At 43.6% G+C, this 72,089-nt stretch overlaps 1 protein-coding gene across 2 annotated transcripts; it reads right to left on the reverse strand.

Moving 5' to 3' along the window:
- Positions 1 to 6,784: 6,784 nt before the first annotated feature.
- On the reverse strand, positions 6,785 to 57,380 carry ANXA2 (annexin A2). Of its 2 annotated transcripts, none has more exons than XM_064361365.1 (13): positions 57,292 to 57,380; positions 44,252 to 44,310; positions 40,243 to 40,342; positions 23,091 to 23,185; positions 19,124 to 19,237; positions 15,940 to 16,030; positions 14,744 to 14,823; positions 13,272 to 13,331; positions 11,315 to 11,408; positions 10,642 to 10,737; positions 10,100 to 10,158; positions 8,206 to 8,328; positions 6,785 to 7,148 (listed from the first exon to the last, which is right to left on the reverse strand). In XM_064361365.1, the coding sequence occupies exons 2-13, from the start codon at positions 44,297 to 44,299 to the stop codon at positions 7,089 to 7,091; spliced, it is 1,020 nt and encodes a 339-aa protein (XP_064217435.1). In that variant the 5' UTR covers positions 44,300 to 44,310; positions 57,292 to 57,380; the 3' UTR covers positions 6,785 to 7,088. The 2 variants fall into 2 exon arrangements, with proteins under 2 accessions (XP_064217435.1, XP_012298413.1); XM_012442990.3 differs by lacking the exon at positions 57,292 to 57,380 and adding an exon at positions 49,345 to 49,450.
- Between the last annotated feature and the right edge of the window lie 14,709 nt (positions 57,381 to 72,089).

Genomic DNA, 72,089 nt, shown 5'->3' on the forward strand with positions numbered 1-72,089 from the left:
AGCTCCCGGGGCACGGCAGCCTCAGCCCCCACAACGCCTGGGTTATCAGAGGGGGAAAAGCATGAGCCCCAGGCCCAGCTCACCCCTTCCCAGAGTGGTAAGGAGGCCAACAGAGTCGTGGGAGCAGCAGGAGGCACAGCTGTTCCAACGTTCCATGCCCAGGCCGGGATGAAACCAGGAAAGGGCCAGGACTGAATTTCTACGTGCAGATTTGAAGTCCTTGGCCCAAAGGAGAAACAATACAGAGGGTAGGAAGAAGGCCGACATACCTTACTTTACTCTGCATCTGTCACTATTAGAAGCCAAACCTCATATTATAACACAACTGGCTGCCCCCCATGCTGGTGCACACCTGTAGTCCCAGCGACTCAGGAGGCTGAGCGGGGAGGATCATTTGGGACCAGGAGTTTGAGGCTGTACTGCACTGATGATGCCTCTGAATAGCCACTGCACCCCGTCCTGGGCAACACAGCAACCCGCTGATTCCAAGGAAGAAGAAAAACACAACTGGCAATTATTTCACTAAAGAGCTGGTAAGTTTTGATTCTACTGCCTCTTTGCTTCATCTATGCTCCAAAATCATTTTCACTGATTTGTTTTCACAGCAGCTCAAAACACAGTATCCAGGTGCAAACTTGATTTTCCTTTCCTCATTTTATGACTCTGATGGGAACCTGTGTTCCCTACTGATACATACAATTTTGTTAACTTAGGCTCTTCAAAGCACAAAGTTAGCACTAGATTATGGGGCCCTGAGGTGTCTGAAATACTATGATTTGTCTGCGAAAAATACTGTAGATCATAAAAAGTCAACAAGAAAACAAAGTCATGAGGTACACATAAAAGATTCCCTTCCAGCTTCCCATGATGGATGGAGGCTGTTCTGGTAATTGGACAAGAAATGGTATCGAATCAGACTGAGATTGGAAAACATTGAGCAGGACCTCATTCCCCAGTCCCATGCCCAATCATGAAGACTTTTCCAGGGGTACCCAATACTGCTATGGTCAGTTTTTTATCTCCTGCGAATACTCAGCTTTCCAACCCAGCTTCCCTGACCCAGCGGTCAGACACTCCAAGTGATACGTGGGGGCTGGGCACCATTTCCCATCACCTGGGAACCTCCTCTCTCCATCTCTGGAAACCCAGCTCTCCCAGGGAGAGGCTGTTTGCTTCCCCCTTTCAACCCAGAGCCTACCCCTTTGAGATAATCCCACTGTACATCCTGGATTGAGCTAGGCATTGAAAAATCAAAAGCCACCTTAACTCTGCCACTGGGCGACGAAGGCCTTACTTTGGCTGCCAGAAGCCTAGCCCCTCTTTGAAAAGGGGGAAGAAAAACTGCCTCTTGTTCTTTCTGATGAGCTGTCAAAGAAACAAGAGTTGATTCTCAAATGGGTCATCCTGCCAATTATATTAATAGCAATTTGTTCCAACTGGGGTTTCAGCTGATTTCCATTTTCTTCTTCACGGTTTTCTGTATTTTCCAACTTTCTGCAATTATATAATCCTCTTGTTAAAAAAAAAAAAAAAAAAAAAACCATACCCAAAGAACAACGACAACAAAATCTGCCTTTATGAAATGTCTCCTCACACCCGTAATCCCCAGCACTTTGGGAGGCCATGGTTGGTGGATGGCTTGAACTCTGGAGTTTGACACCAGTCCGGGCAACATGGGAAAACTCCATCTCTAAAAAAAATACAAAAATTATTCAGGTGTGGTGGCATGCTCCTATAGTCCTGGCTCCTCAGGGGACCGAGGCAGAAAGACTGCTTGAGCCTAGAAGGTCAAGGCCACAGTAAGCTATGTCCACATTGAGCCATGTCCACATCACGACACTCCAGCCTGGGTTGCAAAAGGAGACTTTGTTTTTTTAAAAAAAAAAAAAAAAAACACAAAAAAAACAGGTTGCTCCTCCTAGAAACCTCCCAGGTGCTTCTCTTGGATGTAATCAGCTACTCTCAACCCCCAGGTGCCTGTGGTTTTCTCAATCACAGCCCTTGTCATTCTGCGTGGCTGGAGTTGCCTTGTTCTCTCTCTTCTAATATCCCCAGTGCTGTTTCAGGCACCAGCACGTAAGAGGTATGTCTATTGAACACATGAAGTAAATGAATGAAACCCGGTTGACTGAGGACCAGTATTACCTGCAGAACTCTATACTTTAAAAAAAAACAACACCTTTTTAGTCATATAGCAGCTCGTATCTATTGAGACAAAAGCGATTCACTGAGACCAAGATAGTTCTCCAAAGCCCAACACTCCATGGTAAAGTTTGAAATCTGGCACTGAAAGAGTAACCAAGACTTGTTTCAAACATTTCTGTTCCTAATCCAAACTCCTTGCTGTTTCATGTATTAATTAATCTTTAGACATTTACTTCAAAACATAATTGCCCTGGGCTACGTATTTCATTCCCACACTGCTACTACCTGAGATCGGGTAATTTATAAAGAAAAGAGTTTAATTGACTCACGGTTCTACATGGCTGGGGAGGCCTCCGGAAACTTTACAATAGAGGCAGAAGGTGAAGGAGAACCATCGACCTTCTTTACACGGTGGCAGGAAAGAGCTCTGCAGGCAGGGAAAATGCCAGATGGTTCTAAAACCATCAGATCTCGTGAGAACTCACTCACTCTCAAGAAAACAGCACGGGGGAAACCCGCCCCTGGGATCCAATCACCTCCCTCCCTCCACACGTGGGGATTACAATTCAAGATGCAATCTGGGTGAGCCAAACCGGATCAGGCTGTAATGGATTATAGCTGAGAAACTTCCAATTTGTCCTCACCTACCATTTAAAAACACGAGCCACCCCGACGGCCAGGTTCCACGGCATTATATGTTTTTCCTGGCTTGTTTCTTATTAGTAGAGAGCTGATGGTTCAACTGCCTGTCAGCAAGGGGGTCAGGGGTGCGTTGGAGGAGGGCCATGATCATCCCTACATATTTGCTCCTTTCTTTCACTGACTTTAAGGGGTGCAAGAAAGCCCTCTTGTAGCCCAGCCATTCATTTCCTAACTTTTCTCTTTCCTGTAATAGGAGCACAAAACTTCCATTCCAAGATAAAAGATAGGGTGAGTCCTGAGACCCACCCCAGGGGAAAGGATATGGGCTGACAGCCATAACAGGGTTTAAATAGTGTCCTACAGACCCTGGAAGGAAACCAGGAGGACTTAAGTCCACTTTTGACTCCCTCCCAATTTTGCCCAGAGCTTGCCTAGCTTTTGCACCAGATGCAGGCTATTTAAATAATGGTGAGTTGGGATTTCTATCAGGGATTTCTACCTGGTTCCCTCTCCTGTAACACTCTCCTGCAAGGAACACGACTGAGCAGTCCGATTAGGGACACAGAGCTCGGAACGGCACAAATGCAAAAGAGGACTGGCAAAGGCGGAAAGTGTGCTTTTCTGTTTCGGGAAACCTGCTGACATAGGGAATGCTTCTGTTTTTCTGCAGAAATGCTGCCTTCAGTGGACAAAATTCAGCCACAATCAAGCTAATTGAATGCACAAATGTAATATTTTTCCAGGGCACCTCCAATTTAATGCTTGATGAAATTGTGTCTTTCGCATATATTTACAAAGGCTTTTCTTCATCCAGAAATGTCTGCTAAAATTGCTTATAGATGCTGAGATAGCAAATCACTCTTCTAATGTAATGAGATAAGTCATCTCTATAAACTTTGCTTGCTCAAATGTACCCGCGTAAAAGAAATCAGGCTACAAGCTTTTTTCAATAAATAGAATGAACAACTAGAACTTGATGGCTATAGCATGTTCTGCCTCATTGCTAAGGGATGTTTAAAATTGCTCGCACTCTCTCTCTGCTTCTCTCTCCTGCAGCAGAGTTTTCATTTTGGTGGTTGATGGAAAAAGGAGGTCAAATAAACTGATGTGGATGAGAAACCAAAGCTGTTTGTCAAAACACAGGGAGAGGTCTGGAGACGGGAGTCATTTAAAGACTAAAATTGATTTAAAAGATTTCTGTCCTCAAATCATTTTTCTTGCTAAATGTAGCCATTTTGTGAGCCTGGTTTTCCCTGCCTTAGCTATCTTTACTAATAATTTATACCATGGGAACTTCACATACCGGGGAAGATTCATACATACAGCCATTTGTGCATAGCCCAGTAAAACTGGTCTGAAGATCAAGAGTCCATGGAAGTCAAAACCTTTAGGGGTTCACCCATTTGTTTCTAAATAAGATTTGTCTTTCTTTTTTTAGACAGAGTTTTGCTCTTGTTGCCCAGGCTGGAGTGCAATGGTGCAATCTCGTCTCACTGCAACCTCTGCCTCCTGAGTTCAAGCGATTCTTCTGCCTCAGCCTCCTAAGTAGCTGGGATTACAGGCATGTGCCACCAGGCCCGGCTAATTTTTTTTGGTATTTGTAGTACAGATGGGGTTTCTCCATGTTGGTCAGGCTGGTCTCAAACTCCCGACCTCAGGTGATCCACCCGCCTCAGCCTCCCAAAGTGCTGGAATTACAGGCATGAGCTACCGCACCCGGCCTGTCTTCTAACTTTTTAATCCAGAAGGCAATTCTGTAGCAAAAGGCCAAATAGGCCATCCTACACATACCTAGGGTCACAATACTGGGCTGTCATGTATGGCTGCTCAAGTTGTATACTGCACAACATCAAGGGAGATACCATTCACATAGACTACAACAGGGTGAGTATTCTCTGGGGTTGTATAACATGATGACCCTGACCAGCCCCACCCCAAGGCAGGGAGAAAAAATCATGTTCTGGATCACAGTGTTATAGTGCAGTAAGTTTTCATAGCTACATTGCATCAATTACCTTTTATTCCTCAAAGAATAAAATCAAAGTTCTTGTTACCAACTCACAGCCTGCCTGGTGCCCTTTTCCTTCTCTTTGGAAAGTAAAATTACGGGGGAGAATAGTCAAACCTCCAGATGGTTCTCTTTATTCAAGAAATTGTTTGGACAGCTTGAGTGAGGACAGGCTGAAATCCAGAAGAAAATGAGACCAAGTTCCAAGCCTGGCTGTGAGTTTCAGAAAACACTGTGCTGCTATTGCTTTGTACAGACGAAAGACAGTAGACAGTGTTTGAAACAGTTCTCCAAGCACCTTTCCTATGCTGGCCTGCCTTTTGGATTTTCCCACATGCCTGCTTCCCACACACTGTCGTGAGCACAGTGGGGACATACGTTTCACCACATTCACCCCATGGTCTTGCCTTCTCCACACCACTGTTCCCTTTGCAGCCTGAAACACACTTAGGATTGAGAGGTAACAATGCCACAATATTTCCTGATCTGAAACATTGCTCCTGACAGCCTCTGCCCAGCTGTCAATTCTGAGTTCAGTATAAGTTGGGGTTAATGAGAAAGGTCCTGCTTCCTAGGCAGTTCCTTGAACTCTGCCCCAAGCACACAGAACAGTATATTCTGGGATTTGGGACATCTATTCTAACATGTATAGGCAGGACACATTTGACAAAACACCTGATTTTTGCATAACCTGCTTTTTAAGGACTATCTCAGGGGCCTTACAGGTACATTATGGGCCACTAGTGACTGAAGAGCCATGCTCCATCCGAATTTCTATCTAAAGTTTGCCAAAGGGCCAAAATAGCCAATCAGCTCACAGATGTATTCGGTTTGGTCAATGCCATGTTGTTGCGACTGTTGTTTCCATTGAATTTGAATGCCTCAAGCAAGGCAGGCATTCCTCATTTTCCCCAGACTCCTCACTTCTGTCCAACCTGCCCATTTCATATACCCATTTCCATAATACACCTAGTCCCTGCAGACAACTGAGTGGACCCTGCATCAGCCAAGTGCCAAAAATGAGTAGTTGACACACCGTCTTCTGAGGAGAAGGGTTGGAGGGTCGTCTACTTCCCCTTCCTCCCAGCCCTGCACCCTGCTTAGGGGGAGCACTTGTATCAAAAGGAATCTGCAGCTCCCAGGACCAACAGCCTGGGAAAAGCACTTGCACATTTGTGAACACAGACAGATACATAAATATATACACATGCTTACGCAGTCTATCCATTAAAATGTCCTGGAAACCAGGTGGCTCCACTGGCTGGTGCGGGAAAGACATAACTTTCACTGTACAGAAAAGTCTCTGAACTTTTTGACATGTGTACCATTGTATGAGCAACCTGTCATTCATTCCCAGACCCCTAAGATCCTGCATGGAGTGTTACCTTCCAGCTATAAAACCTTACCTTATGTTTTAGGGTGCAGCTCAGATGGTTCCTTTCTCTGTCATCTTTCTCAATCCTCCCAGTCAAAAGCAATCCCTTCTCCGTGCTTCCTGTCTGCTTGTGTGGGATCTCCTTTGCAAGAATGCTGTAGCCTGCCCCACCCTGCCCCACTGCTTTCCCGGTGTGTGGCTGCCCGATACTTGTTTTCACCTCATTAACCTGTAGAAAGATAAGCAGATGAGGGGTCCCTCTGGGATCCCTTTTCTCCCCAGTAGGTCCTCTCCTGCCCTGGGCACACACTGCTGCCCAACAGAACTTTCTATGATAAAGGAAATGTTCCCTACCTGTGATGTCCAGATGTACTAGCTGCTGACCACATGTGAATGCTGACCATTCGAAATGTGGGTTGTGTGACTGAGGAACTGAATTTTTTATTTTATTTCATTTAAATATAACTTAAATAACGACACCTGGATAGGGGCAACCATGCCGTACAGCTCAGTCCTAGAACCTTCTCCCCGGAGGGACAGCCTCATCAGCCAAACAGCACAACCCCAAGCATGTTTAATTTTCAAACAATTAAATCGAAAGCAGGGCCACAAAGTACTTGTTTCTAAAGTACAAATTCAGTTTATTCAACTGTTTATGACACAGTACACAGGAGGCAAAGTGTTTCACATCACAGACTCCACTTCCAACTCCTTGGAATGTTCATTTCTTTGGCTTATGGGAGAGACTAGACAGGAAAGCCAGGCAATGCTTAGGCAACTAGAATGAGGGTGGGGGCAATGCTAACGTCATCCTCACAGGGCCGGCGATAGGGACTGTTAGTCGCAAGCTGGTTTTCTAGACCTGTTAGCTGGAAGCATAGGGAGCACCATTCCTGGATGCTCACACCGCCTCGGGCTTCAGTCGTCTCCACCACACAGGTACAGCAGCGCTTTCTGGTAGTCACCCTTAGTGTCTTGCTGCAAATGGCCCAGGAGAAAAAAGAAACACGGCATCAGAAAAAAGCCCAAAGTAGCAGCTCAATGTTCCACGAGGCCTCTCCCAGGACAAAGAGAAGACTCTGCAGGAGACCTGCCTTGACACAAAGGCCTGAAGGGCCACACCCAATGCATTGCCCTAGAACCCTCTGGGAGTGTGGTCAGAGGAGGTGCTGGGGAAGACATTCAAGTCTCCTTAGGACTGTGGCATGGAGGGAATGCCAGGTGCTGCGGACTGATAAAGACCAGTGACCAGGGCTGTTCTTACCGCAGCAAGGTCCTGCCAACACCCCAACTTTCCTCTCTCATCCTCACCCTTCTACAGAGAACAGGGTACTTTCCTACCTCACTCTGCTATTTCCTGCATTCTTAAGGTTAAGTGGACATAAGCTGGTGAGATGAGGAACAATGGCTGAGAGTCTAAATGGTCCTGTGACTTTAAACATGCACCCTAATAAACCTGGCTATAGAAAACCCAGCTCTAACTTCATCTTTGGTAACCATGGGCATGCCCTGGGACATTTCAGCAACTTTTAGAAAGGGAAATTGCAATGGCTGTCTGAAATCCACACAGTGCTACCACTGTGAATGCAGTCACTTCCTTACATGCAGATGCCAGCAAGCCAAAACACACAGAGGCTAAATTGATTGGAAAGATGGCAGTGAGTAACTGAAAGTTGTCAGGCCTATCCCAGAGGATTTTTCAAGGAATAAACGTATAATAAACAGTAAAATGTAATTGATCTTCCAAGTCTCTTCGGGATGTCAGCGAGCCTTGCAGGATCATCGTCATCAACACCAACAATCATTGTAGAGTAACAGATGTGAAAAATATAAAACATCTGCCTGATTCTATAAAGTCCAGGACAAATCACAAATGGTGCTTTCAAAGTAAATCCCTAATGGCTGGTGACTGGCATCTCTTCCCCAGAGAGTTAGAAAACAGAAAATCACCATTCTATCATCATTCCGCCAGGCCAGCTGCTGGGCCTGGGCGCTCTGGACGGCAGGGCAGGCTGACACCGCACCTCAGGCTTACCTGGATGTAATAGTACAGGGACTTGCCGTACTTCCTCTTGAATTCAGACCTAATTTTCAACATGTCCACTTCACTGCGGGAGACCATGATTCTGATCAGGACCTTATCTCGAGTCCCCTTGCCCTGAAAATCAAGTTGATATTCCAAGTTACATACACTGAGGATGTTATCATTAAAGAAACAGTCTGAAGGTTAAGCATCCCTGAAAATCTGAAACCTAAAATGCTCCAAATTCCAAAACTTCTTCAGTGCTAACATGATGCCACAATGAAAAATTCCACACATAAGCACTGAACACAAACTGTTTTATGCACAAAATTATCAAAAGCATTGTATAAAATTACCTTTAGGGTATGTGTGTAAGGGTTACATAAAACACAAATGGATCTCATGTTTAGACTTGGATCCCATCCCTAAAATATTTCGTTATATGTATGCAAATATTCCAACATCAAAAATAAATCTGAAATCCAAAACATTCCTGGTTTCAAGCACTTCAGATAAGGGACATTAGGGCACAGTGTACATTGCCTGGGTGATGAGTGCACCAAAATCTCAAAAATTACCACTAAAGAACTTTCACATAATGGAACACCACTTGTTCCCCAAAAACCTATAAGAAAGGAAAGACAGACAGAGAGAGACAGAGAGAGAGAGAGAAAAGAAAGAGAAAAAGAGAAAGAAAGAGAGGCAGGCAGGAAGGGAGGAAGGGCGGGAAGGAGCGAAGGAGGGAAGGAGTGAGGGAGCGAGCAGGGGAGGGAGCAAGAGAGGGAGGGAGGGAACGAGGGAGAAAGCAAGAGAAGGGAGTGGGGGAGGGAGGGAAGGAGCAAGCAAGGGAGGGAAGAAGTGAGGGAAGGTGCGGGGAGAGAGAGGGAGGGAGGGAGCAAGGAAGGGGAGGAAGAAAGAAAAGGAGAAGAAAAGAAAAGAACAAAGAGTATCTGGAAGTTCCAAACACACCAGGCTGTAGTCAGCACCGACTCCACTCTGTGCCATCGTTCAGTAAATATATACTGAGCACCTACTACCACAAGGCTCACTTCAAGCAGTCTGAGCTTCCATATGTAACAAGAGGTTCCTGACTCTTGCAGGCTTAGAGAGGACATGCCAATACATTTCTATCATCGCTCTGCGCCATTTTGAATGATATGTATGATAAAGGCCACTGAGTTTGCTTCCAGAGCATCAGACCAGAGGCACTGAGGGGTGCCATTTGATATGGAACTCAAAGACAGATGGCAGAGGCAGTGCAGACAAGGGAGATGTTCCAGAAGGAAAAGGCAAAAGCCCAGAAGCCAGAAAACACATGGCACATCTGAGGTGTAGAAAAGGGCACAGGTCTATGGGAAGAGGTGGTTCGCTGAACAGAGAGTTGTGGGGCTGTCTTTGGAGTCTGACAGACCCAGGTTCAAATCTGGCTGTGTAACTTCAAGCAGCTTGAGGCCTTCTGAGCTCCGTCTCCGCATTTATAAAGAAGACAATCATATAAGCCTCAGACTTGTTCTGCAATGATTTAAGGTGAAACAGTAGCACATGTCTACTGTATAGTGGGTGCTTAATAATCGCTCCCTCCACTTGTCTTGACTCTGGGGCTAACGGGAAGAAATCATCGAGAAACCGGAGCAGGAATCAGACACGATGACCACGTCGCATTTTCTCTCTCCCATGGCACTTAACTTTCTGCCTGAACACAAATACATGTTCAAGCAACTGAGAGAGAGAAGACCAATTTGTGGTTCTCTCATGTGTCAAATACAACCACAGCTGACTAGTGTGCTCCTGCCCCCAGACAGTGGGGTCCCCTTCCTCCATCCATGAGTTGAGGAGACTCAGTTTGGGGCACAAGACAAGAAAAGCTGAGCATGGGAACACAGCCCTCTCAGCCAGCTGCCCTTACCTTCATGGAGTCGTACAGCCGATCAGCAAAATACAGGGGCTTGTTCTGAATGCACTGGACTGTGGAGAGAAGAAAGGGAGTCAGGGCTGCAGCTGCTCTCGCCTCTCCTCTGCCAGTGGGAGAAGATGCCCTGACCCTGGGCCACAAACCAGAAGTGACCTGATACAATGGAAACGGGCTGCAAAATGGGACAGGCTAAGGGACTCCTAGAAATCCTCTGCAGTACTGAGTTCCACCACGGTGTTAAACCAGGGGACTCTGAGACCTGCAGATCCCAAGAGCATATGTGAGTTTCCTCAACACACTCCTCTCTTCTCCTGTTCTCTGATGCCTCCCTGGCAACAATCTGTTACCAACTTAGGCTTTTTTTCAATTTTATATCCTTAAACCTACACAATTAAGACTGTAAAACTACCCAAGGCATGCACAGAAGCCACACCTCCCAAACGCTGGAATTAAGAGGGTGGCCACCTGTCACTTCTGCTCCAGCACTGTCCACTGAAAGCTGATGTCTACCAGGAACGGGGGCCACGCTTGCTTACCCAGGTTCAGGAAGGCATTTTCCAGGTCTCCCTTAACCTCTTTCCTGATGCTCTCCAACATGTCATAAGGGCTGTAGCTCTTGTACCTATCAAATACTGCGGAAAACCAAGAGAGTTATCAGATCAGAGCCGCTGGTCAAAGCTGTCAATAATCACCCATCTAGTTTTATGCACCATGATTTTTTTCAAAAATTGAGGATGATCATAGCATCCTTGGGTATTAGAGGTTGCCATGGTGACCAGAGCCAACATCGCACGAGTTTGTCCTGGGACGGCCATACCATGCACCTGTCCTGAATGGCATTGCCCAGGCCACGTATTTTGACCATCTCCATCTCCCCTGAATGGAACCCATTCCATCTGGAAACCACAGGAAACAGCACAAAGCGTGCAGCAAAGTCCACTACTTCAACAAATATGGCAAGATAAAATGGTCATCAGGCAAGAAGGAGCTGCAAGCTACAGCACCAAACGCAGAAACTATTATTTGCAAGAGAAAAGAATCCAGAATGGGAGAGAAAGGCAAATGTACCTGGTGAGGGAAAATGGGTGAGCCTATGAGAGTGGCAAGTGGAGAGAGGACCTCATTCTGGCAGACTCAACCCCAACAAGGACATCCACCCGGCCGCCCCAGAGCCCCAAGGCACTGAGACCCCCTCAGCACAGTGCCCACCTTTCTGCAGGTGGCACACGCTCCGCTCCGTCATGATGCTGATCCACTTGGGAACATCAGTTCCTTTCCTCTTCACTCCAGCATCATAGAGATCCTATGAGTACAACCAACCAGGAAGAGTTAACTATGCAATCCAGCATAAGGTCATAAAAACTGTCATGCAAAAAAACAAAAAAGCTACACACTCAAAATGCCCAGTGGGGAAGAATGATTATACTACACACATGGGCAGAGACGTACTATTTAGACATACTTAGTCACAAGCAGTCTTCCTTAGGCGCAAATGGATACAAATAAGACTGCAAATAGTCCGTGAGGTCTGTGATTATAGTCTCCTTCCTTGAATAAGAAAGGAAGGACCAAAAGCTTTTATTCACATACAGAAGGAGAAGTCAATGTTAATTAGCACATCGGCCCTCCTCCCTTTGGGCACATTTAGGGGCAGATAAGCTAGTCAACGTTTACTGGACAGCTACGGCCAGGCTCCCATTCCCAAGCTTCTCAGAGACTCAGGGAGTGATGGAGCTGGAAAAGGAGCCCGTCCCATCTCATTTTCAGTTTCTGGAAAATTTAGGCACTATAAGTAGTCCTCAACAATGGCAGGAAGGGCAAAAGGAAGAAAGGCTTATGCAAGGGTACGTATTCATTCCGTGACCTTCCACCATCTGGGAACTGCAAAACCCAACTTCTATTATGTTATTTAAAAGCCTTCTCTACTACCTTCTAGAAGTGTTGTGTGGAATATACTGAATTTAAAACTTAGGTGAATTTAAATTAATTTTTTTCTGCAGCTTTTATGACTTACTCTGAGGTAACTGTTGACCCTTGAGTAACAAACAGTTCATAGCAGTCTAAATAAGCTTAACAAATAGTTCTCAGAGATTATTGAACTAGAACTGGCAAAAGTCTTATTTAGCCAGAAAAGGACAGGTCTCTGCTGGCCTCCTTTTTCCCCCCACCACAATGAGCTATAGACCGTCCTGTCCCTGGCTGTGTCTTGTCCACTTTCTTCTGCTTCCCACCCGCCTGCCTGATAGGTGTACACAGCCACATCACACTCTGCAGAAACTGTGCTTCCATACAAGCAAAGCCTGAATGAGCATATGTGAGTCAGGTAATGCCAGCATTATAAGAGAGTATCTTCTAATAAACATTGCTCTCAGACTATGGTGGGTTTAAAAGATGGCCAGAAATTCTTTGACACTCCTCCCTTCCAAAGGAGGACCCAAATCCCCTCCCAGTGAGTGTGGGCTAGACTCAATGACTCACTTTTAATGAAAAGAGTATGACAGCAGTGCAGAGTGGGACACCTGAGATTAGGTCATAAAAGACACTGTGGCTTCCTCTTTGCTTTCTCTCAGATTCCTTGCTCTGGGGAGAGCTGGCTGCTATGTTGTGAGGATGCTCAAGCAACCCCATGGAGAGGCGTATGTGGAGTGAATCAAAGGTCTCCTACCAAACGGTCACGTGAGTGCACAATCTTGGAAGCAGGTCCTCCCTTTCTCCCCAACCACGATGAAGCAGTAAGCCGTCCGGTCCCTGGCTATGTCTTCTCAATCTTCTTCTGCTTCCCACCTGCCTGCCTGATTGGTGTGCACAGCCACATCACACTGTGCAGAAACTGGTGACAGCAGTGCAGGGTGGGACTCCTGAGATTAGGTCGTAAAAGACGCTATGGCTTCCTCTATGCTTTCTCTCAGATTGCCTGCTCTGGGGAAAGCTGGCTGCCACGTTGTGAGGATGCTCAAGCAACCCTACTCAAGAGACCCCTGAGCCAGAACCACTGCACTAAGCCACTCCTCAATTCCTGACACACAGAAACTGAGAAATAACACATGTTTGTTGTTTTAAGTCACAGAGTTTGGAAATCATTTGTTACACAGGGTTAAATTACTATACAGACTATCCAGAGACTTACCAGAAAACAGAAACTTAAACCAAAAAGCTTAGCACTTACCCGGGCATCTTGGTCAATCAGTTCATAATCAATGACAGAGCCATCCTCTGCTCTTCTGCCCTATGAGGAGGGGAGAAAAGAACTTTGAATCCATTTCTTTGTGTATTTTAAAATTGAAAATGTTTTCTCCCCAGTCCACGTAAGCCATTACTTAATTTTCTAAATAAGTATCCACCTAAGATTTTTCTTACTTTGAAACCTAGACCAGCCAAGGATAGTAAAATCATTGAGCAAGGAAGTGTGTGCTGTGCCTCTCCATCAACAACCCCCTCCTTGGTACCCAGTCCTGGCCTACGCCTTATAGAATCCCTTTCCCCATCCCCCACAAAAAGCTGATGAGATTTAGCTCTTTCCTTCAGCAAGCTTGCAATGCAGATGGAAGAATAAGCGGAAACAAATGTACAGCAGCCAGGGAACCTACGGCACTAGGAAGACACGAAATCCAGGAGGAGGAAGAACTCTCAGAGAGCAGAGTCAGCAAACGGTGTGAACCATGGGGCCAGGCTGAAGCTGAAACTTCAAGGGTCAGTCAGATGCAGCTAGCCAAGAGGAGAGGGAGAGCCAGACCGCACACGAGGGCCAGCACAGGCACAGCGGAGTACACTCCCAGGTAAGTAAGGAGCTGCCCTGTCAGAACAGAGCTGAGCAGCAGAGAATCCCAGCAGAGAAGATGCAGGGAGGATATAGAAGACTTTTCCCAGCAGTTAAGAGTTTACACTGTATGCAGCAGATATGGGGTTTGAACAGGGAAGTAATGTGGTCAAAGTGTAATTCACAGAGATCTGTGAATGGCGGTACACAGGGGAGGTGGGAGGGAAGAGAGGAGAGCCAGGGAGAACAGCACAGGAGCTGTTGCAGTAATGGAGATGTGAGCAGGCCAGAGGCAGCATACCGTCTGTCATTTCTCATCAGGGTTCCCAGAGAAAACAGTCTCTCGTCCCTCCCCTGGCACATAAGCATTAAGTGACACACCAGCCAGAATTAGGGATTCACGGGGGAAGTGTCCTTTCCTCCATGTTAATGTGTTAACATTAGCAATCGGCTCGACAAAGACAACTTCACTCCAGACAAAGGACTACATGGGCAAATTCTCCCATGAGAAGTGAACGCAAGAAAAAGCAACAAGAAGGTCTCTTCCCACTGGGTCCTGCATGACCACAGAGAGAGGCAGAGTGACCTTCCCTAAGTCACGGGGCCAAGGCTCTGGCATGTAAATCCAGGCCAGGACTTGAGAGCTGCCCAACCCTCCTCTTGCTCCCAAAGTCCACTTGTCCATGAGGTTTAGCAGGATAAGAAATCCTATTATACAAAATTGACAACTCCGCAGTGACAGTGCAAGCCCACTGTCGAAAATGCAGCTGAATTTCTGATGCAGGCACAGGGGATTTAGTGAATTCACTCCAAGTCTAAAATGAGGTATGCGACTTGCCTTGGGAGGAAGCAAGGGCAAAGAAAGAAACCGAGAAACCAACCTTTGCCAGGGCAACCATCAGCTTGCGGAAGTCACCAGATGTATCCGAAATAATGTCCTTCTCCAGATCAGTCTTGTACACTTGGAGAAAAATACATCTGGTTTTATGCTTTCTGCCTGTGAAGCCAACCACCCACCCCAATTTCCCATTTCCCACTAAGACTCTGAAAAGCAGAACAGCTATGTCAGCTGGATATATCCATTCTTCTTAACCCCCAACGGACAAAGGATTCACTAGAATGATTTTCACCCTCATGAAATCAGAGCCAGAGTTATTATCCATGACAAGGGGCAGCCGGGCCAGATCAAATCAGGGATCCTCGGGCTCACCTTTGACCAGTGACCTCTTGTGTAGTTTAAATACTGTCTCCCAGCCCTCCTGACTGTGAACACTTATTCTGAACATCAAAAAAACTGGAGGGCTACACACACACACACACACACACACACACACACACACACACACACAATCATGCTTTATTGTCCACTGAGAAAATGCACAAAGGCAGAAACTACTAAGAAATAATGCTTTTGAATAAAATTATATTTCAATAGTCAAAACACCATCTATATTGAAATACAGTAGCTAGAGAGGAACTGTTATGTTCCCAGTACAAAGAAAAAAATAAATGTGTGAGGTGATGGATATCCCAACGACTCTGACTTGATAATTACGTATTACATGTACCAAAATATCACATGTACCCCTAAAATATGTACAACTATGATATATCAACTTTAAAAAGTAAAAGAAAACAGAAACGCCGCAGCGACGTAAGTTGCGTTGTTTACTCCACTCATAGCCTTCTATACTGTTCAGTGTGCACAGGTCCACAGCGGCTTGTTGCTGTGGTTCTTCAGTTACCCACCGGCCAGAGCTGGGAACCTCTTGAGCAGAGACTGAACAGCACCCAATAAATGGAATCCATATTTAATACTTGCTACTTCTCATCAGATCTTTTTTAAAAATAAATTTTGTTTTCTCTCCTTTCCCTCCTGTCTACCCTTCTTCTAACACAGAAGTTCCAGTGGAATGTAATAATCAAAACGCCGGCAATGAGGAGGTGAAGGAGAGAAACTTGGAACCAAAGCCAACACCGGTCCACATGGTCAAGATGGCAGGCACTTCAGCACATCAACAATCCAGGCATCTTAACCCAAGCACTCACCCTGAATCACAGAAATCAAGCTACTCACTTTCCTTATAGACTCTGTTAATTTCCTGCAGCTCCTGGTTGGTTCTTGAGCAGATGATCTCAATGAGGGAGTCCTCATCAGTTCCCAGCCCCTGTGAACCAGGAAGCATGAACATTATCAGGGAAAGGCTTCCCCACCATTAGCCTACTTTTCGGATCTCCACCAGCTAAACTGCAAACATGGATTGGGTCTGTTAGCATCCTGCCTTCTACATTCCTACTGAAGAATCTACACTCTGTCCCTTAGCACCAAGTACGGCATTCTCTGTTCCTTTAAAAAATGCTTCACCAGAGCACAAGATGGTGTAATTGGCACATCTGAGTTCAACTGTTAATATGTTTTTTTAAAAAAAGTAGTGAATGGGAAGAGGCAGCAATAGAATATGCCAAAATGTTAAAAGTGGCAATTGCCTTTTGCTGTGGGTATGTACATAAAGTAACTTTTTCTTATTATTTTTGACCTTCTACGATAACAACCCACTATTTTAAAGATGAGAATTTTCTTTGTTAAACAATGCTTCTCGCTAATTTAAAATAAAGGAAGATAGAAATTTTACGTTGTCACTCGCAGCCAGCATTGTTAGTAAGTCTTTTTACCAGGCAAAGGTATAGAAAAAATTTTTAGCTTCACCTCTTTGAAATGTAAAATTGGGTTAATGTTAAAAATTTCATTCCTGTCCTTCTATTTTTGCTTCATAATTATGCATTCTTCAGGCATTTTAGAAAAGCAAAAAGAAATAATGAAGTGCCAAATAAACCTAGACACCAACACTTTATTAAGGAATAAGAATTTGATGGGTGATGTATTCAAATTTAATATATACACTTTTGAGCATGCCAGATAGCTTGAAAGGACTCAATGAAACATGTATTTCAAAGCTGGCTTCATGATCAAAGTCAAGATTTAGTAATCAGGATTCTTTAATACTTGTCTTTCCGAATATGGAAATATCACTTTGAACTAAGTAGAATTACAACTGTTTAAAATGTAAATCAATTATAAGGTGTTAATATAATAAGAAACTTACTTATCCACATGAAAAGTGTGTCAGCTATTAATTAAACTTATTAGAGGTTATATGCCCCTGAAAAAATAGTCTGTATAATATAAGCTAAGCCTCGGGTTAACGGTTAATTTTGAATTTTATTCTTCATCTAATCTTTGAACCAATGGCTCTGCTTTGAGAGTTTTTAATCATGATTTGTAGAGGTTCCAGCAAAGCCAAAAAATTCTTCCCTTGTTAGCAAAAGGTCCATCCAGCATTCTGCACAAATGTTACTAAATGACTACCGACCATCTTTGAATATTTTTAAGGAGACGCAGTTGTTCAATCTCAAGGATGATAGAAATACAGTCTAAAAATAACACACATTGGGAGAAACGCTACATCCTGACATTGTAGAATTGCAAGACAGGCAAAATAATGTAAGATGTGTTTCCTTCCATCACTGATATACCAGTGTTAACATCTGAGAATTCTAATAGTGGTTTTTACATCTACATTCAAAGGTGACCTTGGCAATTTCCAAAGCCTGGCCCAAGCTCCCCACAGACTGTCCACAATTCCTAGCACAAGGGCAAATTCTACTGTAACATATGGCAGATACTGCCACTGGTACTGCCAGAAGTCAAAACAGACTTTTTTTTTTTTTAAAAAAAAAAGCATAGTTCAGTTAATGTCACTTCAAGCTTTATGGATTTTGGAAGGGTACTCAACTGTGATAGCTAATGGAAGAGCTGGCACAGGGTCAAAGCTTCAATAGTTAAAGCACCTTCCACTGGGCCAATTACGTAGATTACCACAGTGACTGACAGCTCAAAAAGGTCTGTTTCAAGTCACTAATACCTAGTAATAGATACCAGTAAAGTCACACAAATCACAACTAAATAGATTCTTGACGAAAATGAGATAAACTGATCTGGAGTGTGGATGGTCAGAAGAAACCTAGGAGAGGCTGACTCATCCCTGCCTCCAGAGGTCCACAGACTTGGCTTTCAGGAGTGCTATTTTTATCAAGCGGGATCACGAAATGTTGTTGACATTTTATCATTCTTAAGGACGTCTTTTCTGCAGTACAGCCTACTTAGGAAACGCAGACAAGTCCGCTCAAATAAACTGAGCACAGCCTGGGCTAAGCTGAAGAACTGAAGGAAGAAAGAGACTTAACAACAAATCTTAGAGCAGCCCTGAGCTATCAAGTTGAGGGCTCTGGAGATGCCCAGTGTCCGAAGCAGCCTCATTCTTGTGTTCTCTGGGGAAAAGATGATGACTGAACTGGGACATTACCTCTGGTGACAGGCTTACAGCTCAGACTGTTCATAATTCAGGAACAGTGGCATCAGAGGAAAAACAGCCTCAGAATAAAAATCAGACATATGGCTTCCCCCCTACAGCAGAGCCTTTACCCATCTTAATCAGCAGAGGGCAGTGTCGGACTGTTCAAAGTGCTGCAGACACACTACAAAAAGGGTCCACGTGCGTTGCAGTAACATGCATTTATGTGTGTGCATCTATTACATTTATATAAAACTTGATGTTTTAGGTATGCACAAAGTTCAGGAGGTTTCCAGCCTAGAATTTTTACTTAATTTAACCTAAAATTCCAGGTTCAAAATAACTCTGCAAAAGAAAAACAAGACAATGTGCAAAGAGACTTCACAGTTACCTTCACACGGGTACAATTTGGGTACAATTCATCATCCGAAATTACCCCTTATGTGCACTATGATGTTCTGATTCTGCCCGAAGTTGAAACTAACAACGGTACTGACAGAGAGAATATGGGAGGAAGAAACACCCATGAAAGGATGGGCAGAATTTGCAAGCTTCACTTAACAAAAGCTATGAGTTTTTTTCTTGCCTTAATATCACAACATATCTTTTTAAAGGAGGAAGTGTAATCAAGGAAGTAGTTTTCCCAAATGGTATTCCAATTGCCCAGGTGCTGAGTAGTAGCAGCTGGTAACTGACTTCTCAGCATCATGAAATTTCTTTACAGTCTTAAAACAAGTAATTGAAATATTTTTGGTACAAATCCTGAGACGTATAGCTTCAGTTCATTTTTAAAAAATGGTTCCAAATGAGAATTTAACAAAACTAAAAATCACCAAATTATACTCAGAAAGCTGTAATTCACAAAATTAATGGCAGATTTGACAGAGATGACATCTCATACGCATTTACCTTCATGGAAGCTTTTAGCTCAGAAGCGTCATACTGAGCAGGTGTCTTCAATAGGCCTAAAATCACCGTCTCCAGGTGGCCAGATAAGGCTGACTTCAGTGCTGATGCAAGTTCCTTCAAGAAAACAGGCAATCATGAAGAAAGTATTTATTTTTTACTTTAAAACTGGTGAGTAAAACTAAAGTAAAAGGGATCTGTTTGTGAAGCAGGTTGTGAGTCTGACCACTCCAGAGTCTTGGGTCAAACGCCATCAACTGCATTCCTTTCAATAGACCCAGATCTCAGAAACATAAACATCAGGCTTTGCTTTAAAGAAATTCCTTAAAATCCTAGTTAATTTTGCTTTCTTCCATGATCAATAAAGGGAAACCGGATTCGTATGTGATTCCTCAGAAAGCTGTGAGAGTGCAGGCACTTTGCAACATGCCTGGAAGTGGTAACAGCCTGTGGAATCAGGATGCTTTCTGAGATCAAGGCCCCTGCTAAGAAGGAGGTGTTTGAGCAGACAGCCTCCTCCTGGGAAGCAGTCCTTGTGGCCTGCTGATACACTGTAAAAAATGTGGGGGCAGCCACTCCAGCGGCAGCTCCTCAAAGTCACCAGAAGGAACCAGAGGCCCCAACACAGTTGGAAGTGAGGTCATGAAACTTGCCTATGCAAAACACTTCATCTAATACTGACAAAATAGCTCTTTGTCCACACCAAACTGAGACGGTGTTTAACAGAAGTGAGGAGAACTAACATTCCTTAATTGGCCCCCTTAAATTCCCTGCTGCATACAATTTCTTAAGGGTTCCATGAACACAAAAATTTAAGTCAGAGGTCTGGTCAGCATCCATGTATGTTGACAGACACCCCAACTCCATGTGACTTTCAGAGATGCTTTCCTTGGGCTAAACTTTCTACAATTCATGGCTGATGACTGAAACCTCCTACTAAAATAATGTTCTTCTTTTCACTTTTTCCTTTCACTTCTCTTCTTTCTTTCTGTCCTGCTTTCTAAGAACACCCATAGCATCTACAAAGCTTAGCCCCTAGAGGTACTTGCAGGCTACGAGACGCAATTTGCAACCTGTTTCAGACACAACCATCTTGAATCATTCAAAGATGTCAAAAGTGTCAGAACTGACATGGATCTTAGCACCTGGCCAGAGCCTTTCCCCATCTACTTTGTCCTGCTTTTCGATGTCCTGGGAACACACAGCACTTAGAAGGGGACTGTAAAAGCAGTACCTCCCAATTATAACACCAGTCTCCCAGTTTGGAACTTTGAGGTTAGGTTAACTGCAAACTTAGCCTACCCTTGACACTCCCCTCTACCCATTCTCTGTTCAAACCTAAAATAGCATTTGGGCACCTACTGACTTCTTCCACTTCTATTCCAAACTCCTTATGGGCGTTCAACTTCCTGTTTCTCACAATATCCAGCACAGAGCTTTGCACTTAACAAAAACTAAACCGAAACTCCAGAAATGTATGATAAATAAAACATAACCATTCCCTGGATATGTTTTATTTAGCATATGGAGAAGCCTCGCATCTGGCGTCTGCTAGAACATGAAAGAATCGTAAAAGCAGCTGTCTCTCCCAGCTCCTCTCCACTCTACTAGCTTGGCTCAGGTTCTTCAAGCTCATCACCTGGGCAGTCGCAGCCCATTTCCCTAAAGAACTCTGCAACACAAATCTTGCTTATTTCACAAACACTCTTCTTAATTTCACAAAGAGCTGATTGTTTCACTTGAAACTCTCTCAAGTAGTTTACCTATCTTTTATAAAAGATACATAATTCTCCTTGGCCCAAGTCTGAGAGTCGAGAATTAGTAGGACTGTGGCTGGGCGTGGTGGCTCACACCTGTAATCCCAGCACTTTGGGAGGCCGAGGCAGGTGGGTCATCTGAAGTCAGTTCAAGACCATCCTAGTCAACATTGGAGAAACCCCGTCTCTACTAAAACTACAAAATTTAGCTATTTCTGGTGGTGGGTGCCTGTAGTCCCAGCTAGTCGGGAGGGTGAGGAAGGAGGATCACTTGAACTTGGCAGGCAGAGGTTGCAGTGAGCCCAGATTGCTCCAATGCACTCCAACCTGGGCGACAGAGCAAGACTCCACCTCAAAAAAAAAAAAAAAAAAAAAGAATTAGTAGGATGGTGAGCTGTCCCCAGCATACAGCAAAGCCTGTGAGATCTTGGGACCTCACCATAATTCTGGGAGTATCTTTCCTCCAAGAGGGTACATGAGAGCTTTGTTCTCCATATATCTAAAACCAAGACCTAGGATTTGGGTGCAGTGGTCTCTGATTGTAATTCCAGCAGTTTGGGAGGCTGAAGTCAGAGAATTGCTTGAGTCTATGTGGCAGAGGTTACAGTAAGCCGAATCACACCACTGCAATCAAGCTTGGGTGACAGAGCGAGACTCTGTCTCAAAAAAAAAAAAAAAAAAAAAGATCCAGGCTTCTCTGTTTGTGCATACACACCCAAACGTATTCCAAGACCATACTCTCTAACTGACAGCTGAAACATCAATTTTTTTACATGCTGTCCAGAGATGAGCCTTCTGCTCCAATGGGAACTTGGCTCTAACAGCTCACAGACCCCTTTGGGAAGCTGGAGAAATAAAACACTCCCCACTACGCCTCACTACAGAAGATTAATATAAGTCTAGTGAAAGAAGAATTTTAATGCACATGAGATGAAAGAAGCCAGATGCTTTCCTATTTATGTCCTTTCCAACTGTTTTAGAGTGCGGGGGATTGGAGTATAGCAAGGCTTGACCTACAAATCCCAGGCCTGGTGCTCATGTCAATCCCAAGGGCAGAAATATCTCTTCTAGAATCCTTCCAGCTCACCTCTACTGCGGCTATGAGTGAAAGCCTTAAGTCAAACGGGAGCTGCAGGAAGCCACACTTACTGCGCTGTCCAAGAATAAATCAAAAGCTTTTAATAGCAAGAAGCTAAAAATAAAACAGTACATCCTTAAAAATAAAATTTCCTAAGACTGACAAAATAAAGGACGAACATGCGCTGGGTGTTTCTTACCCACTAGTGGACAAGCAAAAGGAAAAAGCACACAAAGACCCTTTAAATAGCAGGAGCATGGCACATGAAGATAGCCTCACAGACCAAATGAACTACCAACTGAGCCCACTCGGTGCAAAACTCTTAAGAATTCAAGTATGTATTTTTAAAATGAGAGGAGCTTGTTAGGATCAATACTCACTGGAGGGCAGTGTCCTAAAATTAAATTAGAAACATCTTATCAACAACCGGCAGAAGTCATAAAGATGAAATGAGTTGTGACACATAGAAAACTGAGCGCAGTGCCTGGCCCCAAGTAACCACTCAATAAACGATGCCCGAGGTTGTTACTGTTGTTCCCTACTCCTTTCTAACTCTCTAATCCTAGAAGTTCTCCCTCTAGGTAGCCTAGGTTGGAGCGGGGGTGCTGTCCTTACACAGGAGCTCCCAAGCACTCTAAAGTGAGCATGACCACCTGTGCTCTGCCTCCTCTCAGACCAAAGGTGGCATTAGACTGTCATAGGAGTGCGAACCCTATTGTGAACTGCACATGAAAGGGATCTAGGCTGTGCGCTTCTCATGAAAGTCTAATGACTAATGACCTGAGGTGGAACAGTTTCATCCTGAAACCATCCCTCCCCACCCCCATCCACGGAAAAATTGTCTTCTATGAAACCGGTCTCTGCTGCCAAAATAGTTGGGGACAGCCGCTCTAAAGGCCGTGTGTGTGTGTGTGTGTGTGTGTGTGTGTGTGTAATCTAAAAGCACCCATGGCATCTACAAAGCTACACACATATGCACAGTGACTCTTAAAAGGATTTAAGAAAAAAATCTTGGATATCCAAGGGTCCCAGAAGTCTTTTGCTCATGAGAGCCACAATTCATGACAAGACAAAGCAACGCCTGAGGAAATAAAAATTCAACAAGAAAAGCCCTCCATCCCTGGAATGCCTTTACCTTTTTAGTCCTTCTCTGGTAGGCGAAGGCAATATCCTGTCTCTGTGCATTGCTGCGGTTGGTCAAAATGTTGACAATGGTGACCTCATCCACACCTGTGAAAATACAAGTTGTTAATCGTTACTCAACTGTATACTCTAGTATTCTGAGCTTACCTAGAAGGTGTTAAACAGAGTCTTTCAAACTGAAATTTATATACTGTTTTCCAAACTGAAACACCAAGACACCAAGATTTGTTCTGACTCTTTTGTCAGCATCCTCTACCTACCCAATGCACATACTCTCTTTCCTTTCTTCCTGAGAGCCCCAAACCTCAAGCTTAAATGGACCTTTTAAATATTTGTGGTTTAAAAACTATTTTATTCATAAATTGGTTTCTGGAATCAACAGCAGGAGGTGCATTTGTGGGGCTTTGGCAGTCAGATGGAACAACAGAGATTTAGCAGGATTTTAAATCAAGGTCCCCAAATTGCCATTTTACTCGGGATTTAATAGACAGTAACTGCAAACTGAATTAATAGAGATAATTATTTATATTTATTGCAGGATTATAGCTATATAAGCGGCTAGGTATAATTTCTATAATTATAAAAACTGTCATGACAAATGAGTCAGATTTAATATGGCAGTTGTATTTTAATAGCATAATTGATTAATACAATCATACTTATTGAAGACAAAATTGTTCTGTAAGGAAAGTAAGCGTTCCACTGCTTTTAATCTTCAATAGGCAATTTTAATAATCAATTTTATAACTTTATTAAAAAGAGTAAGTGTTTTAATCTAAATTAAATCTAAATTGGGAGTTTTTGAAGTGCCACGAAAATATTTTAGTACCTATTTTAATTGGAACATGTGTATTTACAAAGATAAGCAATGCCTTCTGGTGTCTGAAAGTTTCCAATTTTATATTAGAAATACTCCTAACATCCCATTTAACTTAAGAAAGCACAGTTTTGAAAATTCGGAACGTGAAAAGTCTCTCTCCTGACTGATTATTAACTTCGTTTAATAAAAGGTAGAGTCTTTGCCATAACCGTATGGGTAATTCTTGGGTGAGAGAGCACAGTTGCTAAACCTGCAAGGTCACTTGCAAACTACAAATGGCTTGGCCTAAAGAAAATCAGAGGAGTCCTAAAGGAACAGAGAGGTCAAAACCGCAACGCTTTGAGACAAAGACAGACAGCAGACCGACAGAGGAGGTATTCTGAATTCTCAAGTGTGTTAGATCAGAAAATATAAAGTTAGAATTTCTGGGTATAAACATAAATAACTTTTAAAAATGTATATGCTCATTTAAAAGCAAGTCCATACCAATATGCTGGCTATCTTAACTGTAGATCTATAACTTTAGCTCTGATTTTTAGAGTAGCCAAGGTAAACACAGAAATCCAATTGCTGGATATGAGATTCAGCTTCAAAGATGCTTATTTCAGCATTGTATATATTGAAAAGTAAAGTAGAAAAACCACCTATGTCCAATAACAGGCTTATTAAATGTTCTTTTTTCTATATGAGATACTATGCAGCCATTTAAAATGCTGGCATAGAAGTATTAATTAACGTTGGAAAATATCCATGATATAGGTACTGTTAAGTAAAAAAAAAAAAAAAAAAAAAAGAGGTTGCAAAGCAGTATCCTCAGTATACTCTCATTTTTGTAAAATGTATATGCAGTATAAGAAAATATCTAGAATTCTCTATATAAAAATTTTAATAATGATCATCTGAATGGTGGGATTATGCATAAATTTTTCTTTCTTCTGATTATCTTTACTTTCAAAGTTCACCATAATGACCACAAATGAGTTTTTTAAAATACCCAGTGAGTGGCAGGCAGTCATTGCTCTAACTCAACTTCAAGAGATTCCCTGTTTAGCTCTAAATACTTCAGTTACAAGAAAACACAGTATGCATAATAATTAGTAATTACATCTATATAATTCTCTTCAGTTTCCAAATGTCCTAAGACAAGCTTTCTTATTTCATCCTTACAACAACCAAGTGGGGATAACTGTTTCTATTTCACAGCTGGAGGCTCTAAAGCTCAAAGGGACTGCATCCCACTCCAGGAGGACAAACATCCCTGTTACGTGTGTCAACATCTGCCCTCCTGGAGTCTCAGCTTCCACATCTGCACAAGTAAGGGGGCTTGAGCAATGATCCCCCAGCCAATTCTGCTTCTACAAAACACCAATGGATATAATAGAGCTTTAACTTGTATTTCGTTTCAATTAGGAATGTACAGAAGAGATAGATTCAAAGACTCTAAAATGCCCACAAAGTGGACGTGTGCCTGGGCTGCTGTGCATGCATGCCTACCCACACCCCCGTGTTCACTTACTCGTCTACTCTCTTGCTCTGTCTCTCAAAATTCTATGGCTCTAGCTTCATATTAGGCAAACCACTTGCTTATTAATGGGTTTTGCCTTGTACTTAATTTTATTACCTACAACTGAAAACGCTGAAGAACTAACACAAAATACAATTCTATAACCTCAATTCTAATACTTTCAGAAGTCATCCTAGGAGCCGCTGGCCTGAAGGCATATCAAGAACACTGACCCATAAAAAGTATTCTCTGATAAAAACAAATGCAGTCTGTGTTTGGGTCCGAATATGGTTCTCGGCCCACCTGCATTAAAAGCACGTGAAGCACTTATTAAAAACACAGTCCCTTGGGCCCCACCTGAGAACCACTAAGTAAGACTCTCTAGAACTTGGGACCCAGGAAGTAGCACTTCAACAAGCTCCCTGGTAACTCCTTATTTGAGAATCACCAACAGAAATGGATAACCATGGGTGGGAAATGGAAACGTCTTTAGAAATCTACCTATCCAAAAGACTTTTATGTCACATCTACCACCTGCTTCTGCAAGGTACAGGGTCAATTACAATTTTAAGGAAAGACGTGCTTGCTTTTGTCCAAACAACCCAGATAAGAAGTAACATCTAAAGAGTTCCCTCCATAAGCTACAATGCAGTCCCACACTCTTAGTCAATGAAACAGCTTTTTGCCTTTCTTTCCATAGCAGCTACGTGTCCAGCCAGCATATAGAATTCAATCCAATTACTGGAAATCCCCATAAAGAGCCCTGGGTGGTTAACCTGAATCTTACCTAGGAGGCAGCAACAACCATAGTCTGAAGGAATTGAAACAAATTTTATCTAAATTATTTACCAAGCAAACGGCCAGCTGAATGCAGCATCTAACGAGCTGAGACTTTACAAGTGAACAGTCCTAATCCACTGCACAGGTGCTAATGCCAGTAACTACAAAGCAATGAAATGGAGGCTATTTCTGCAAGTGGAAGAATCCCCTCCTACCGCCCTGCCCAAGAATCCCACCTGCATCAGCTATTTATCCCATACCACTGTCTGCATGTTTCAAGCTGAATTGGAAAAAGGAAAAATCATGGAGCCAGGATCAACTGCCTGGTCAAAGCCACTTAAGTCCTGTCCTATGCTGTAATACCAAATACATGTATCTGCAAATCAGATTGAACCATCTTATCTTTAGAACACTGCCACTTCCTCTTGACCTGCTATTGTAATTGGTGGGGCCATTTATTCCTCTGGAAAATTGTTCAGTACAGGTTGAGGCTGCAAGGGTCATCCGGTTAGTCATCATTTCTACCCAGGATGCAAGTGAAGGACTCAGACAGAACCTCAAATACGTATGTCAGCACAATCATCATCAACAATGCACAGCCAGTGCCAGGACGCCAGAAAAGCTCTCAATCGAATACAGTGCCAGATGCCCGGGGGATGGGGCTCTGCCTCCCTGGATTTATACTCTCTGACCTCTCGTGTTCCAGTGCTTCAGGCAGTGTTTGCTGGTTGGAAGGGCCCAGGGTCTAAAGAAATTGTGTGGGTGGGGCAGGGCATAGATAAGAAACAGCAAATCTGAATAACACTTTCTTTCCATCCTCTTCCTCCTGTGTCTGATATGAGTGATCACAAAGTCATCTAAGCAAAGGCTCTCCCCAAGAAGAGTGTTGTGGATAGGGCAATCCCATAGAACGTAGGTGAGAACATGAATTCTGTGATCCAGGCAGATTTTTTACAATTTTTTTTTCAAAACTAATATAAGTTACAGTTTTCCAATATTACTGAGGAACAGAGACATAAATGTATTTGGCTTCCGATGGGAAGCACCATAAGGAAGTCTTAAAGCATTTACTCCTTGAACAAAAATAGCCAGTTAATTAGCTAACTACAACAGTATTTTCAACACTTGCATTGTGAGCGCCCCAGAGGCCAGTCACTGCTCCAAATGCCAGTCAATCCGAAGCAACAGCTTTGCCAAGGGAATGCCAGGGCATTCCCTTGCTGACAGCAGGATGCCAGCAGAAACCTGGGGGTCCTGGGTCCCGTAAATCATTCACCATTATTTTTCAAGCATAGAGCACATTTGCAGTCTACAATGATGGCTGAATCCAAAACCACAAAATCAGCCTCCTGGAGTTTCCTCCTCCTCTCTGCGGGTAGAAACCCCAAGTCAGTTCCAGCGTCTGGCATTCCATGGAAAATGTGTGTCTTTATTGTCCATGGCAAGGCACCAACAGCCGTTCTCAACAGGATGCTGACTCACATCTGCCGAGACACACTGACTGCACAAAGAAAATGGATTTCATTTGTGTTTGATGAAGGGCTCAGGAGGGTGGGGGCTGACTTGGAAAACAAAGGAAAACTGTCCATATCTTCTCCTTTCCTAGATGATGGGGAAAACCACTACTCGACTAAGATTACTGAGCATACCAGTATCAAAGCTGAGAAGAAATCATCTTTACCAAAAGATCAGAGGCACGCCGAAAAGAGAGGACAGGGCAACAGAGCTATGGGTGTGCATACATGGACATATTTCATTTATTAGAATAATAGTAACTTTTTGCTAGGCACGGTGGCTTACACCTGTAATCCCAGCACTTTAGGAGGTCAAGGCGGGCAGATCACCTGAGGTCAGGAGTTCGAGACCAGCCTGACCAACATTCTAGTAGAGACAGGAGAAACTGTGTCTCTACTAAAAATACAAAAAATTAGCCAGGCGTGGTGGCACATGCCTATAATCCCAGGTACTCAGAAGGCTGAGGCAGAAGAATGGCTTGAATCCAGGAGGCAGAGGCTGCGGTGAACCAAGATTGGACCACTGCACTCCAGCCTTGGTAACAAGAGCGAAACTTGGTCTCAAAAAAAAAAAAATGTAACCTTTTACTGAGCCAGGCATTTTTATGAGATGTCCAACATTCTATCATGTAATTCTCATCACACCCATCTGAGATGGGTGCCACTGTCATTCTGGTTGTACTAATGAGGAAACCAATGCTCAAAGAAGGCAGAGACTCACTCAAGGTCACACAAGCAAGACACCTGCAGGGCTAAGGCAGAGACTCACTCAAGGTCATACAAGCAAGACACCTGCAGGGCTCAGATTCAAACCAGGACTAAAGACCCTGGCTCACTGCACTGGGCAACTCTGCCTCCTGTGATACAAAATGATGCCAAACTTGAAAATAAAGCAAGAGTAAGACATCATATCCTCCAGGTACCTGCTAGAGCACTACCCCACAGGCCCAAAGACTCCTGTTCAAGGAACCCGCTCTTATCTGACTTGCTACTTTCTACTGATTTAGGCATAGATTCTGTGGGGTTACATGTTAACTTGTAGATTTTGGTCCAGGAGAAAGGAGAACCCCGAAGGTTGTGGCTTCACTGCCCAAAGGATATTAATGGTCTTATATCCAGCTCAACAATCTCTTTTTTTTTTTTGACACGATCTCACTCTGTTGCCCAGGCTGGAATGCAGTGGTACAACCATGGCTCACAGTAGCCTTGACCTCCTGGGCCCAAATGATCCTCCTACCTCAGCCTCCTGAGTAGCCAAAACCACAGGCACTCACCACCAATGCCCAGCTAATTTTTTAAAAATGTTTGAGAGAGATGGGGTCTCCCCTTCTTGCGTAGTCCCTCCCAAAGTGCTGGGATTACAGGCAAGAGCCACCATACCTGGCCTGGCCCAACAATCTTACTCCAACATTCTTTTCTCAACACTTACCAACATCCAGTATCTCAAATTCTCACTGAACCAGACTTGCCTCAATGCATTAAATGTTTAATATATGCTCAACCTATGAGTCAAGTTTGCACTTTTTTTTTTCAGTCTTTCCCTCCTTTCTAGCTCTTTTTTATGTTTACTAATAAAACTGTTAGGAACTTCCTAGCCTAAAAAAAAAGACCCTTTCCTTTGAAATATGTTTAAAAATACCGAGCACACCCCTAAGTTAATGCTCTCTTCCCTGTTCTCCCTTTACTACCAGACTCCTTGGCAGACTGGTCTAAACCTACTCACTCTTCTATAGCTACTCAGGCCCTTTCAAGGTGGCTTTCACCCCATAACAGTGGAATCAGCAACAAGTTCACCAATAACCAATCTCCTAATTAGCAAGTCACACAAGCTTTCTCAGCCTCCATCTTTCCCGCCCCCTCCTCGTCCCCCAGCTTTCTGCCTGTGACACTTCTGATCACTTTCTCCTCTTTCAAACTTTATATATCTATATATATATTAATGCACTTTAGGTTTGGGGGTACATGTGGAGAACATGCAGGATTGTTGCATAGGTACATACATGGCAATGTAGTTTGCTGCCTCCATTCCCATCACCTGTATCTGGCATTTCTCCCCAGGTTATCCCTCCCCAACTCCCTACCCCACACCTTCCCTCCCCAGTACCCCCCCAACAGATCCCAGTGTGTGATGCTCCCCTCCCTGCGTCCATGTGTTCTCATTGTTCAACACTGGCCTATGAGCGAGAACATGTAGTGTTTGATTTTCTGTTCTTGTGTCAGTTTGCTGAGAATGATGGTTTCCAGCTTCATCCATGTCCCTACAAAGGACACGAACTCATCATTTTTTATGGCTGCATAGTATTCCATGGTGTATATGTGCCACATTTTCCCTGTCCAGTCTATCATTGATGTGCATTTGGGTTGGTTCCAGGTCTTTGCTATTGTAAACAGTGCCACAGTGAACATACATGTGCATGTGTCTTTATAACAGAACGATTTATAATCCCTTGGATATATACCCAGTAAAGGGATTGCTGGATCAAATTTAATTTCTATTTCTAGGTCCTTGAGGAATCGCCACACTGTGTTCCACAATGGTTGAACTAATTTACACTCCCACCAACAGTGTAAAAGTGTTCCTATTTCTCTACATCCTCTCCACCATCTGTTGTCTCCAGATTTTTTAATGATCGCCATTCTAACTGGCGTGAGATGGTATCTCAATGTGGTTTTGATTTGCATTTCTCTTAATAACCAGTGACGATGAGCATTTTTTCATATGTTTGTTGGCCTCATATATGTCTTCTTTTGAAAAGTGTCTGTTCATATCCTTCACCCACTTTTGAATGGGTTTGTTTGCTTTTTCTCTTGTAAATCTGTTTTAGTTCTTTGTAGACTCTGGATATTAGCCCTTTTCAGATGGGTAGATGGCAAAAATTTTTTCCCATTCTGTTGGTTGCAGGTTCACTCTAATGATTGTTTTCTTTGCTGTACAGAAGCTCTGGAGTTTAATTAGGTCCCATTTGTCTATTTTGGCTTTTGTTAACAATGCTTTCGGTGTTTTGGTCATGAAGTCCTTGCCTATGCCTATGTCCTGAATGGTTTTGCCTAGGTTTTCTTCTAGGGTTTTTATGGTATTAGGTCTTATGTTGAAGTCTTTAATCCATCTGGAGTTAATTTTAGTGTAAGGTGTCAGGAAGGGGTCCAGTTTCTGCTTTCTGCACATGGCTAGCCAGTTTTCCCAACACTATTTATTAAACAGGGAATCCATTCCCCATTGCTTGTTTTTGTGAGGTTTGTCAAAGATCAGTTTGTACCTTTTTAAAATTATACTTTGACACTTCTTGATATCACACTCCACCATTTAGCTCCTACAAAGGATATGGGACAAGAATGTGTCAATATGTGTAGAGAACTGGGCTGAAATTTTTACATAAAAATTCACTTACATTTGGTAATCTGTAGGTAATGATTTGCCACCTGGTAATAATCCATGGCCACTAAAGGGATAACCCAACTGAGGTTTTTTTCAACAAAAAGAGCTAGAAGACTGTCCCCTAAGGAGAGACATTAATAACTCAGCAGAGGGAGGCAGTACTTCCCAATAAGCCTATTATGCCAGCCAGCCAGCCAGCTACTAGGAGAGATTTTTGGGAGAGAAAAGCTCCCCTCCCACCACATGAGTACCCAAAGGCACCTTCAGCCATGGTGCTGGCTGGCCTGGAACCCCCGCTATCAAAGTTGCCCCTCTGGGTTATCCAGAGCATGTCCCATCAAGCATATCCAGCACAAGCGAGCACTCTGTCTCCAGAGCATGTCCCATCAAGACAGGACGCCCAGCTGGGTGACAGATGCCAGAGGAGGCCTCCGGATAAGTGGCAGCCACAATGCTGTGCTCTGGAAACTCCATGCAACTCACACCTGTGACATCCTGGGGCACATGAGTTCCCTCCCTAGGCCTGGGGTCTCACTCCATAGAACAGAGATGATGGTAATCCTTTTTTTTTTTTGAGACAGAGCCTCGCTCTGTCACCAGGCTGGAGTGCAGTGGTGCGATCTCGGCTCACTGCAACCTCTGCCTCCCACATTCAAGCAATTCTCCTGCCTCAGCCTCCCGAGCAGCTGGGACGACAGGCACATGCCAGCACATCTAGTTAATTTTTGTATTTTTAGTAGAGACAGGGTTTCACCATATTAGCCAGGATGGTCTCGATTTCTTGACCTTGTGATCCGCCCACCTCAGCCTCCCAAAGTGGTGCGATTACAGGCGTGAGCCACCGTGCCCGGCTGATAATACTTATTTTACCAGGATGCAGAAAAGACTGGCTGAGTTAACAACTAGAAACACATCTACTGCCTTCATTCAGCTTCTCTGTCACAAGCCTGGCCCCTGCCTGCATGTGATTTTTTTTGTCTGTGAAAATATGGGACAAAGAAAGGTAGAGAATATTTTTGCCATTGGCACACATGGATGAGGAGTTCAGTTCCGTGATAAACTCTGGCAGCTGCCGAGAGATGCGAGGGAAAGCAGGCATTGCACAGGGTGAAAGGAGACAGGGGAGTTGGGTGCCTCTCCAAGTCTGGCACAGCTGGGGTACACTTAGCCTAGTATAGCTAAGTGTCTAAGAAGCAGTTTTGGTCCAAAAATCCAAGTTTCCAGGGCAGGGCGCAGTGGCTCACTCCTGTAATCCCAGCACTTTGGGAGGCCGAGGCGGGTGGATCACGAGGTCAAGAGATCGAGATCATCCTGGTCAACATGGTGAAACTCCGTCTCTACTAAAAATACAAAAAATTAGCTGGGCATGGTGGCGCGTGCCTGTAATCCCAACTACTCAGGAGGCTGAGGCAGGAGAATTGCCTGAACCCAGGAGGCGGAGGTTGCGGTGAGCTGAGATCGCGCCATTGCACTCCAGCCTGGGTAACAAGAGCGAAACTCCGTCTCAAAAAAAAAAAAAAAAAATCAAATTTCCTACATTTCGTTTCTGCTCTGATCTCACTTCAGCTGAGTTCCTTAGAAAAAAATTAAGGTATCATCGACATGGTAATCTCATCAGATACTTTAATAATCTAGAACCCTGTCTGCCTTCCAAGCAGAATTACATTTCTGAAATAAGCTACAAGGCCAGCAGGAAAACACAAAGTATGCCATTGCTCAAGATTTGAATCAAATCAAATCATCACTGAAGGAATATGCATAAAAAGCAAGCACTGTATTACTCCCCACTACTCCATCAGCCTCATGGGACAGAAAACAAAAAATGTGATCAGATGTGAGAGAAACTCACATATCCACCCTTAACTCACTCAACAGTGGAGAACTTTCTTGGCGTTGCTGACACCAGATTAGAATCTGGTTACTCCCATTGTCCCTGGGTGAAACCGGTATTTGGATTCCGCAGGGAAAAGAAGTAACAGTTTTTTTTCTTTAAAAAAAAAGCAAGAGCTGAGAAGAGGCAGGTGATGAAAACTGATGCCTACAATTAGAAAAGCACCAGGGACTCCTCTCCCAGAGTTTGATAGCTACGTGGCTCAGGTCTGGCACCCACATAGCTACATAGACAAATATCATTACAAACAAAATCTGTACTGGCAGAGTCTGTGTGACTGTGATTCAGCACTGGCCTCTTTGTTCCCAGCACTGCTGTAAGATGAGAACTCAGTCTAAAGTAAACTTGAACACAGAGAGAAAGCCTTGGCAACTGGGAAGGGCCCATCCCTCCCATTCCAGTCCAGGAGGGTGAGAAGGCCCTGGGCTACATGAGTCACAGAAGAGCTCACACTCAGACCTGCTCTTCTTAATTTAGCTCCTCACTTGAAGCCCTGTTAGAGGACAGAGGCTACTTTTCCCAGCCAGTCTGCCTCCTGGCGCCCTCAAGAGAATACATTCCTAATTGCTCTGCTCTGCTCTGCTCAGCAAACGAATAGACTTGGTGTGCAGGTGAAACCAAAAATATCCATCCTGGCTTGTTCCGCAGTGGCAGGGGATGTTAGACTTTTGGTCACAGAAATCTTAAGCAGTTCTATTTTAAAAGTGTAAGAAAAAAATAAGTGCAAAACTTGGTGCATTTATGCTTCTATACTTGTGCTTCTGAGAAAGGGGGAAAAACAATCAACCACTTTTGCATCCCTTCCGGAGAACACAAATACTGCTAAAATCAAAACTGGCAATAATAATAGGGCAACTCATTACCCTCCCCTTCTAGAGAGAGACCAAAGCTGTACCAGCTTATTGGCACTTACACTAACTCTGGGGTTGTGCTGCTGCTAATTACAATCTATTTTCTGGAGTCTAGATTCATCCTTTTCTAATTTAGCTGACTTTCCTTTCTAGTTATTTGGACCCATATGGTAAACCATTCACAGCTGTGTTGTACACTCCACAGTATATATTTAACCCAAGGCCAGTCTAAACCAAGAGACTCCTACAGATTAAGTCTCAGAAACCTCTTGTTAATTAAGCAATATTACTACTTTTGCATGACTTTACTCAGTTTCTAACTAGACATAAATTAAGGTAAGTCATTGCATAGTCTACCTCAAGCTGGAGCACAGGAAAAACAATCCCGCATTTGGTTTAGGCAGCATAGGCAAAAAAAATACCAAGATCCCTTCAAACTAGAAACAAAGCAGACTTATTTTTATTTTAGCAGTAGTGTGCTTTTCCCCCCTTCTCACAAAAGCACGATAAATGAGTATAGAGCATATGATGAGAACACAGACCAAGAAAAATTGCTTCTGCCTTCTCAGAGAGAGCTTGTTGATGCTGTACACTGGCTGGGGCTGAGAGGTGAGTGGTAACTGCGTGGCTGTTTGAGGTGGGGAGGAAGGAGGCTGCACGTTCCTGAAAGAACAAAGGCAGAGGCGTGCTCCTTAGAGGGCCATGAACAGAGCCGGAGATGAGGCTAGAAAGATACTCTGTAAAGGTTGAAGCAGAGAGGTCTCTAGGAAGACAGATGCCATAACAGCTCACAGGAGCGGGGGTGATAAGGGTTAGGGGAAGGAATAAAAGCTGCTTCCCATGCACTGGAAAGTGAGCCAGGACAGGTATTTTTGGTTTTGCCTGCACACCTGGAGGTATATTCATTCAGTTGAGCACAGCAATTAGGAATATATTCTCTCGAGGTTGCCAGGAGGCAGGCTGGCTGAGAAAAGTAGCCTCTCTTCTCTAACAGAGGGCTGCAACTGAGGAGCTAAACCAAGAAAAGCAGGTGTGACTGACAGCTCATCTGTGAGAAAGGCCTTCCTGACTCCTGCACCCATGCCCTGGCCATGCAGGCAGTGCCAGCCCACAGGTCTCTGAACAGCTCTGCCCTCCTAGCCATCATCCCACTCCAGGCCTGCTCCTCTGCACCATCACTGGGGGCTGATTAAGCCTCCTCCAAGGTGGCCTGCTCCCAGCTCTTCTTCCTGAGAGCACACAGACCACAGGGAAATCAATGGAACATCACATGGAACAGGTGACATCCCAGCACACTCACACACCTGTGTACATACCTCCAACCCTGTCTAAGCGAGAAAGAGGCCCAGACAGTCATCGCTACATGGTCCTTTGGCTTTTGTTTCTATCAACACTTGAGGTTTATATCATGTGCTCTGATGTCAAGGAAACACCAACTACTTAGCATTGTGTCTTCCCGATAAAGGGTTTGGCGTGGGAGTGATACCAAGGTGTGGTACAAGCTTCTTAATTACACTTAAGGTAAAAGGCATTCTAAAAAAAGAAGGTAAGATCTTAATTAGCTCATTTTTAAGTGGTTTTAGTTATCTGGTATCTAATAATATCAAGGAGAAGGAGAAAGGAACAAAAGGGTTGTTATCCTTCCCAACTAATGACTTCCTTATTTTTTAATTAAGTTTACTGCCTCCATTATGAAAGTAATACAGGTTATCATAGAAAATTTGCAAAAAACAGAAATACAGAATATACTGAAATGAAAAGGATCAATTGCCCACAACTCCATATACAAGCACACCTCAGAGATACTACTGGTTCAGTTCCAGACCATCGCAATAAAGCCAATATAGCAATAATGCAAGTCACACAAATTTTTTGGTTTCTGAATGCATATAAAACTATGTTTACATTATACTGTATTCTATTAAGTAGGTAATAGAATTATGTCTAAACAAATGCATACCTAAATTTTAAAAGTATCTTTATTTCTAGAAAATGCCGGCACAGAGACATAAAGTGAATAGTAATGCCACAAACCTTCAACTGTAAAAACCACAATATCTACAAACTGCAGTAAAGGAAGCACCATGAAGTGACGTATGTCTGTTTTCGTTGCCAATGCCTTTGTTTTTTTTTTTTATTAAAAAAAAAATTGTAGGCCAGCCACAGTGGCTCACACCCATAATCCATCACTTTGGGATGCTGAGGCAGGTGGATCACTTGTGGTCGGGAGCTCAAGACCAGCCCGGCCAACATGGTGAAACCCCATCTCTACTAAAAATACAAAAATTAGCCAGGCATGGTGGTGCACACCTGTGGTCCCAGCTATTCAGGAGGCTGAAGCAGGAAAACTGCTTGAACTCAGGAGGTGGAGGATGCAGTGAGCCAAGATTGTGCCACTGCACTCCAGCCTGGGCAACAGTGTAAGACTCTGCCTAAAAATAATAATAATAAAGAAATGTGGTTGTGATCACATAGTATATACTATTCCACTTCCATTTCTTGATGTAACTGACACATTTAAGGTGAATGGATGTTAAAATGAGTGTTAGGGAAGTTACTGTAGTGACAGCTGCTCAACTCTGCAAATACATTACTAAAAACGATGAACTGTACACTTTATATAGGCAAATGATCTGGCATATAAATTGTATCTCAACAAAGATGCTGAAAATTATTGATAAACTAGTTTTTCTACCTACATTCTGCAGATAGTCTATGTAATATAGGGAGTTACACATTATCTATGTCATATAGTTTTACTTAATCATGTATTTAATGATTATAGGGAAGTATACCTCGAGACATACTTCCCAACTAAAAGCTGTATCTAGTTTTTTCACTATGATAACCAATGCTAATATTAACATCTTTGGTACACTGAACTCTTATGAATATCATATTCTTTCTTCCCAATCATTTCCTAAAAGGATTTAGTGTTTTAATAATACCAACAATCTAGAAATTATTTTAAAGGACTAATAGACTTTTCAAAAACTTAGTTACTCTCTAAAATTACTAAGCGTCAAAAATAAATAAGTAAGCGGGGTGCAGTGGTTCATGTCTGTAATCCCAGCACTTTGGGAGGCTGAAGTGGGCGGATCACTTGAGGCCAGGAGTTCGAGATTATCCTCGACAACATGGCAAAACCCCATCTGTACTAAAAATACAAAAATTAGCCAGGCATGGTGGCGCATGCCTATAGTCCCAGCTACTTGAAGGCTGAGGTATGAGAATCGCTTGAACCCGGGAGGCAGAGGTTGCAGTGAGCTAAGATTGTGCCACTGCACTCCAGCCTGGGTGACAGAGCAAGATTCTGTCTCAAAAAAAAAAAAAAAAAAATATATATATATATATATACACACACACACATATATGTGTATATATATAAAAATAAGTACATAAACAAACAAATGAAAAGTGGTCCTAGGTGAAACTCACTGAAGATTAACTCTGGGGAAAGAAAGGAGACAGGGAATCTAAAGTTAGACCACAAGTATGAGACTTATCAGAAGGCAGTAAGATCACAGACGGACAATGTTTTTCATATCTGAAAATCCAGGGCAAAGAAAAAAATCCATTTCTCACAGGTGGGTGCTACACATCATGGCGCCTAAGAACACAGGCCTAGGTCTGGACTGTGTTCAAATCCCAGTTTGATCCAAAGCCAACAGACCTCAAGCATAGTCATCCTGAATTGTTACCACCCAAAAGTTGGGGATGACAGAACACTTCCATCAGAGGTTACTTTGAAGTTCACCCAAGATGAATGTTCCTTAAGTGCTTGGTACAATACCTGCCCATAACGAGCAACTTCATAAATAGTTGCAATGATGATAATGATGATGACAGCTGCTTTTCATCAAATGGGAATGTCGGAATCTAAATCTTAGCCCTCAGACGTTTCTGTCTAAAAACTACGGTTATTTTTCTACTAACTCCAAAAGGGCCTGAAGGTATTTTTATTACCATGAGAGTTTCAGCTGTGACCAGAGTTCATTTGCGCAATCTTTACATTCCAGTGCACTAAGTGCTTTCTCACGCAGGGATAAAAGAAGTCTTTGTCCCATGCTTGTGAAAAGCACCATCTTTGCTAGATGAGTTAAGTGCTAAACTTAGTGTTGCTGCAATGGCATGCTGGGAAACCACATGAATCTAGGAACATCCAAATAGTGAAACAGCATGGGTTTTAGGGAAGCAGGCCATGTGGACGTAGATGTGCATGTGTGTGGACGTAGATGTGCATGTGTGTGCACATGTGTGTGTTTTAAGGTAACATATTTTGAGTACCGTCTGTATGCCAGGCATCATCCTAAATGCTTCATAATTTACAACAATCCTGGGAAGTGGGAACTTTGGTTAGCACCACTTTATAGGCAAGGAAACTCTGTCTTGGCAAAGTTCCGTGTTTTCCTCGCGTCGGATGGTCGATGGGTGAGTTGTGGAGCCAGCATTTGAACCTGGACTCACACATGCTCTCATCCACTATGCTCCACTGACCAGAAGTGACTGTAGTGAAATAAGCCCTGCAGACTGTAGTTTAATTTTCTGATTTGTAACTTTTGGCAAGAATGGTCACTTAAATAAAGCACAAAAAAAAAAAAAAAAAAAAAATTGGGCCAGGTGTGGTGGCTCATGCCTGTAATTCCAGCACTTTGGGAGGCTAGGTGGGTGGATCACCTGAGGTAAGGAGTTCAAGACCAGCCTGACCGACATGGAGACACGCTGTCTCTACTAAAAATACAAAATTAGCCGGGTATGGAGGTGCATTTCTGTAATCGCAGCTACCTGGGAGCCTGAGGCAGGAGAATCATTTGAACCCAGGAGGCAGAGGTTGGGGTGAGCCAAGATTGCCCCACTGCACTCCAGCCTAGGCAGCAAGAGCGAAACTCCATCTCAAAAAAGAAACAAACAAAAAGGTTTTTTTTTAAAGGTCTAATTTGGATGCTTCATTATTCTGCCCTCAGTTGTGCAGGCAGTCACCTGGGGGGTGGTCCACAGCAGCCCCGAAGAACTGAAGGCTTCCCAGAGGCAGATGATGCAAACGCTTACATCTTGTTAGAACCATAGGACATAAGTGGATTTTTAGACTCTCCTTTCTGTCTCTGGAAACAAGGTCACCAGATTCTCCATGGTTTTAGGAAAGGTAGCCATGTAATGTATCCTCTAAAATAAGACAGTTCTGAGTGAAAGGTACACTATTAGTAAATATGCAGGCATAAACCAGGACATCACCCTACTTATAGGTTCCCAGGTCATCCTGGTTGAGGCATCTCAGTCTTTCAATGAATCATATGTGAACTGCTTAAGTGTGTCAGTAAGTTAAAACGCTGTACATAGAAGAAAAAAATGTGACATGGTTCTTCGCCAGGGACATGAACCAGCAGCTCTAACTGTGTGGGTCACATCTGCATCCCAATATGGCCTGATGGTGACAGGAAGTGCTTTATCCAAGGGGTGAAAGTGAAGAATCACAAAGGTCAGCATAAGGACTGCAATATTTTTCAGGAATTCAGGGGATAGGACAACCCCAAGGACTGCTTCATTAATATAAGCCCAGAAAGTCTGAAAATCCAAGTCTGTAGATCCAGAAAACCATATAATGACCTTAATAAGCTCTTGCTCAACCCTAACCAATTAGCACTTTATTTGCTTTATTTCAAGAGGAAGGCTTGTATGCCTCCTGGTCTTCTCTTAGTCATCCTGGAACTTGAGGAAACACACTCATGCCGACAGCTCTTCTAATTCCAGCTCCAGGCCTAAGGAGCAGCAGCACTTACATGGTTGGGGAAAAAAAGTCTGAATTTTTGACTCTCTAGAACAATCTAAGAGCAAAACAGTAAGGTTTTCCCAGCATTTTTCCAGCAAATGTAATGAAATTCAAGGGGACTCAGAACAAGAGATGCCCTTAGGGACCACTATGACCAATTTCTTCCTTGCAGAAGAAAGACTGAAGCCTCAAAGTGAAGAGCTGCACCCAAAACACACACCCAAAGGACCAGATCTGGCTCCCAGCCCGATTCCCTTTTATTACGCTGCTTGGTTAAAATACTATCTCAAGTTGTAGATCTCTCCAAAGAGAAGGAAGGATGGAGGGAGGGCGGAAAGGAGGGAAGAAAGGAGGGAGGGAGAGAAGAAAGGAAGAAGGGAGGGAGGGAGGAAGGAGGGAGAAGAGAAGGAAAAATAAAGAAAGGATGGAGGGAGGGAAGGAAGGAAAGGAGGGAAGAAAGGGTAGAGGGAAGGAAGGAAGGAAGGAAAGGAGGCATGGGTTGAGCTAGGTCTGGATCCAACCCATCAAAGCTTGATCACAATTTCAAATTACCAATGTATGGCAATTTGAGGGAGAATAAAGAGACACTCAAAAATGTTTTGGTAAGACTCTGACAAGAAGAGGACAAATGTATCACCTACCTTTGGTCTTGATGGCCGTTTCAATGTTCAAAGCATCCCGCTCAGCATCAAAGTTGGTGTAGGCTTTGACTGACCCATATGCACTTGGGGGTGTAGAGTGCTGAAGTTAAAAGATAAACATAGATAAACATACTCAAATGACACACATTTAAAATCCTCTTGTTGAAACAACAACTCTTTTTTTTTTATTTCGCACCCCCCCACACACCCCCAAACAACGACTCTTAATATGTTTTCCTATTGTTTCTTTCAACAATTCAAATCATTCTCACACAAAGTAACTAGGTAGGTATTAACATACCATCACATTTCAGACAAGCAATTTCATTTTTTCTATTAAGAATTCTTCTTCAAAGTCTCAGCTAGTTTAGAATATGCTATCTCAATTTCAACTTTTCATCTTACTTTCGGTGAGAGTTCAAAAGTAGACCGTGCAAAGCTGGGACCTGAAGCCAGCATTTATTCAGGAAGGCTCTGAAGACCTTTAAACTGGGCTGGCAACTATTTGAAATAAGCTGAAATTGTGGAAATGCCTGAATGACAAGGGTGTTTAGCCAGGTTTCTGCTACAGGCACATGCATTTCTACTGGGCGGTTGTTGCTGAGCTAATAGTTCAGAAACGTGAGGGAAGTAGCTCCTCCCACTTCTTTACTTTGGCCACCTCAGCACCTTGCTCTGGCCAGACGGCCCACATCCTCCTTGTGTCTTCTCCCTTCTCTCCTTTATGGCCTTCCCTTTGCCTTCATTAACACCATCCCTTCTGCCTACACCCTCCACTCTTCCTAGGATTTCTTACTGTCTTTTAAACCGCAGCCTCTTCCTTTCCCAAAGCTTTTCTTTTGTTAGGCAGAGTCTCACTCTGTTGCCCATGCTGGAGTGCAGTCATGATCATGACTCACTGCAGCCTCAGCCTCCTGGGCTCAGGTGATCCTCCCACATCAACCTCCCCAGTAGCTGGGATTACAGGCACCTGCCACCACACTCAGATAATTTTTTCGTATTATTTTGTAGAGACAGGATTTCACCATGTTGCCCAAGCTGGTCTTGAACTCTGGGCTCCAGTGATCCTCCCATCTTGGCCTCCCAGAATGCTGGGAATACAGGTGTGAGCCACCATGCCCAGCCTTTCAGTGCTTTTCAAAGATCATTATCCTTCCTGATGTGACAGACGGGAACTCTCCCACTCCAGATTGAGGTAAGGACAACGCGTGCTTCTGCATCAGTTCTCCTTTCAAGGTATTAACTTCCCTCCTTCTCTGAAATGCTCTTATAGTTTTCCCTCTCTGCTACCCAGTCCCAAAAAAGGGCACACAAAGAGGATGGACAATGTGGTTGTGGTTGGCTGATGGCTGGTGGAGGAAGCATCACTGCCCACCCTCAATATCAAGGCTCCCATCCTGCAACCCACCCCCAGCCCCCCAGCACATAATGCCCATATAATGTGATGACCTGGCTTTGGTGCAGTGTTCTGTGAAGAGTGAAAAGACCAAGATAACCTGAGTTACTTCTCCACCCACAGGCATCACACTGTAAGCCACCCAGCACCCAAGCCATTCCATTTTATTAGCACTGAGACTGTACAGGTGAGCAACTAAGAGGCCTTCCTCCTAGATGTCTCCCCAGACATGTCAGAAATCCAAGTTCGGTATTTGACAGATGTTTCCAAATGCACTTGTGAGGACTATCTTGTCCAAATATTAAACCCAGTTAATATTTATAACTCTGAAATGCAATGCATTATCAAAGTCTGTTCCATCTAATTTAATCACTTAAACTTTCCATTGAGATGAACTTGATGACGTGGAGCACACATTCAGAAAAAAAGCAAAATGCTATTCTGAACTACTCAGTGTGTCTGCTATGGTAGCTACAAAATGTGGATGAAATCTAAGGAAAAACATTTGCCCATTTATTAAGAGTGCCATCAGTTATTTACAAGGCAGGCAGTCAGCCACTGAGCCATATCATGTATGACTGCATTTACCAGCAGGTATGTTGTCTTGTTCCAAAAACAACAGTGAGTTGGGAACACGTCTGTGTAATTTTACAGTGTCTCTGGAAATGAAATTAAAAAGAGAACTGAACCTATTACCTATAAAATCCACTTGTCTAAAACCAAATTAGTGAAGCAAAGTTGAGTTATCTCTTCTTTCCTTAAACTACTGGGGAACATGTGACATTTTCTGTTTCTGCCCCATCTCTCCACACACAGAAATACACTAAAGCAGAGTCACTTCAGAGGCTAAACCAAAAGCCGTCTTACAAAACCTATTAACAAAAACAATCTAAGTCCATTAGAGAAACAAATTAATTAACACCTGAATTTGTCTGACCTCAACATGCAGTTTGTACTGTTGCCAAAAACAGCAAGCACACATTTCAAGAAGAAAAAGATTTTTTTTTTTGAGGCGGAGTCTCGCTTGGTCACCTAGGCTGCAGTGCGTGGCGTGATCTCGGCCCACTGCAACCTCTGCTTCCCTGGTTCAAGCGATTCTCTTGCCTCAGCCTCCCAAGTAGCTGGAACTACACAGGTGCCTGTCATCATGCCCGGCTAATTTTTTGTATTTTTAGTAGAGATGGAGGTTCATGAAGTTAGCCAGGATGGTCTCCATCTCCTGACCTCATGATCTGCCCACAGGTATGACCCATTGCACCCAGCAGAAAAAGGTTTTTTAAAAACTCTGTAGGCTTTATACTCCACACAACCTGCACTTGCATAGGCTCCATTAGTTTGAACATTTTGATGGCAAGTGCCATGCACAATACAGAGGGTCTCACAACAGGTGACCCAAGTCACTGTCAACCCTCTGTTGTGATTCATTGCATTTTAATTTCAATCAAAGCATATTTTGAAAGATCTGTAGGATAAGGCTACAAATCAATATCAGTGCTGAGTTTGTGTAAAAGCCATTTCTGCCAAGATGACCCAGAAGATGTACAGTATCACTAGTTATTATATATTCATAATATTCCACTTAATTCTAAAAGTATTTGAAATAATTTTAATTTCACATATAGCTTAAAATTTTTAATTATATACATAAAAAGAAACAAATGCATCAGAATTTCTAGGTTCACATATTTCCTATGAAAGAAAATTAAATTTAGGCCAGGCACAGTGGCTCACACCTGTAATTCCAGCACTTTTGCAGGCTGAGGAGGGCAGATCACAAGGTCAGGAGATCAAGACCATCCTGGCTATACAGTGAAACCCCGTCTCTACTAAAAATGCAAAAAATTAGTCAGACGTGGTGGTGGGTGCCTATAGTCCCAGCTACTCAGGAGGCTGAGGCAAGAGAATCACTTGAACCAGGGAAACAGAGGTTGCAGTGAGCCGAGATTGTGCCACTGCACTTCAGCCTGGGCAAAGAGTGAGACTCTGTCTTAAATATAAAATAAATAAAATAAAAAATAAATTAAAATAAAAGAAAATTGAATTTAATTCTGAGCTCCCTAATAGCCAAAGCTAAAAAGGAAACAGATGAATTATAATAATTTCATCATATTCTTGGTTTTTTAAAAGAAATATCCCAGCTTTTTTGAAGAAAATCTTTTCCAGGTGCTAAACTTTTAAAAATATAGGTCCCCATCTGGAATAACATCCTGGACACTGTAAGAAATCCAAAAGATGCAGAATTATTTATGACATGACTGTAGCTTGTGCCAACCAGTAATAAAATCCTGGGGCATGACATTAAAAGTCATGTATCATCATAACAATTATTGCCAATGACATGCTAGGTATGGCAGAATAAAACTCCAACCATTCCAGTGTCACTAATGCTCTCCAGTTTTAATGTGATGCCAAGAAAAGTTTCCAGTGCCATGATATTTCCTTCAAATTGAACTACTAGGAACCGCTGAAGTATTGAGAAAGGGGAGGAACCGAATGATGACTGTCTGAATTGTCCCTATCTTCCTTAGATGTACAAAAAAAAGAGAGTAACATGGTTATCCAGTGAGATGTCTGATTTGCAAAAATTGCATAAAGTCAAAGTGATATACTTACATCACCCTCCAAGCTGAGCTTGCACAGGATTTCGTGAACAGTAGACATTTTGAAGGAAGCTGGAAAAAAAGAACAACAAAGTCTTTATGAAGAGGCTTTCCTTTACCCCGAAGCACAGTGATTCATTATACTAATTTCTACTCCTTGGATCATTTCATCTGAGAATATTAATTTTTGCAAATAGATGCAATTCCCATGTTATGACTGAAAAATCTAAAGCTCAGAGATGATCTGCCTTGGGTTGGGATGGACTACTGAACTAGCCAGTCATTCTCTTCCTCTGTGTGAATAGAACCTGGGAGACTGATTTGTGAACACAAAAACAAAATGTTCCCCAAGGCTAACGCAACCTGTTCAGACAGGACAAAACTGAGTCTTCTACTTCTCATAAAAGGTGATGAGCTTGCCAAAGCAGACACTACTTCTGTATTTCTCACAAGTAATTAAACATATTGAGACGGACCTGAAAGCTACGATGTGAACTAAAATTAGTAGCATTTTCGTGTTGCCCTAATTCTTAATTGGAACCTTTTTTATTATCCATAATTACTTTCTTAGTCCAATGATGCTTGGAAGATACTAAACTATTTATGAGAAAGATGTCGGACAGATTTTCTGACCTTAACTCATTCCATAAAGGACTGAATCTGTTTTATTTAAGATTCGAAATGGCTGAAATGAAGTCATCTTCTTCCAATTAATATACTTAATGGGGAAGCAAAACAATAGCCTGATGAACTGGCTTTCCAGCTTTGCAATCATACAGTTCTTGGAATTGATACACCTAATCCCTGTCAAAAAGGAATGCTCAACTGTCGGTAAATTTATCTCAACTGAGACAAGACAGGTCATCAACATAATCACCCCCAAAATAAAGAAAAGAGCGTAGAGCTGCATCCTGAAATAGACAGGAATGACATTTAAACTGTAGCACTCCTGCTTTGGTCTCTTTTTGCTTAATACTCTTTGATCAAGGAAACTGCACACATGCAAATTCAGCTTTCTCTTCTCTTCAGTTTGCTTAGTCTAAATATTTTCATAAAACTGGTTTGGAGAGAGTATTTGACATAGACATTTGCTAACTTATAGGAACATTTTGGACTAAGCAGATCCCAGGCCTGGTGTGGGGTGGGAGGTGGGAAAATGTAAAGGATTCGCCTTTAGTTGTGGTGAAGGATATAGTTTTGCAAGTTTCTCCTAGACCATCCCTCTCTTCTTAATGCTCACAGAAGCTTTTTACGCACAGTGAAAAGTCAGCCAGTCAAAGATTTTCCGCTTCTCCCACACTCACAACTCTCAGACAGCCTCCTCTCCCCAGTATGTCCTACTGATGGGGTATAATTCTGGTTTGTAAAAAGCATTACTGGGCCGATCACAGTGGCTCACGCCTGTAATCCCAACACTTCGGGAGACCAAGACGGTGGGTCACGAGGTCAAGAACTCGAAACCAGCCTGCCAACATGGTGAAACCTCGTTTCTCCTAAGCATACAAAAATTAGCCAGGCATGGTGCCATGTGCCTGTAATCCCAGCTACTCAGGAGGCTGAGGCAGGAGAAGAATTGTTTGAACCTGGAAGGCGGAGGTTGCAATGAGCCAAGATCATGCCACTGCACTCCAGCCTGGGTGACAGAGGAAGACTGTCTCAGGGAAAATAAAAAAAGCCTTGCTCTAGAAATAAACTCTGGTACATTCAGACATGTAATATTATTCAGCACCGAAAAGAAATGAGCCATCAAGCCGTGAAAAAACACAGAGGAACCTAAAATGCACATTGCTAAATGAAAGAAGCCAACTGAAAAGTTAACGTACTATATGGTTCCAGCTTCATACCATTCTGGAAAAGGCAAAATGATGGGGACAGCAAAAAGATCAGGGTTCAGGGGAGGAGGAAATGAATAGCTAGAACACACAGGATTATTAAGGCAGTGAAAAGATTCTATAAGATACTGTAATGGTCAATGCATGCCATACATTGGTCAAAATCCACGTACAACACTAACAGTGAATGCTAATATAAACTATAGACTTTGAGTATGCAGGTTCATCAGTTCTAACAAATGTACCACCCTGGTGCAGGATGTTGACAGTGGGGAGGCTGTGCGTGTGTGGGAACAGAAGAACATGGGCGTCCTCTGTATTTTCCATTCAACTTTGCCATGAACCTAAACCTATCCTAAAAAATGAAGGCAATTCTAAAAAGTCTTGCTCTGTAGCAGAATCATCCAATACAGTGACCACCAGCCTCACGTGGCTACAAAGCATCTGAAATATGGTCAGTATAAACTGAGATGTGCTGTAAGTGTAAAGGGCGTACTGAATTTTGGGGACTTAGTATGAAAAATGTATTTTAAAAATCTCTCATTAATAATTTATTTGGGCCAGGCACAGTGTCTCATGCCTGTAATCTAAGCACTTTGAGAGGCCAAAGTGGCCATATCACGTTAGGTCAGGAGTTTGAGACCAGCCTGACCAACATGGTGAAACCCCATCTCTACTAAAAACACAAAATTAGCCGAGGGTGGTGGGGCATGCCTGTAATTCCAGCTAACCAGGAGGCTGAGGCAGGAGAACTGCTTGTATCTGGGAGGCAGAGGTTGTGGTAAGCTGAGATGGCACCATTGCACTCCAGCCTGGGCAACAAGAGCGAAACTCCGTCTCCCAAAAAAAAATAAATAAATAATTTCTTTTTTGGTAAAGGCAGGGTTGGTCTCGCTATGTTGCCCAGGCTGGTCTCAAACTCCTAGACTCAAGTGACCCAAGCGCTGAGAATATAGGCATAAACCACTGCCTCCAGCCCAATAATTTATATATTGATCATATATTACAATTACAACTATGACATGTTGAATATATCTTATTTCCATTTAATTTAACCCATCTATTTTGCCTTTCTTAATGTGGCTACTAGAAAATTTTCAATATATGCAGCTCACATTCTACTTCTATTGAGCAGTACTGGTCTAGAGGAACCCAGAGACCCATTACCTAATCTAAATCCCAAAACCTTTGTAACAGTCACAAATTTGAGTCTTCATGCTTTTTTTTTTTCTTTTCTTTTCTTCTTTAATGTTTCAGTAGAGACAAGGTTCTACTATGTTGCCCAGGCTGGTCTTGAATTCCAGGGCTCAAGTAATCCTTCCACTTTAGCCTGCCAAAGCATTGGGATTACAGAGGTGAGCCACCATGCCTGGCTTTTTTTTTGTTTTTGTTTTTGTGTTTTTTTTGAGACAGGGTTTCTCTATCACCCAGGCTGGAGTGCAATAGTGCAATCATAGCTCACTGCAGCCTTGATCTTCAGGGCTCAATAGATCTTCCTGCCTCAGCCTCCCAAGTAGCTGGGACTACAGGTATGTGTCACTACACCTGGCTTTTTTTTTTTTCCAGTAGAGATGATCTCTCATTAAGTTACCCAGGCTGACAGTCTTCTCGACAGAGAAGAAATCTCCAACTTCAGCGTGGACCAAAAAACATTGTAGAGGGTCTCATCAGTATTCCTCAGCCTGAGAATTACCAAACCAGAGGTGAAATTCCTAGGATGGACATCAAACCACCTAAGCCCTGGCCTTAACTATCACCCCTGGACTCAGTCAGAACTGGGCCAGGACTGCAGCCGGGGATAAATCGCTGTCATCTGCCGTGCAGAATTCTAGTCTCTACCATAAACAGGCAAGAAGTAAAAATGTAAAACAGCAAAAACAGGGGACCAGCAAGTCAGAGTTGCACAACAGAGTTGTTTCCACTTAGAGGGTGTAGATTAAATTCTACTCGTTTATTAAATCAGGTACCTCACTTCGGTTCTGATGTTGAGAGAATCTCAACTAGAGGCATGCTAACTTTTCATTGTGTTGTTCTTTCAAGTTGCCTTTCAAGCTCTGAGCACTGGCTTTGTAGACTGCTGCCTAACGGTGTCCCATGTGGACTCCCCAGGACTGTGCAGATCAAAGACAATCTGATAGCCTTCTTTACACTTTCCATTCATGTTAATTCTTCTCCCACAGCCACAACACCTTGAGGAGACTGTTAAGAGCCCAACAAATCTTCCTTCCTATTTCACCATTCATAACTGTCCTGCTCTTTCATCAAATCAGGCCTGCATGCCACCATCAACTAAATCTCTCTATTTAATCTTGTCAAAATCATTCGAAATCACTCCTCTGTGGCTTCCTCTTATTCCGGCAGAGCTCAGCCTTCAAAGATGAGCATCAGAATCCAACCTCAGTTCCTTCTGTTTACTCCCCAGCTAATGCAGACTAGGGCCAAAGTGTGACTTGCCTCTCTGCAGTCACCACTACTTTAGCATCTGCTCCAACAGGGTCACCACAACCCCTACTGCACAGAACTCTCTCTTGCCATTCAGTGCCAGGGCACTTTTTGATACCACTTCATTCATCCGTTCGGCAGAATGTTTTTAAGTGCCCTACATGTGCCAAGTATTCAAATGGTGAAAGCATCAGTATAATTCAAAGCAGTAGGGAGTATACGGTTGACCTCATCTTCCCTACAGAGTCCCAGGCCCCCTACAGATTTAAGAGTATCATAGCCAGGTATGGTGGCTCACATCTGTAATCCCAGCACTTTGGGAGGCCAAGGCCAGAAGATCGAGGCCATCCTGGCCAACATGGTGAAACCCAGTCTCTACTAAAAATACAAAAATTAGCTGAGCGTGGTGGTGCATGCCTGCAGTCCCAGCTACTTGGGAGGGTGAGGCAGGAAAATCACTTGAACTTGGGAGGTGGAGGTTGCAGTGAGCTGAGATGGCACCACTGCACTCCAGCCTGGCGACAGAGCAAGACTCTGTCTCAAAAAAAAAAAAAAAGAGTATTTACAAAATGTAGGTGCTAAGCTGGGCACAGTGGCTCACACCTGTAATCCTAGCACTCTGGGAAGCCGAGGTCAGGGGATCGAGACCATCCTGGCTAACACAGTGAAACCCCATCTCTACTAAAAATACAAAAAACACAAAAGTAGGTGCTAACTCAACTTGAAAACAAAGAGTTGCTATTTTGTATAAGATTCCTATTTATATTATGTATTATCGACCTGCAGGAAAAAAAAACCACAAATGTCACAATAACCACAAAGTCACACTTACCACAAAGAAGTATCTATGAAATGTGACATTACCCCATGCAGGTGCCTTTTGTATCCACATAAATATTTCCTACTTCATTTGAGTTAAACAGCAAACATTTTCACCCTAGAAATAAAGCACAGGCTCTTTCCTCCCATGCTGATAGCATTCCGAAAACACGGTGAACATTCCTAAAACCCACTGGGCTTTCCTGTAAGAAGTGTGGCAAGCACCAACCCCACAAAGTGGCACAATACCAGAAGGGCAAGGACTCCCTGCATGCGCAGGGAAAGCGGTGTTATGACAAGCAGCAGAGTGACTATGGTGGGCAGCCTAAGCCAATTTTCTGGAAAATGGCTAAAACTACTAAAGAGACTGTGCTGAGGCTTGAATGTGCTGAGCCCAACTGCAGATCTAAGAAAACGCTGGCTGTTAAGACATGAAAACATTTTCAACTGGGAGGAGATAACAAAAGAAAGGGCCAAGTGATCCAGTTCTAAGTGTCATCTTTTGTTTTATTATGAGGACAATAAAATCTTGAGGTTATGTCCAAAAAACAAAACAAAAAGAACAGACAGTGCTTTCTTCTTCACTCCATCAAATCCCCCAGCAATGCAAAGTCATTTTGTATATGATTGATTATTCGCCACAAGGAACAACGGTTGGCTTCGCAGTTCATCGTTTGTTAAAACATTAGTTTAATATGCTACCTTTCACTAATGGGAATGTGTCAGTGTGCTGCTATCCTTGAAAGCAGGAAAAGAAAGTCTTGGCAGTGCTACTGTAGGTTACAAACACCGGTAATTCTCAAAGAATTAACCAACGAACCCCTAACAAGCATATGCTGGGCCTGTATTATATTAAAGGATTTAAAAGACACTTATAAAACCGTGAAATGCAGACTCCCACCCTGCAGGACCTTTGAGCTCTCTTCCCTTCATTCCTGTGACACACTGACAGTCTAGCCCAGGGTCACCCAGTGAATGAGTAGCTGAGGCATGGCCAACACCCAGATCCCCAGTCTCCTGGGCCAATGCCCTTTCAAGCTCACCACAATAGTTCTTCATTCCAAGAGATTAAGACACAGAGAGAAAGATGATAGTCATCAGAGCGGGATTAGTTAAGGGCTTAACAAGAAGGTGCTGACTGCCTAGGCTGAGAAGGGTGAATCACTGTGTGGGAGGCTCTAGCTGAGAAGCAAGAGGGAAGGCCTGGGGAGAAGGGAAGAGGAATAATGCCAAAGGGTGGCAGGAGAACAAGAGCACAGGCTTGAAAATGAGCCATGTCCAGTGGGGTGCCCTGTGGGAAGCCTAAAATATAAGTATCTGAATCCTGCAAAGTTAAGCTTCCCTATGGAAATACTGAGGAACCTATGGGACTCGGTACTCATATTTATTCCCCAAAACATCTGCTCTGGAGACAGAATTTCTTATCTTTTTTATTGTTTATTTTTTGAGATGGATGGAGTCACCCAGGCTGGAGTACAGTGGCGCGATCTCGGTTCACTGCAACCTCTCCCTCCTGGGTTCAAGCAACTCTCTGGCCTCAGCCTCCCAAGTAGTTGGTATTATAGGCATGCGCCATGACGCCTGGCTACTTTTGGTATTTTTAGTAGAAATGAGGTTTCACCATGTTGATCAGGCTGGTCTCGAACTCCTGACCTCATGATCTGCCAACGTTGGCTTCCCAAAGTGCTGGGATTACAGGCATGAGCCACCACGACCGGCCTCCGGAGGCAGAATTTCCTTACTGAAAACAACTACTCTGACTTTAGTGTACCTATTGTTTTGAATGAAAATAAAAAATGATGTCTACATGCCGTATGAGACAGTTCCACCTCTACTCACTCATCACTGTGTAAAATGCATAAATCCATTAAAAGCAGAACCACCACTCTTTTTCTGGCAGACTTCTCTAAAGAACATGAAAATGGCAGTTTACACCACTCCTTCCAATACTTCAGCCTCACCCAGTTGGTTTCAACTCGCAAACAAGAAAAAAAAATCAGCAAATTAAATCTGTTGATGAATATTATCTACACACCAGTGCCTTCCATTCCCAGGGAAGGTTGGGTCCTAGACAACATCATTAAAATGGCCCTTTATCAGAGAAAGTTTTTCTGTTTAAGAAAATAAACTAGAGGTACAGGGAGACTTACTGAAAGAGCCACACCCACATCAAACTGGTTTAAAATCATTCACCACTTGGGTAGGAAAATAGGTCACTTGGCCCCACCCTAATGAATAGAACCGTTTCTTCTGCCTTGAAAAGACAGACAAATGAGATTGTGAATGCCTGGCTAGAAAAGCTCCCAGTGCAAGGCTGATCATTAATGAAATTCGTACAGTTATTGAGAAACAAGTTATTTACATTTAACAGGAAAATTCTATTAAAGATATTTAGCTTGGTGCCAAAGTCACTGCCATTACTTTCGATGGCACAAACCACAATTACTTTTGCACCAACCTAATAATTTAAGGGTTTATAGATTTTACTGTCTTTTATTGCTTCACTCCAAAAGTGCAGTTACCAAAAAAAAAAAAAAAAAGTGAAGCAGTTTTAACTTCACTCTCAAAAAGTTTACAAAAAGGTTTAAACAAACAAAAGAAAACTTAAAAGTCAACACTTCGAATAGTAAAAACACGTTCTACTGAACTGAATTAAGAACCAGCCCCAGAAAGCCCAAATGGTTATTTGAACAAACAAACAAAAACATGCTGCAACAGGGCTGGTCTGCACAGGCAAATCTGAGTCTGATCCAGTAGTTTCGTGGACACACCCACTTCACAGTTTAAACGTGGACTGTTGATCGGTTACCACAAAACAGATTCTTAGCAACCATGATGAATCAGTCAGGGACTAGATGATTCAAATGAAGGTTTTAAAGCAAAAATGGGTGAGGGTGGGAGTGTGGAGAGCTGGGTTTCCCCGCCAAAGCTCTTACTGTCCACAGTCCTGGACACACAGTCTACAAGCCACACTGGAATTTTAAACTAAAAAAAAAAAGAGCATGTGCTGATGTGCTGAGTGGGGAGGGGGGTTCCCACTGTACTCCATCCTCCACCCACCTAATGCATCTTTATTTAACAGGACCTTTTTGAAAGCACATACTCTTCTCCTTGGTTTTACGGTCTTGATTAATGACGGAGTCACAGGGCCAACTCATTGCCCAGAATTCCTGGAATTCGGCCCAGTGGCCTTGATCAAACTGAGCAGGAGGGGCACACAGCACTTGCTCTAGCTTGTCTCTATGGCCTGATCTGAATCAATATTTGTTTGCTCCCTACTGACTCGTTGCAGCTTCATGCTCTCACAGCCTCTCTCTGCTGGTCTCCTGATCTGGGGTTGGAGTGGGTGGAAAGAGACCGGCAGGAAGAATGATGTCACTTGGCATGAGCACTTGGAGGGCTGGGAAATCCAGGCCTTTGAGTCTACAACTCAATTTCAGTGTTTTATGGCCCGCATATTGTACTTTCAACAGGGCCTGGCCACCTACAGAAAAAATCTGAAGTCAGCATTCAAGATCTTCCACACTGTGGATTTACCTACCTTTCCTTAAATACCTTCTACACACACACACACACACACACACACACGTATACACTCATCCTGCACAAAAGAGTTAACTGGACTGTTAACTCTTCCCCAAACAAGCTCAGCACTTTCTAAGTTCCCTCCACCAGGAACCTCAATCTTAATTAGCTGATATCTGAATGAGTCCTTAGATACAGCAAATGGTAAATGTCGCCTTTCCCACACACCCCTCCTTGCCCTGTGCTTCTGCAGCTTTTTGTGTGTCTGTGCAACATTAGAGATGTGTGTGTAAAGTCTGTCTTCCATATTATCCGCCCACAGGGTTTCTGACCTACCCCTTCCTGTTTCTTCCTAGGTCTGAACACAGTTGCCTGGCACAGGATAGGCATTCAATTTCATCTTGAGTTGGTTTACACACAAAGGCTCTTTCTATACTACAAAGTATTTTCTTCTTCTTTTTCAACACACTCTCCTTCCTCAATTTTCTTTCTCCTCCTCAGACTGGACATTTCAAATCTAGTTCCTGCTCCACACATTCAGAGCTGGAGGCTTAAATCACCAACTTCTGCAAATCTTAGCAAAGCCCAGATCACTTCGGGGCAGCCTCTTATCTATATATAGCCATGGCCCCCACCTCTGCACTGTCAGGGCCGCTCGGGTCCTAGTTCTGTCTGTAGGACAACCTGGGACTGTAACCTACAACTCCTGGCGAGAAGACAGTAAAGAGGCAGGATGTATGAGCAGCCTTAGGACTCTGATTTCCTCTGGGCTGAGGGTGTGCAGCCTGGGTGTGGCAGGGAGACAAAGGGTATGGACAAAGGGCTCCAAATCACAGCCACTCCCTAGAATCAGAGCTTTCTACACCACACCTGGGATAAATAACTCAGGCCACTTGGGTGCTACTAACTTGTGGTCTAACAAGGTTGAACTCAGCTGGCTTAAAAGCTTCAGGGTGGGCTGGGCACGAAGGCTCATGCCTATAATCCTAGCACTTTGGGAAGCTGAGGCTGACAGGTCACTCGAGATCAGCAGTTGGAGACAAGCGTGGCCAACATGATAAAACCCCGTCTCTACTAAAAATACAAAAATTGGCCCAGCATGGTAGTAGGTGCCTGTAATCCCAGCTGCTCAGGAGGCTGAGGCAGGAGAATCGCTTGAACCTGGGAGGTGGAAGCTGTTGTGAGCAGAGATCCTGCGACTGCACTCCAGCCTGGGAGACAGAGCAAGGCTCCATCTCAAAACAAAACAAAACAAGCTTTAGGGTGTACCCTAGAAGGGAGATTTGGAAGTAATCTCGGTGGAACCACCCATAAGAACAAATATGGGCATCTCCTGACCCCTACTGCTGACCTGTCCCTTGACAAAGTGGATGAACTGCCTCTGGCAACAGAAGAAAAACCATACCAGGCAGTGAATGGGTGAAATTTTTTTTAACGAACTGGAATTTCCTTTGGTGTGGCCTACAACTAGAATAGGGTGTGGCACCAGGGAAAATGAAGTAAGAGGATTCGTATGTGAGAAAAAGAGGAACATTGCATTTCCATTTAATCCTCACAGATGAATCTAAGGCAACTTAAGACACCGTAACTGTAAGCAAAACTTCCTTGAGGTAGACAAATGAAGCTCAGGTCTGTGGAACAGTTGGATTAAAGGGGAAATGAACCCCCACCAAGTTTGGAAACTAGTATTAATTTGGGAAAATACAGTTCAAAACCCAACAATTCACTTATTTTGTCTCTTTTCTTTCTCTCTCCGCTAGGTTTGAGGGTGTTGGGGGGAGAGGGTCTGTTTTGTTCACTGCTGCATCCCTAGTGCCCACAACTGTGAGTAGAACATAGTAGGTGATTAATATGTTGTGGAATAAATAGTTGTTTAAAGCAGCCCACTAGAGCCTAAGACTCCTTTTGTGACACTCCCATTCTCCCTTAATGAAAAATGGTCCTGCAGGCTCCAGGCTCTGCACAAGTAAAGAGTGAGAACAAAGGCTCGAGACAGCAATGCGTTAGTGGCAGATTCTAGGCCCGATGGTGCAGGAAGAGCCTACTGTCCTCAAAATCAATAGCAATTACAGAAGCATATTCTACTATGCCAGGAAAACTACTTAAATCAGAAATCAGCCAGGAAACTAATGGCCATGACTGCAAGCCTAATGTCAATCAATACCATAGGTTAATAGCTCAAAGACACAAGATGTTAAATATTGAGACTCCAGTGCAAGACTGGGCCCCTAATCAGAGTCAGTGAGTCAGCAATATTTCCTGGGCATTTACCACAGGCAGGCTACTTGGCACTGCAAGAAATACAAAATCTAGGCGGTCTCCAAATCGTAACCCTCCAATCGGAAAAATGCACATAGATGGTCACACCCTTCCACTGCAGATTCAACAGACTCTTTTGGAGAAACCCTTGAAACCTTTCGATAATAGATGGACTTGGAAGAAGGGAAGAAATCAAGGACACCTCGGCTGTCTTGGTCTTACCTAAAATACTCCTTGATATTGCCTGAATATTATCACTTTCTGATTCCATAGCTTTGAGTTCTATAAATTATAGATCTGTTTAGGTGAATGAGGTTTTTTTTTAAAAAAAATTATTTTATGTATTTATTTTTTGAGACTGGGGTCTTGCTACATTGCTCACACTGGCCTTGAACTCTTGGATTCAAGCGATCCTCCAGCTTGAGTAGCAGGGACAACATGCCCCGGACCACACCCAGTATTGTTTTTTAAATAACTCCTCTGGGTGGCTGAGGATCTTTGGACCACCAACCATTCCTAACTTAATGAATACTGTTTCAATTTGCTAGTCTCTAGCTGGATACCGGTTTGGTTCACTGAAATGGGAAGGGGGAAGGAGGAAGGAGGAAGGAATGTGGTGTAACTGGACCAGCCTGGACAGCTGTTGTAATAGGACACAGAAGAGCGTCTCTAAGGAGGTGGAAGGTGAAAAAGAAAGTGGAACAGAGGCAAAGACATAATTTTTCAATTAAATTAATTTACTCAGTGTCAACCTCAAAATTAAAAAAAAAAAAAGTTCCAGAAAAATATTTCATTGATTTAGTCTTCCTATACACACACCATCCCGCACTACCCTCCACCTCTCCACCACCATCCCCATAATTAGGCAGGGCATGTTAAATAGGTTTTTCGGGGCTAGGCTGGGAAGGTCAGCGCCTTCTGCAACAGTTTCACTGGGAGAGTGCATTCCGCATACCAAGTCACCAAGTTCCAGACAGGCACAGCAGCACACACGCATGAAGAGAATCCATCACTACAGTCTGGGTTCTTGCACACCAACAGCCTGAGGTTCTTGGTAATGGCCCAGCGTGGACCCATGAGGCCACTGCTCTTTTACACACAGACTCAGAACACCCACAGCTTTAAAATGGCAGTCTGACTACAAAAATGAGACTTGGCATTTGCACAGCACTTAGTGTTTTCTGTGTGCTTTACACATTTATTTTTGAATGACTTTTTGAAATCTCCAATAACCCTGTTTGAGTGGTAGTAAGAATAGGTATCCTAAAGTCACTTTCCCAGATAAAGAAAGGTGTTCCCCTCCTTTTTCTCAACAGCCAGCTGATGGAACCCAAGCCCTCCACACCAGCACTGGGGCCAGCTGCACCGAGCAGCCAGGAGAGAGCTCGTGGCCCCGGGGCCACGCCCTTTTCTGTACCCTCAGTTCCTGACTCACTGCCACATCACGGCGAGTAACAGTCAGGACAACCCTCCTCACAGAATCATGGGGGACACTACCTTCCTGGGGCCAATGTGTTCAACCAAGCGGAAAACTCTCCAGGAAGAGTGAAATCCGAAGGCGCTATCCTACAGGATAATCTAGACCAAGGGGAATGAAGTGACGTTTTAATGTTTTCTTTCATGGGGGGCGGTGGTTTCTACTCACACTCTCCCCTCTCATCCTCCCACACTGCTCTCCTCCCGCTGGTCGGTTCAACTGCACAAGCGCACGTTTGTTTCGAGTACAGTAACTTAAAACAGATGGGGGCATTTTCTAGAGGGCGGTGGAAAGCCCACCGGCTACAGCCGCGCGGGACCTGCGGCTCCCTGGGCGGCCACACCCTGCCTCGCGGCGCCCGGCGCGTCTGGAATGCGGGGCCTCCCTCCGCCCCCTCCCCGCGCCGCGTCGCCCAGCTCCCGCGAGGACTTCAAGGGGAAGCCCGACACCCCTAACCTGGGCCCTGCGCCCTCCCGGCCCAGGCGCCGGCGGCCCCTCACCCCTGCCCCGCACACCTTGCCCCTGCGCCCCCTCCCCCAAAGACTCTCCAGTGCGGGCGGACCCTTCAGCCCCCTGCCCCCGACGGCCTCCGGGACCCTTCGCCGGAGCTCCCCTGCCAGGCCGTGCCCTCCTTTCCAGCGTCTCCACACCCCGCTAGCGGGCGGCCGGTAGCGGGCAGGCAGGGCGCGCCTCGCTTACCTGGGCCGGGCGCCGAGAGCAGACAGCGTCCCCAGATGCCGAGCGGAGCCCGCTGGCCTGGGTGGGGCTTTTATATCCGCCGCTTCCTACCCGAGAGGCGAGGCCCGCCCCGCCCCGCCCCTACCCCCCCACCCCCGGCCCGCTCCCACCCCGAGTCAGGGTGACTCACCCCGGCCCGCGGGCCCGCAGGGACCGCGCCCTGAAACGCTCCGGAGCCGCGCCACACGGGAGTGGCCCCCGCACCCCTGGCCCTGCCCTGGGAGAAAGCCCGGCCTAGGCTGCCCGCAAGCCCATAGGGGCCCGGCTTCTTCCTCCTTTCCTCGTTTTACTTAAGTGCCACGTCGAGCTCTCAGCCTCAGCTTGGGTTAATAAATTAGCAAGACTTTAGTAGTAGACTCTGGGCATGGTTAAGTGGCTTTTTTTTTTTTTTTTTTTGGCGATAATGCAATGGAGGAAAGAATTGCTCCAAGAAACATAAATCTGGACTCCCCTGAGCTGGGGCTGTTGGCATCCAGCGCCCCATTACCATGGGGCGTCTGCAACATGTCAGCTTAATTTCTGGCCGCCAGTTCCCGGGGGGCGTGCCGGGAGGGAGGGAGATTCGCCCTGTGCTGCAAAGCCTGGGCCGCCCTGGCCTCCGAGCGCGCTGGGAAGCCCCGAGAGCGTGCTGGGAGGCCGAAGCCGCGAGCCAGGATGCCGCCTCAGTCACGCCCCGGGAGGCGCCCCTATCCCTAGTACGGCTGTGCTCTCTCCTCTCCGCGCCCCGGGCAGCTCTGCGCGGCCTCGTGGCAAGCGGTCCTGGGCTGGGTGGGGCCCATGGCTTTGAACCCGCAGTTTCAACATACTATTTTCCTCCCGTCCTTCTTTCTTGACTGCTGTGTGTGTGTGTGTGTCTGTGTGTGTGTGTGTGTGTGTGTGTGTTTTTAAAGATGGGGTTTCACCATGTTGGTCAGGCTGGTCTTGAACTCCCGACCTCAGGTGATCCGCCCGCCTTGGCCTCCAAAGTGCTTGGATTACAGGCGTAAGCCACCACGCCCAGCCTGTGTGTGTTTCTTGCAGCTGGGTTTTGTGTGTGTTTCTTGCAGCTGGGGGGTGTGTGTGTGTGTCTTTCAGCCGTTTAGCCAACTCCCTTGCTTGGTTTTGCTGTTTTGTGCTGTGTCTGTGTGTCTGTTTTTTGCACAGCCTGGTTGTGTGTTTCTTGCAGCTGGTGTGTGTGTGGGGGGGTGTGGACGGGTGTTTCTTGCAGCGGTTTACCCAACTCCCTTGCTTAGTTTTGCTATTTTGTGCTGTGTGTGTCTGTGTTTCTTGCACAGCCTGGTTGTGTGTGTTGGTGTGGGTGTGTGTTTCTTGTAGCCGTTTACCCAACTCTCTTGCTTGGTTTTGCTGTTTCTCGATTTTCCTCCAAGAGTCACGTTGGCAATGTGCAGGCTAACACGTATTTGTTGTATGTGTGACGACGCAAATACTGTATTCAAAACCTCAAACTAGCAGGAAAGCTATGGTGAGAATCCCGAGGACCTCTCACAGCGTCTTTTCAATCCCTCCTTGCACGCCCACTTCCTGCAGCTTTTTTCTGGTTTTGAGGATTCTGTGCTTTAATCTTCCATTTCTCTTAACGTCCATCTTTACTTTCCAGTTGAGCGTCAGTTCACTCCTGGAAATGAGAGAATGATAAGGCCAACAGACATTCAGTGCTCACTGTCCTAGAGTGAGACAGGGGAAAGTCGGCCACAACTGGAGTCTCTTAGCAACCCACCCAGAGCTCTCTGTTACCCAGCGCTTTCATGAGGAATTATACACGATGGGCCCTACCGCATGGCCAAATAGAAAATAAAAACATTTCGGGTGCAATTACTGATTTACATTTATAGCTCTTCAATTTAGCCTGAAAGCTTCAAAGGCAGAAACAATGTTTATCTGCCTATTTGGTGTGAACTGTGCTGTGATAGGCCCTTCACAGAAAATAAAATTTAATTCAAATCATATGGAATATATAAAAGCCATCAAATGTCCAAAAGAATTTTGTGCTCGGCCGGGCGCGGTGGCTCACGCCTGTAATCCTAGCACTCTGGGAGGCCGAGGTGGGATCACCTGATGTCAGGAGTTCAAGACCAGCCTGGCCATCACGGTGAAACCCCATCTTTAAAAAAAAAAAAAAAAGAATTTTGTGCTCATCTTGGGCATGCTGCAAATCCACATTTCCATAGATTTGTACAATCACCAGGCTTTGCTTCATTCGAAAGAAATGTGCACTGATGTTATCATAAAAATGAAGCTATTAGAAGTCATAGTTTTTGGCTGGGCGCCGTGGCTCATACCTGTAATCCCAGCACTTTGGGAAGCCGAGGTGGGAGGATCACCTGAGATCAGGAGTTCATGACCAGCCTGCCAAACATGGTGAAACCCCATCTCTACTAAAAATCCAAAAATTAGCTGGGCGCGATGGCATGTGCCTGTAATCCCAGCTACTCAGGAGGCTGAGGCAGGAGACTCGCTTGGGCCTGGGAGGCAGAGGTTGCCGTGAGCTGAGATTACGCCATTGCACTCCAGCCTGAGCGACAGAGCAAGATTCCATCTCAAAGAAAAAAAAAAGTCGTCATAGTAGGCTATTTCTGAGGAATGTGAGGCCAGTTCTGCCAGTATAAAAGATCTTTTGAGTATTAGAGAACTCTGTTCCTCCCCGTCCCGCCCCCGCCCACCGCCCCTCCCCACCCCCGCCTCCCCCATCCCCCGCCACGTTGGGGAGGATATTCACATCAGCACTCAAATTGTCTGCTGTTGTCCATATTGTTCTCTAAGTGCTCGACTTTTTCTTCACACTTTATCTGCTGCACTCAATACCTCTACTAGCGCCTAGCTAACAATGGTAGGCACTCACTAAATGTGATAAAATGATAGAATACAATTATTCACTGAATAATAGAATGTTAGAGCAGAGAGGGACCCTAGAGATTAAATTGCCCAATCCTTGATTTTTACTATTATTATTTGAGACGGAGTTTCACTCTTGTTGCCATCTCTGCTCTCTGCAACTTCTACCTGCCATATTCAAGCGATTCTCCAGCCTCAGCCTCCCAAGTAGCTGGGATTTATAGGCATGCACCACCATGCCCGGCTAATTTTTTTGTATTTGCAGTAGAGACGGGGTTTCTCCACCTTGGTCAGGCTGGTCTCAAACTCCCAACCTTAGGTGATCTGCCCACTTGGGCCTCACAAAGTCCTGGGATTACAGGCATGAGCCACCACTCCTGGCCTTACTGTTTTTTTTTTAGTTTTGGTCTCACTCTGTCACCCAGGCTGGAATGCATGGTGTGATTAGGGCTTATTGCAGCCTTGACTGCCGAGGCTCAAGCAATCCTCTCCCCTCAGCCTCTTGAGTAGCTGGGACCACAGGCCCGTACACAAAGCCCTGCTAATTTTTCCATTATTTGTAGAGATGTCAAGGTCTTGCTATGCTGCTCAGGCTGGTCTCGAACTCCTGGGCTCAAGTGATCCACCTACGTTGGCCTTTCAAAGTTCTGGAATTACAGGCGTGAATTACTATACCTGGTTCTTGATTTTTATATATGAAGAACTTAAAGTCCAAATAAAATCTTCTGCCCAGTCCAGGTATTAAATAATGCACCTAAGACCCTCATATCAGTTACTTTTGCAGTATAACAAATTATCCCCGAAAACTTAGGGGTTAAAACATAACTACTTGCTTGTGATTCTGCAGTTTAAGCAGGACCCAATGGGGACAGCTTGGTGCTCCTCCATCACATACAGGCTTGGAAGATTGAAAGCAGCTTCATTCGTCTGGTGCCTGAGTTGGGATTGCTAGGAGGACAGACAGCAGGCTGGGCCTTTCTCTTCCTTGGTCTTTCATCCTCCAGGTTCTCCTCTTTTGCTACAACACGTTAATCATGGCAGCCAGCCTTCTAGAAGAAAAAGCTGAAGGTGCCAGGACTCTTGGCTCACAGGCTGTGCAAAAACAAGCGATAGGCGGGACTTCCCCTATGGGTTCTAGTTTGCTGATCCTTGTTTTAATCCATTGCTTTACTCAAATTTTGGCTTTGCCCTCTGACATCGAGGCTCCTCCCTTTGAAATGTATTTCCTTTTCTTAAGGATGGCCCATATTTGTAGCTGAACAGCTCTCTCAGTCTGCTTCATTCATGCCAGTAGAAAGAGAAAGGTCTAGAAACCTCTTTTCATTTTGAACTGTTTCTGGTTTAAGGTGGTAGTTCTTTCACTAATACAAGTATCTTAAAAACCATGTGGGTTTTCTATATCTTATTAAGGTTCACACCATGCTCCAAAATTTATATACAATTTTCTCAAGAACTTTATTTATGTAAATCTTGCTGAGGTTTAATTCCATGTTCCAAGATTCACATTCATTTTTTTTAATCGATCTGTCTCTACGTTACATGTCAGGCTGCAGTGGGACAATGCACTCAAGTTTCTTAGAAGCCCTGAGGTGGTCTTCGAAGCATCACAACAAATCTTTCTTGGAGTCTTTAAAAAAATGTTTTTATAGCCACACCTTGATTTGATCTTTCTCCAGATACCATTTGTTACTTTGCAAACATTTCACTGGCTAGAATTCTGTTTCAAAACCAAACAGATCTTTTGCCCTTTAAGCAGCTAAATGAAACCCACTGGCACTTTCAGAATTTTACCTGAAAACCTCCTTGGCTGCATCCACAAGTTCAATGGCACATATTCTATCATTCGTGTCACCACAGGCAACAGCAATGTCAAACATCCTGCCACTACATGACATAGTTTGTCTCTTCTCCAGTCCCCTCGTCCATAACAACTGCCTCACTGCTCTTCCATCTTCCACTAACAGTCATCTCTCTAGTTACCAGCTGGCAGTAAAGTCAATGTCACATATTTTAGGGTTTTATTACAGCAGCACTCCAAATCCAGGTACCAGTTTATGTTTCATTTACCTATTACCATAACATAGACCTCCTCCAAATCTTAGAGGTTTAAAACCACCACCACCATTTATTTGTTCATGATTCTGCAAAAGGTGGAGTTCACTGGGTGGGCTCATCTCTGATCTGTCTTAGCTAGGAAGACCCAAATGAGGCTGACAGATCCAGAAGAGCCTCTCTCCAGCAGGATAGTTGCTGGCTTTCAAGAAGTGAAAGTAGGCCAGGTGCAATGGCTCATGCCTATAAGCCTAACACTTTGGGAGGCCGAGGCAGGTGGATCACAAGGTCAGGAGTTCGAGACCAACCTGGCCTGCATGGTGAAACCCTGCCTCTACTAAAAATACAAAAATTAGCTGAGCATGGCGGTGTGCTTGTAATCCCAGCTACTTGGGAGGCTAAGGCAGGAGAATCACTTGAACCCAGGAGGCAGAGGTTGCAGTGAGCCGAGATCGTGCCACTGCACTCCAGCCTGGGCAAGAGAGCCAGACTTGGTCTCAAAAAAAAAAAAAAAAAGTTAAAGTGGAAGCTGCCAGGTCTAGAACCAAAACAGTGTCACTTCCACTGCATTCCAATAGAATTCCAGCGTAAGTTGGTCAAAGCAAGCCACATAACCCAGATGCAAGGGAAAGTGAAATAGACTCCATCTCTTCATATAGAGTGACATGCGAGAATGTGGGTGGGAGGAATTGTTGGCAACCATCTTAACAGACACTCTGCTGTAATCCTTAAACTAGTAAGAAACAGAGCTGAAGCTAGAATCTGTTTTTCTGTCTTTCCATCTACTGCCTTGTCCATTACATCATATTTCTCAGATACCGCCACTCCTTCAGTGAGATACAGGATGACACTAGACCCACTACATTGTACAGTTTAGACACTGACTAACATAATGCTATTATTTCCTTGACCCTGTTATATGCAATCAGTATATGCATTTATTTCTATTTGAAGACATGGCCAGAAGAGGAAAAGGATCTGGGAAATGTTAACTGGCAAACACCAAATAATAATTCTATAAAGAAAGAACAGGCAAAATGGAGGGGAAAAATCATCAAAGAAGTAACTGAAGAAAGGCTGAGCACCGTGGCTCACACCTGTGATCCCAGCATTTTGGGAGGTCAAGGCAGCTGGATTACCTGAGGTTGAGAGTTCGAGACCAGCCTGGCCAACATGGTAAAACCCTGTCTCTACTAAAAACACAAAATGAGCTGGGTGTGGTGGCAGGCACTTGTAATCTCAGCTATTTGAGAGACTGAGGCAGGAGAATCACAACTGCTTGAACCTGGGAGGTGGAGGTTATGATGAGCCGAGATCATTCCACTGCACTCCAGCCTGGGCAAGGAGAGCCAAAGTCCATGGAAGGAAGGAAGGAGGGAAGGAGGGAGGGAGGGAGGGAAGGAGGGAAGGAGGGAATGAGGAAGGGAGGGAGGGAAAGAAAAGGAAGGAAGGGAAGGAGGGAGGGAGGGAAAGAAAAGGAAGAAAGGAAGGAAGGGAAGGAGGGAGGAAGGAAGGAAGGAAAGAAGGAAGGAGAAGGAAAGGGAAAGGAAGAAGGGAAGGAAGGAAGGCAGGGAGGAAGGGAGGGAATGGTTATTCCATTGGCTTTTTGAGTCTTTGCAGCAGCTAGCCTTGCCTTGCTGAACTCATAGTAAGACCTCAATAAATCTTTGTTGAATTCAGGTGTCATGACCCAAACCACACAGAGAGTACTCTTGGTATGGACAAACCACAATGTCTATTTTGTTTGGAGGCATTTTCAGGGAAAAATCTGCAGTGACTTCAGTGTCTCTTTCTCAGCTGTAACAGACAGTTTTAGTCTCAATTCACTCTCTGCGAGGCAGCCACAATTCTCTTTCTGAGACATAATTCTGATGATATGACCCCTCTCCACAAACTCTTCCCAGCAGGGTTCTGACGTACCTGGGCAGCCTCATTCCCCACATCTTCACGCTTCACTGCTCCATGTGCCGCTGCTGGGACAGGCCAGGCTCATTCATGCCTCTATACCTTCCTCCACCCTGTTTTCCTGCTGGATGCCCTTTCCTGCATTCCTTAGTGATGAACTGCCTCATCCATCAATCCTCAGAGTAAATATTATTTTCTCCTACACAGCAAAACCTTTCCCAAGGCAGATTTGGCTACTTCCCTTGGCATTTTAAAAATATACCTCTCCTCTTGCAATTGTCACCCTGCATTGCTATTTTTTAATTTGTTGGTCTCAGCAATTAGGCAAGAGCTTCTTGAGGACAGGCATTTGGTTGTTTCCTCTTTGTGATGACATCATCCTACCCAGTACCTGTTACTATCAGGTTTTTCTCCATAAACACATTACTTTGCCTTTGTTCATACTTAAACTCACCTGGCAAAAATTGAAAGATATAGTATTCAGTGTGGTGAAAATGGGCAAAATGGAAATTCTCCTACATTACTGATGGGAGGGCAATTTGTCAACGTCTATCAATATTTAAAATACTCATGCCCCTTGATGCAGTAACGTTGCTTCAAGAAAGCTATCTTGAAGAGACAGCTCTACGTGACCATAACAATATGTGTATAAGGACATTTATATCATCATTATAAGATGGAAATACCCCAATAAGCCTAATTAATTTTAAAATACCTGTTCCGTGGAATGAAGCTGCTGAAAGGAATGGAGTAGATCAGTATGTTCCGACATGGACAGATTTCTAAAATATACTGCTAGATAAAAGAACAAGCAGAATGTAAGTGCAAAACGGTATCTTGCTGGAATGCTAAGTTACAATACAGATGTATAAAACATTATACAAACTGATTTGGCTACAGATGCTCACTCTGTCAAGATGATTCTTATATTAACCCACTGGAATATTGGAATGCTTCCTGAAGTGTAAGCATCTTGTTCTTAGCACATTTTACTGCATTTACAGGTTGGCATGTCAGAGGATGAATATTTCAGACTCTATCAGCCTCTATTGTTTCTTCTGGCAGCATTTTTCCATCTAATTTTGTAGAAAATGCAAATATATTTACCTGCTAAGTATCTGTTATCAATAGAAAAAAATCCCTAATTCGGCCATACAATATGTGTTTCTTAGCCATGAAGTCTAGTCAAAATAGGATAGTATTTTTAATGAAATAAAATATTTGAATGAATATGAAAACACACAAAAACAGAGCTGCATTTTGAATGTTTTTATCTTTATTAAATGTCCGTTGAATGTATTTTGGGTGTTTTGAAATTTTTAACTTAAAAGACTGTATGTTCACTGAGTAAAAAAAGTCAAAAAATATTACTAAATTGATTCTATTTATATTTATGCGTATTCACACATTTGTGTGTATATTTATATATGTCTGCACAGGTAGGTACATGTAAACATATATAAATATATGGAAGTGTATACACCAAAGTGATACTGGTTAGCTTTGGGGAAAGTATGTGTTCAGGAGAATGTTCACCTTTTACTACATATGCTTGTTTGCATTATTTGATATTTGCTAACAATGAATACAGACAACTTCTATAGTTTTAAAAACAGCTGAGGCCGGGCGCGGTGGCTCATGCCTGTAATCCCAGCACTTTGGGAAGCCGAGGCGGGTGGATCACAAGGTCAAGAGATCGAGACCATTGTGGCCAACACGGTGAAACCCTGTCTCTACTAAAAATACAAAAAAAATTAGCAGGGCGTGGTGGCCCGCGCCTGTGTTCCCAGCTACTCGGGAGGCTGAGGTGGAAGAACTGCTTGAATGCAGGAGATGGAGGTTGCAGTGAGCCGAGATTGCGCCACTGCACTCCAGCCTGATAAAAGAGCAAGACTGCGTCTCAAAAAAAAAACACAGTTGAAAAAAAAAAACGACACATATAGCTAGTGGAAAGGAGGTCTGCCTTCTTACACTTAAGATTATGACAGCCCATGCCAGGCTTTGGGGAAAACTTGAATCTTTTTGACAGTAGTTTTCATGTATATTTAACAAAACAGTAATTTAAAAATCTATAAATAGAATAAAGCCTGGACATCATAGCACTCTCTGCTGACAAAGAAAACACTTAATATTATAAAATCTCATGTGATTTTTGTTTCTTCTAGTTATAATCCATGAGAATACAACTTAGGCAGAGTCAATGCTTATATATTTTTTAGAATGCATGAAGAAAAAAACTTGCTAAGGCAAATTAATAAAAAATAACTTGTGGCATGAAGTATATGGGAAGGGTCCAGCACATTTCTTTATTCATATAACCTTTGTATTGTTTGTATTACATCTTTTCTCTCTTGGTACTATAACTGTTTATGTTTCAGGTTGCACCATCAAACTAGGAGCTCCTTGTTCATCTTTGTAACCCCAGCACAGGGCTCATAACATGCTCTCCATGTTGTTGGAGTGGAGTCTATTATTGGATACTCTCATGATCATCACAGAACTCAAGAGGCACGGGCTCCGGTCCTAGCTCTGATACAAGTTGGGTGTATACAAACTGACATGTCACTTAAGCTCTCTGGTCCTGTTCCTCACCTGGAAAATAAGGGTGAGGACTAAAAAATTATCAAATTCTCTTTTAGCTCAAAAACTAAATTTGATCCTTAATATGCAAGTGTAATAATTTCAGCACATTAATCATATACATACAATGGATGTTGCTAAACAGAGACAAGTTTTATCTGTTCACTGAAAAGGCCGAATAGGATTCCTAAATGGAAGTACTTTGAATAATAAAACTATCTCTCTTTACAAGTAGATCAATAGGTCATTTTTACCAAATATGATTGGCCTTCTTTTTCTGCATGCCTTTTTTGTTCCAATTAGGAAAGGTATCCCTGTGTAATTGAATGCATGCATATACGGTTGTTGCTTTCATTCAGACTCTCTGGATTATGGGGCCCCAGCATGTATTTAGCTCCTAGATTATTTAAACATATAGCTGCAATTGAGAAATATCACTTTAAGGTAAAATAAAGCTGTGTCGAATATTATTAAGATGATAATAACAGGCAACTGTTAAATATCCCTATGTTGCAAAGGAACTTAGGTTTATAATAAAGTGAGCTTGCAATAACATACTGAGGTAACTAAATATGGGTATATATACACTGGGGACACACTTATGCTATCACTAGCAATAGAGTGCAAGTATTCCTCCCCACTCTTCAGTGAGTGTTGGCAAGCAGCAAACAGAATGGAACCCAGTTTTGTAACCCAAGAGGCCAGAGCTGGTACAGGGAACGTTTTGGGAGAACATGAGAAGTTGGAGTAGAGAGAGCTAAGCTAGATAAAAAGGGAGAAGTCAAGGGCACCATGATCTGTTAAAAAGTCTAAAGGAAGGGCCAGGCATGGTGTCTCACGCTTGTAATCCCAGCACTTTGGGAGGCAGAGGCGGGCAGATCACAAAGTCAGGAGTTTGAGACCAGCCTGGCCAACACAGTGAAACACCGTCTCTACTAAAAATACAAAAATTAGCAAGGTGTGGTGGTGGGTGCATGTAGTCCCAGCTACTAGGGAGGCTGAGGCGGGAGAACAGCTTGAACCTCGGAGGTGGAGGTTGCAGTGAGCCGAGAACTACGCCACTGCACTCCAGCGTGAAGAGTGAGACTATGTCTCCAAAAAAAAAAAAAAAAAAGTCTAAAGGATAAGGGCAGAATCTAAACAGAGGAGGATGTCAAGCTCCAGGGCTGGAGGAACACAAATGCAAGTAGGATGGAAGCAAGGAGGAAAGGGACAGGCTGCAGCTGGGGCTGGGGTGGCATCCACCGCTTCTGTGACCGTGATGCCAGTGGGTGGTGGGGGGACCAGGTGAGGTTGGAATCAATTGCTGGCATGGATACTAAATCATCTCTGCCATTTCTTCAAACAATGCAAAAAAGAGAAGAACAGGAAGGAAAAGGAGAAGAAAAAAGAAGACAGTGGAAGAGAACATTGCAAGGGACGATACTGTAACATTGTGATACAGACAGAAGTGGAGGGAGAGGTTTAAACTCCTGACCACAACATATTTTTTTTTCTTTTAATTTTTTTTATAAAGATGGGGTTTCACCATGTTGGTCAGGCTGGTCTTGAACTCCTGACCTCAGGTGATCTGCCCACCTTGGCCTCCAAAGTGCTTGGATTACAGGCGTGAGCCACCGCACCCAGCCATATATTTTTTTTTCATCTAAACTTTAGTTTTTAACTTTCTGAGCCAGTTAATATAAAAATACATACATACATAAATTTTAGCTTCTTTGCATCTGGAGAATAGAATATTTTGGCCCAGATCATCTGTAAGTTCCTTGCTAGCTCTTACATTTGTAAGACCCTGCTAAAATAGTCTCAAATTCTGTAAGGCTCAGTTAAAACAATCACTGAGAGATTTATAAACCAACTTTATTACTCAGCTAGTAGAATTTTAGTTCAACTACTTAACACTTTGGCATCTGGTTTTCCTGGGGCCTTTGGTAAGAAGGCCTGATTGCTTCCTAATGGGATGGGTCTCAGGATTGTGTTAGAAGCAAAAGGCAAACAGATGGGTAAGCTGCTCTAATCAGCTTGAAAAAAAAAAACAAAAAAAAAACCCTTTGCTCTTAAAATGAGAGGTTGGTCTTCCCCAAATTCCAGAGCTCCACTCCCTGATTTGGAGATGAATCAGATTACTTCACTGGTCTTTCCCTTCTCTGATTTCTATGATTCATCAGCTAAAGCAACTAGGGTGGGGAGAAAGAACCCTTTGAGTATTTAGGTTAAGCTGCAGCTTAAAAGGAAGGAATCTGAGGGAAAACTGTTAGGATTGTAAAAGAATGAAGAAAGCTAACTTATGATATTCCTAACTCAAACACATTTTTAAAGAGAACTCCCTATTCTGATAATTGTCAATTACACGGACTTTTCTGTTTATCAATTCTTTTATAAATATTTTTCTATGAAATCAGTAAAAAAAAAAAAAAAAAAGCATCATACAGACAGAAACCTAGTTTCAGGCTCGGCATGGTGGCTTATGCCTGTAATCCCAACACTTTGGAAGGCCAAGGTTGGACAATTGCTTGAGGACAGGAGTCCGAGCCCAGCCCTGGCAAAAAAGCAAGACCCCATCATTTAAAAAAAAAAAAAAAAAAAAATTAGCTGGGTATGGTGGTGTCCATCTGTAGTCCCTGTACTTGGGAGGGTGAAGCAGGAGGATGGCTTGAGCCAATGAGTTCAAGGCTGCAGTGAATTATGATTCCCACCACTGCACTCCAGCCTGGGTGACAGGATAAAACCCTGTGTCTAAGAAAAAAAAAAAAAAAGAAAAAGAAAAAAAAAGCTGGTTGAGGTGGCTCACACCTGTAATCCCAGCGCTTTGGGAGGCTAAGATGGGCAGATCACCTGAGGTTGGGAATTTGAGACCAGGCTGACCAAGATGGAGAAAACCCATCTCTACTAAAAAGACAAAATTAGCCGGGCATGGTGGTGCATGCCTCTAATCCCAGCTACTAGAGAGGCTCAGGCAGGAGAATCACTTGAACCCGGGAGATGGAGGTTGTGGTGAGTCAGGATCTTGTTGCACTCTAGCTGGGCAAAAAGAGCAAAACTCCGTCTCAAAAAAAAAAAAAAAAGAAAGAAAGAAAGATAAAAAGATAAAAAGAAATCTACTTGGTTTTGACCATCTGAAAAAGCTGGCAATATCTACCTGACTGTAACAATCAAGGAGCCTCCAGATTCATTCAATTTAACAAACACTTGAGTGTCCACTAAATGCCAAGCCAGGCATGACTACACAGCGCATATATAATAGTAAGAAACATGTACATGTATCCCAGAACTTAAAGTACAATAATAAAAGAGAAACATGTAACTCCTCCTTAAGGACTAGTGGAAATCAGTATGTAACGATAATTTGACAAACGCATGAGATATGAGTACTAGGAGAACACAGTAAGAGAATGACTAATTCTGTCAAGAAACAGTTAACCGTTAGAGAAAGGAAGTAAGCCATTCCATCTGGGCCAATGCATTAAAGTTGCTCACAGTTGAGGTCACTGCAGAACCATGAAGGAGGAAATGTAACATAAACCAATGTATTCTCTATCAGCAGGAAGTGGCAATGAACAGAGGTGTGACTGTTTATTTTTAAACAAACCGTGTGGTATAAAAACAGGTAAAGTGAATTAGTCACTAGAGAAGGTATATATTTATTTGATTAATGCCACCATTGTGAAAATAGCTTTGGAAACTCTCTACTTAAGTATTTCTCTCAAAGCTGAAGGCAAATTCTGGTCACTTGAGAGGAGTTTTGAGGAAAAGCGAGCAGTCATTCTTGGCTAGGGCAGGTGACTAAGCGGGGAAATGATAGTAGCAGAAGAGGATACTAATATGATCAGGACTTCCTTTGATAACAATTTCAGTGAATTCAGCAAGATTTATTTTCTGGTTGTAAAGATATTTGATCATTTTGATATGAGGGCTGAAGTGGATATCAGTCCAATGAAGCTTTTAGATTTCCTGAGATACTAAATATTCATAATCATGTAATACTATTTAAAAGTAATAATTTGGTGGGGGTAAAAGTGTTAAAAAATATAGTGGACTGAAATGCAATATTCAATGATAACATGAATAATGTAATTACACAGCAAAAGAGTTTAATAATCCAGTATTCTCATGAGCAAGGAAATAGCTAAATGTGATATAGTTTCCAATGAATGATGTCAGCCCTACTTAGGTTTCCACAGAAACAGATTAACATCTGCCATTCCCTTCCTCTTCCAGAACCTATGGTATTCTTGCAAGCATTCTGGATAGTTGGAACAAGATTACACATGAACCCAGACAACGGAAGAGTTAAGAAGGTACAGAGTTAGTGGATGCAGGGTTGGACTTGAGAGATCTGCCATCCTACCTAAGCCAGTCCTCAAAGATGCTGACTCCTCTCCTGGGGCTGCAGGTACTCTTCCTTTATAAATAGAAATCATACCTTGGAATAGTTAACATTGCTTCTGTTAGTCTGTTAATAAATTACTATATTATAAAATTATCTGCCCTGTATTGTTAAAAAATATATGGAGCCTTTACACCCTTAATATCTAACTAAAAAGGAATGGCAGGGAGGTTGGGGAGAATGGCTTGGGACCCACATGGGCTGGCAGTACAGGTCTCCATATTACCACTTTGTTTTAACTGTTTTTTGGTTTGTTTTTGAGATGGAGTCTCGCTCTGTTGCCCAGTTTGGAGTGCAGTGGTGTGATCTCAGCCCACTGCAGCCTCTGTCTCCCAGGTTCAAGCAATTCTTGATTCAGCCTCCCAAGTAGCTGGGATTACAAGTACCTGTCACCATACCTGATTAATTTTTGTATTTTTAGTAGATAAAAGAGAAACATGGCCATAGCTGGTCTCAAACTCCTAACCTTAAGTGATCCACCTGCCTTGGCCTATCAAAGTGCTGGGATAAGAGGCGAAAGCCACTGTACCTGGTCTTTTAACTGTTTAAGCCCAATTTGCTCTTTCATCTTTTTTCTGAGACAGAGTTTTGCTCTTGTTGCCCAGGCTGAAGTGCAGTGGCACAATCTCAGCTCACCACAACCTCTGCCTCCGAGGTTCAAGCAATTCTTCTGACTCAGCCTCCTGAGTAGCTGGGATTACAGGTGTGTGCCACCATGCTTGGCTAATTTTGTATTTTTAGTAGAGATGGGGTTTGTCCATGTTGGTCAAGTTGGTCTTTAACTCCCGACCTCAGGTGATCCGCCTGCCTTGCCCTCCCAAAATGCTGGGATTACAGGTGTGAGACACTGTGCCCAGCCTGTTTTTTTTTGAGACGGAGTTTCGCTCTTGTTACCCAGGCTGGAGTGCAATGGCACTATCTCGGCTCACCGCAACCTCCGCCCCCTGGGTTCAGGCAATTCTCCTGCCTCAGCCTCCTGAGTAGCTGGGATTACAGGCACGCGCCA

Source organism: Aotus nancymaae, unplaced genomic scaffold, assembly GCF_030222135.1.
Source record: "Aotus nancymaae isolate 86718 unplaced genomic scaffold, 86718_ANA_hifiasm-v0.15.2.pri h1tg000041l, whole genome shotgun sequence".
Taxonomy (NCBI): Eukaryota; Metazoa; Chordata; class Mammalia; order Primates; family Aotidae; genus Aotus; species Aotus nancymaae.

Bases quoted from the DNA above. Each gene is read 5' to 3' on its own strand.
- ANXA2 (XM_064361365.1), bottom strand. From the start codon at position 44,299: ATGTCTACTGTTCACGAAATCCTGTGCAAGCTCAGCTTGGAGGGTGAT. The intron at 16,031-19,123 runs GTAAATGCGTAT...CCTGGTTCACAG, and splicing joins AGCTAAAAGCTTCCATGAAG to GGGCTGGGAACTGATGAGGA. The intron at 7,149-8,205 runs GTAAGCCTGAGG...GGCCATTTGCAG, and splicing joins CCCTGTACTATTACATCCAG to CAAGACACTAAGGGTGACTA.